The sequence below is a fragment of the Grammomys surdaster genome, unplaced genomic scaffold, assembly GCF_004785775.1.
Source record: "Grammomys surdaster isolate TR1022 unplaced genomic scaffold, NIH_TR_1.0 140, whole genome shotgun sequence".
NCBI classification, from domain to species: Eukaryota; Metazoa; Chordata; class Mammalia; order Rodentia; family Muridae; genus Grammomys; species Grammomys surdaster.
In genome coordinates, this window is record NW_021604598.1 from 1467175 (window position 1) to 1528512 (window position 61338).

At 42.4% G+C, this 61338-nt stretch overlaps 2 protein-coding genes across 4 annotated transcripts in view; both read right to left on the minus strand.

The window, feature by feature from the left end:
- Positions 1–7905, minus strand: part of LOC114618065 (zinc finger protein 426) — a 21108-nt gene extending 13203 nt beyond the window's left edge. Inside the window, exon 1 of the mRNA XM_028763689.1 lies at positions 7533–7905. The gene's annotated coding sequence lies outside the window, so the exon portion shown is untranslated. The remainder of the gene's footprint in view (positions 1–7532) is intronic.
- Positions 7906–9600: 1695 nt separating this feature from the next.
- Positions 9601–40146, minus strand: LOC114618064 (zinc finger protein OZF-like). 3 transcript variants are annotated; one of them, XM_028763686.1, is made up of 9 exons: positions 40037–40146; positions 39722–39801; positions 22933–23097; positions 21659–21813; positions 20897–20985; positions 19975–20101; positions 16556–16636; positions 15370–15449; positions 9601–14973 (listed from the first exon to the last, which is right to left on the minus strand). In XM_028763686.1, exons 4-9 carry the CDS (start codon positions 21681–21683, stop codon positions 13555–13557), a joined length of 1821 nt encoding a protein of 606 aa, XP_028619519.1. In that variant the 5' UTR covers positions 21684–21813; positions 22933–23097; positions 39722–39801; positions 40037–40146; the 3' UTR covers positions 9601–13554. The 3 variants fall into 3 exon arrangements, with proteins under 3 accessions (XP_028619519.1, XP_028619520.1, XP_028619521.1); XM_028763687.1 differs by having other exon boundaries at positions 12451–14973; positions 22933–23031; XM_028763688.1 differs by lacking the exon at positions 21659–21813 and having other exon boundaries at positions 12451–14973.
- Positions 40147–61338: the final 21192 nt, after the last annotated feature.

Here is a 61338-nt window from a genome sequence, read left to right on the forward strand (position 1 = left end):
GCTTACATCACACTGACAGTCAATAGCAGAGAGATGAAGGGGTCCTTACTTGCTTGCTCCCTCATATTCAGCTTACTTTCTCCTGTCTTATATGTTTCAGAGTCCAAAACCAGGAAATGGTGACACCCTCAACAGGGTGGGCCTTCCTATAGGAATGAACAATCAAGACAATGCCCCCCTGACGTGCTCACAGGCAAATCTGATTTACATAGTTCCTCTCTCAAACTCTTTTCAGGTGATTCTGTGTTGAAAAGTTGACAATTAAAAGCTAATTATCACACCACAAAGGAGAAAAACAATCCCACAGGATTGGTTAAATGAAGTAGGGACAGGAGGGCAGAATAGAAGAAGGAGTGAGGGAAAGATAACACTAAAGGCTCTTGATAATATTTTATGGAAACCTACCTTCCTAAAATGCATACTTACATAAAAAGGAGTTAAATGGAGTTACCCTATAACCAGACAACAATGCCTCTACTGGATACCTCAGACTAACACATAAAAAGTTCAGTGCCAGCAATGAATTACCTCTTCTGGATTTGTTGGCCAGTGGTGCTGCACAGACCTCCAAACATTACAGACTGGACACTGCACTTGCTTACCCTCCAAAACTTGAGAAAAATACCCCTATTGCTGAAGACACCACATACTTTAGCCACAGAACATGAAGAAATCAAGCCGGTATTAACCTGGAAGCTGTATCCCTATTGGCTAGCTTTCATGGTGCTGAATGATATACATGCTACTGAGGGGGAAAAGGAATCACCAATCTTATCCAGCTGTGAACTCTGCAAGCTACAATGACAACCAGCGTGGAAACAGATGTAATGGGAATACTTTCTGATTGGAGTTAAGGCTCTCTGCACAAGACGGAAACCATTCCAAGAAACCATGAGCCCATACCTAGTATTATCAGAGTCAAGAAACCTTGGCTAGATAGGATTTAGACCCTAGGGGGAAACCTACCACCGCTATTCTGCTAAATAGACAGTATTTTTTAAAAAACCTCCTAATAACTTATCACTATACCAACAGATTAGTACATCTCTAAATCTTCATCAGAGACGCTTCCTGCAGTAGATGGCAATCAACACAAAGATCCACAACTGGTCAGAGTGCTCAACCCAGTGAAACATCTCAATCACACTTTTCTTCTCAAGGCTCAGGAATCATCAAGGAAGAGGGAGTAGAGAGAGCAGAAGCCACAAATGACCTCAATGAATGTGTTTCCCAGACACACTAGGGTACATGCACAAATGAACTTATAGCAGTGGTGCTAACACGGACAAGACCTCTGCAAGCCCAAGCAAGACAAAAATCTCAGCACAGAGGTGAAAGGAGACAAAGTCTAACACCGAGCAGAGGAACATCAGTTGTCTACAATTCAGTGGATGGAGTGTTTGGGCAGCACAAACTGTACTAGAAAAGAAGAAAAGGAGGAGGAGGAAGAGGAAAAAGCAGCAGAAGCATAAAAGCTGGGTAGGAAGGGAGAATGGAACTGGTCTGGGAGAAGGTGAAGAGAGAAGTGAATATGGTAACTGTGTGAAATTCTAAAGAGAAGAGAAAACAGCCATCAGGGGCATTTTATAATACTATACATCACGGGGCCACTGAGTGAGTTCAAAGGGTGATTATAAGGTGTTGGCTGGTACCTAGGATATGATTTTGACAAAACATGCAGAGTGAGTGTCAATACTACAGGCTTTGTGTTTATGGCACATCCTAGTAACACAGAACTCAATACATTAATTGTTCCCATATTTATATTCCAGTATGCTATTCATGATCAATCAGTCTGAACAGAAGAAATAAGGTAACTATGGGACAATAAAACATTGAGAGAAACCATATCCATTAACTTATATTGATGAAAGTATTCAATAATCTCAGTTATTTCTGTTCATCTCTTACTGTACTGAATTTATAAATCACAGATACTTCTGTTTGGTGGGGGGATGGTATACAGACAGTTCTATACTCTCTACAGTTTGAGGCATCTACTGTATCTCCCATAGGACCCAAGGAGATGGCTCAGTGGGTAAAACACTTGCTGTGTAAGCATGAAGACACTGGGTGTGGATTCCTAGTGCCCACATAAAATCCAATAACTTAGCACATGCCTGTAACCCCAGCGCTGAAAGGGATGTGGGGTCAGAGACATATTGGCCAGCTAGTCTAGCCAAAATGGTGAGCTACAGTTTTAATGAGAAACCCTAACTCAAGAATTAATATAGGCAGAAGACACAGATGTTGACCTCTGAGTTCCACATGTGTATCTAAGCACACAAAACTATGCATGCATATATACACAAATAATTTAATGATTTTTAAAACTCATTTATTTAAAAAGTCTCTCCTGGTGAAAGGGGACCATTATACTGTTCATTTCACTCGGCAGCCTGACAATGGAGGGAGGTACCAAATGAGAAAGGGGTTCAGGTGAACACTGTACACTGAGAATAGTTTCAATATGGAAAACATGGGAAGGTAAGCAAGAAGAAATAGATATGCTGCTGACTAGGGCCCCAGCTGAAGCCAAAGATGCTATTATAAAGGGGATGGGTATCACAGAATGTGGTGACTTGAGTAAGGTACATACAGGTGATACAGACCTGGAATCCCAGCACTTAGGAGGTAGGGACAGGAAGTCCATGAGCACAAGGTTATTCTCAGCTACACAGGGAATTCAAGGCCAGCCTGAGTCCTGTCTCCAAACAAAACTGAACATGACATTAGAGTTAACAAAGGAGAACATTCTTACCAAATGTTCAGTAGTTTCAAACACATGTGATCATGAGACAGCTGGTTGACCACAGCATTTAATGCTATGAACAATGTAAAGTTTGAACAAGTGTGCTCGTCCCTACACTTGTCCTTTATTAAGGAAGTGAAGACTAAGGTATGAAAAGCAGCAGCGGCGTACTGAGCTGCAACACGTTTCCATAGTGCAGCAGTATCCGCCCACAGCACACAAACTCACACTGCTATTCACACACCAAACCTGAGGAGCTCCTTGGAAAGCCTGAGAAGAGTCTGAGAGACCTCCACCTGGGACCAGGGACTAAACTGTTCCTATAACTATAAGTCATCAGAGGCCCAGGTCTGATTCAACAATGGTTCGGGCCTTAATATCCATGCCAGGTTTATGGCATGTTCAAGTAAGCTTTCTTCACATTGTGCAAAGGTGTGTCTCTGTATTTTCAATTGTGAATTCTGTACCATCAGAGAGCTATGTGCTGGCAGGATTTTGGTATTGTTTCTATGGTCCATTGCCTTGTTTTCTATTTTGTAAATACTTGTCATTCCACGCCTGCCTAAAGGCAATCTGGAAATGTATCAGAGGCTTTCTTGCAGCTGATTGGTTATAACGAAGATATGAGGGGCAGGAGCTGGGCAGAAAATAGGGGGTGGAACTTTCAGGCAGACAGAATGTCCCAGAGAGAAGAAAGCAGTCATTGAGAATGGACATGGAGGGCCGGGCAGTGGTGGCGCACGCCTTTAATCCCAGCACTTGGGAGGCAGAGGCAGGAGGATTTCTGAGTTTGAGAGTTCGAGGCTAGCCTGGTCTACAGAGTGAGTTCCAGGACAGCCAGGGCTACACAGAGAAACCCTGTCTCGAAAAACCAAAAAAAAAAAAAAAAAAAAGAAAAGAAAAAAGAGAATGGACATGGAGAAGAACAGAGAGTGGATATGGAGAGGAACAATGACCGGACCAGAGCACAGAGGTACAGAGCTAGCCATCTGGTGGGCTGTATTTGGGTTAAGTTAGATAAGCTAGCTAGGAGACTGCCTAAGCTTTAGACTTCATTAGCAGCCACGTTGTCTTATTTACACTGCTGGAGGCAATCCTTTTTCCTTCCATAATGGGATATTCATGACCTGGAATATTATGGGCAGCTGGGTATGGAGTCTGCATTTGTGACAATCTGTTCTCCGATGCTTGATGTATGGCCCAAAACTGAGAAGGGCAATTTCTTCCATCAGAAGAGTAAGGCAACAAAAGCATCTCAGACAGATACTCCACAAGGCATGAGAAATGCTGATAAACTCTCCACAGTGAAGGATTATCACAAGGTGATAACAAGATTAGCTGTCGGTAGCAATTTGTCAGTAAAAATTTAAAATAAAGGATGTATTCCCACCAGAAATAAGAAAGTAGGATCAGCAAGATGGCTCAGTAGATAAAGGTATTCACTACCAAGCCTAGGGAGTGCTGTTTAATTGCAGAGTCCTTAGGGGTGGAAGGAGAGAACCAACATTCCCAAGTTGCCCCCTGATCTGAACCCACCCCCCTAAGCATAATTAAAAATAGAAGGATAAGTGAGTGACATTGCATTTTTTTTTGTCTTAATAAGCATCAGGGCCTCAAAGGGGATAGGAACTACACAGGAAGACCAAGAGTCAACTAACCTGGACCCTTGGGTATCTCAGAGACTGAACCACCATCTGAAGAGCATACACGCCCTAGAACTAGGCCTCCCTGCACATATGTAACAGATGTGCAGCCTGGTCTTCATATGGGTCCCGAACAATTAGAACTGAGGCTATTCCAAAAGCTGTTGCTTATATGTAGGATATGTTCTCCTAGCTAGGCTGCCTTGTCTGGGAGGCAAGTAGGAGAGGATGCACCTAGCCTCGCAGAGACTTGAAGTACCAGGGAGGCCGCCACCTGCTCAGAGGAGAAGGGAAGGGGGGGATGGAAAGGATTGTGGGAGGGGGTGACAAGGAGGGAGAGCAGTGAATGGGTTGAAAAGTGAATAAATAAAATAAATTAATTAAAATTTTAAAAAAGTCTGTCAGGCCCAGCACTTGGGAGGCAGAGGCAGGTGGATTTCTGAGTTCGAGGCCAGCCTGGTCTACAGAGTGAGTTCCCGGACAGCCCGGGTTATACAGAGAGACCTTGTCTCAAAAAACCAAACCAAACCAAACCAAACCAAACCAAACCAAACCAAACCAAACAAAACAAACAAACAAACAAACAAAAGTCTGTCAGGGCCAGTGAGATGTTTTACCAAGCGGGAAAGGTACTTGCTACAAAGCCTGAAAAACTGAGTTCTATCTCTGGAAAGCCAGAGGTTTCTAACAGATAATTTCCATAATTTCCATAAATGCTGTGGTACGCCTACACACACACACACACACACACACACACACACACACAGAGTGTAAGAATAAAGTATGTGGAATGAAAATCCTAGAAGATGCTATCAATGCCATACTTGTGGTCCTAGAGAAAATTATATACGGTTAAGATGCTGCCTGTGATGACAAAGTTGCTGAGGTACTTCAAAGGCAGCCTGGAAGAGTATACTGTGTTCATGCTGAATGACTGAGGCACACTACAGATAACAAGCTGTTAAAACAGGCACAGAGGGGCTGCTGAGACACTCAATGAGTACAGTGCTTGCCACACAAGCCTTATTACATGAGTTCAATTCCCGGAATCCACATCAAGATGGAAGGAGAAAACCAACTCTACCAAGTTGTACTCTGACCTCTGTATACACACACGCGCACACACACACACATCATACAATAATAATAAATAAAAAGAAACAGGCAACTAAGTAAAAGGAATACATTAGCCAATATATAAGTAAAAACTACATACCAGTTGTTGAATGAGTAGCAATATTCAATTTTGTACATGGGGGCTTTGATTATGGAACCATAACACTGAAGTATACAGTACAGTAATATACTGCAAGGTACTATCTATGAATCTGATACATGAAAATCAATTATATAAATTTTGGATTTTGAATTAGATTAAAAATATAGAACTTCATTTTATTATTTCCTTACACATGACAAAAATTTATCACATGCTCACTTTATATTACTTACATTAAAATACAGACATATAGAAATATATAAATCTCAGGAGTCATGAGGCAGGAGCAAGAGAAAGCATGAGTTACATAGTGGATTCCAGGACATCTAGGACTACACAGTAAAAATCTATTTCAAAAAAACATAAATGAAAATGTAAAGACTGATATAAACTCATAATCTATTACAGTACATTGTATTTCAAGCTCTTAATGGGGTCATTTTGAAATCATTAACTAGGTTGGCCCGTAGCTTAGCTGTAGGGCATTTGCCTTGAGTTAATGATTTCATCTTTGCTGTGTGATTTTTTTTTTCCAGTCTGTAGACTGAACCCAGAGCCTTGTACATTCTGTGCACAATAGAAAAACACTCTACCAACTGAGTTGCATACCCAAATAACTCTATTCTTTGATTTTCTTGATTGAATCTAACAATATTTTGCTTTCAGTAAGACAATGTCCTAATCTAGGTGATGCATTACCAAGTATTTAACAGTCAAGTGTTTTATCTATTATTATTCAGAGATAGGGTTACAACTATGCAGACTGGACTGGCCTGAAACTATGTAACTATCCTGGCATAGAAATCATGTTCTTGGGCTGGAGAAATGGCTCAGTGGTTAAGAACACTGGTTGCTCTTCCAGAGGTCCTGAGTTCAATTCCCAGCAACCACATGGTGGCTCATAACCGTCTATAATGAGATCTTATGCCCTCTTCTGGTGTGTCTGAAGACAGCTGCAGTGTACTCAAATATATAAAACATATAAATCTTAAAAAAAAAAGAAAGAAAGAAAGAAAGAAAGAAAGAAAGAAAGAAAGAAAGAAAGAAAGAAAATCATGTTCCTATTCTCCTGCTGCTGAGATTACTGCTATATGCCACCACGTCGCCCACTATTTCAGTTTACATCTTAGCAAACAATTCACCATACAATATATTTATCTGCTGGGCAAAGAGTAGACACAGACTGCTCCATGAAGTAACTGTACCACAACAGATACTAGACCATCAAATACAGCATACGTACATCTAAGATTTTTTAAAAAGAGAAATGAAGGGGATTGTTGGGGAGAGAACACTAACTTATCAATCTTAATAGTTAATTCTATGATTTTTAATAATCTAGCTTTTCACATTTCTTCTGTGAACTCCAAGCAGTTTAGTGATGAACAGGCCTAAAAACTAAGAGAAAAATATGTGTAGCATGCACAAGGCCCTGGATTTGATCACTAGCACAGGGAGAGAAAAGGGATGAGGAAACAAACACAAGCCTAGGAACTTTAGATGTGGAAAACAGCTCACTATAACTGTTTCTTGGGTTTTTACTTGTTTGTTTTTTAATACAGTATTTCACCATGTAGCAACTGGTTGGCCTGGAACTGCTTTTGTACACCAGGCTAGCCAAGAACTCATAGCATTACTTTTGCTACCTGTGTGATGTGAGTAAAGGCCTGCCCTCTAGGTTTCTATGAATGGACTTGAGATCTACCAACGTTTATATTATACACTCTCAAGAAAGATGTACATTCTAAATAATTAAGAAATATGTATCTGGAACTAACGATCAAAATAAAACACGCACACACTAAATAAAATACAATCTAACAATATGAATTAAGTTTTCATCCCAGACATTGGTTTCTAAGTTTTTTAAAAAAGGAATTCTGCCTTTTCCAAACGCCACCTTTCACTAAGTGCTCACCAGAGGCGCTGAAATCGCAAGGTTTATGACGCTGGTCAATCCAACCACTACTCCGGCAAAAATTCATTTCTTTCTGAGGAGAAAAATAAAACAGCTTTTTCCATAGAAGTTGCTTTGGCAGCTTTTGTGGAGCAGGAGCATCGTAGATGCAGCCATCGCCAGGACCCGCCCTCTGGGCACTTTCCCACCCTGGTGACTGACAGCCAGAGAGGACTCAGACTTGGTCGCGCCCGGAAGCGCCGTGGCAAGTGGAGCAGAGCTCAGCACTCTCGTTCTTTATCTCCCACCGCAACCTCCAAGTAGTCCTTATACCGCAGAATCCACAAAGGCCAGATAACTCCGCAACTCTTCAGTGCGGAGAAGAGCCGGAAGAGACGGTCGCGGGCAGTGACGTCACTTCCGCTCGCGCTCCGTTTGCTACAGAGCCAGGACTGAGAGTCCACGTTGGTCGAACTCAGGTGTCTGATTTCAGCTTGCGGGCACAGGCGCTGTAATGGCTTCACCGCAGGAGCTGAAGGCCAACGGTGTTCTCGAGGACAAGACAGAATTAGAATCCAGGCTGTGAGCCAGGCAACGGGTGGGACAGGAAGTAATCGGTGGTGTCCAGGACCAGTAAGTCCTTTAACCACAAGGTTTCTTGTGGATACTCAGCCCACAGGAAGCTCAGCAGAAACTTTTTTGCCTGCCTCCACTGCATTCTTAGAACCTTTGCTTTCTAGAGCACCCTAATTCGGTAGGAAACAAAAGAGTCTCGCTTCTGTAATTATCTGGACCTCTCAAAGTGTGGGAATTGTTTTTGGTAGGTTGCTTCAACAGATTGATCCTACCTCAGCCCATTCCACCAGGCTCAGGAGCCAAAGGGAATAAATAATTCAAGGTTTCTGACTGGGAATCCTGAAGTAGTTACTGAGTGGGTCTTGGACTCGTCCTAATCTGCATCTTTCCCAGCAACTGCTTTCCTAAATCCCCGGTTCTATTGAATGTCCTAAGCAAAAAGTAAGATTAAATTCTGGTTTTTATCATCTCAAATCACAGGAAAAATGCCCTGTCACTCAGATTCTACCCTCCTGGATACTGATGACATGCATGAAGAGCCAGTTTAACAACGCAACAGTTGAGTGGCTGAGAACTGTAATGTTATTAGAAGCCTCTTCAACTTTCAGGACTGAATTCTGCTGATATCTGTTGGTCAATGCGAGTCAAAGAAAAGCTATAATCACCTTCTGGTGAACTTAAAAGATTTTACGGCCCTAATCTATCATCACAGGTTGCAATGGTAGTCTGTCAAGAGACCCACATACCCTCTCTGCAATGAATTTGCACAATCAGGGCCTTGTGTTGCTATAGAAACAATATGCTAATATGATTTCTCAGCGAAAAATCACTGCACATGTAGAGCTCAAGGAAAAGCTCTTTACTAAAGCACGTAGTCAATTGGGGCTAATACCCAAATAAGAGTTGAACTAGAATATAAGATTTTACTAAATTATATACACCTTAGAGTTATGCATTTAGGTCCCAGCCCGATTAAACTTTGAACAATTTAAACAGGCACTGGAAACTACAAGTCTAGGTACTTGGACAGATGGAAGATTTACACAGCAAAAGTATTACCAGGATTAAAGTACACCAATGTTGTCCTTGCCAAATAGATGTGACCCAGGGTCATGTTGCCCAGCTGTCAGAATTCAGTTTTGTTTTGGAGTTTTTTGTTTGTTTGTTTGTTTTTAAAAGAAAAAAAACTGGGAACTTTATGGCAGGCCAGAACTTAACATCCATTGTGACTGTGCTCTGCCCCCTTGAGCTGCATGTTAGAGGCATGTTTCTTTGGGGACTGGACTAATGGTTGGTCAGTCCTAGTGAACAGACATTTTGCATCCTAGCACCATGAATTAGGATCACCTCTAATAGGCCTGAGTAGCACACTACTATCTTTGGGGTGTTGGGGAACAGCACTCCTTTCAGCTAAACCCTACTTTGTATGATTTAATGTCTCTTAAGCAAATATATTAGCAAATCCTCTGTAATATCAATTCTAGTCTATTCAGAAAGAAACAATAGTAACACATTTTATTTTAAAACTGGATTTAATGTTTTAGAATAGCAACTAAAAAGTAAATGGAGTACATAAATTTCAAGCATTGGGTAAAATTTCAGTGAAAATATCATTACAGAAAAGGTACATGCAACAAATACAGAAGAAAAAAGTTGCTAAAAATCCAACTGTGTTACTAATTGCATTATACATAATGGTCTAAAAGAATTGTTAATCAGGATTTTTCAAGTAATCAGAGTTTTAAAACTCGTAACTAAAGTATATATAAAAGACACATCTACACCTGGGTTATAGGTCAGTGGTTAGCATGTGTAAAGCCCTCAGTTTGAATCCTAGCACCCACCCCCAAATGTTTTTTTAACCAAGGATACAAAAAGAAAATTAAAATATATAGCCATATAAATACCTGTCAGTCAATGGAATAAAAACTATATAGGAAAATTTAAATATTTCAAGACAAACTTTTTCCCTCCCAAATTATTTACCGGACCCCAGGTCCTCCTCTGGGTACATCTGTCTTGTCTTATTTTTTAGTTTTGTCTTTTTAAGTATCTCACAAAGTATCCCAGGCTGAGGCTACCCTTAAATCTGTGACCCTCCTGCCTTGGCTTCCCAATCCCTAAGGTTACAGTGTGAGGCAACATGCTGTAGTTTGAGACAAATACTCTCCAAAAGAATACTGATCGAAGATTAACTCAATTTAAATACAAGAAATCACTGCAGAATACAAGGCAGACCCAAAGTAAATTGATTAATTATACAACCAGGAAACATCAGGAATACAAGAAAAAAAATAAATTTGTTTCATATGTGAAAATGAAACCATGCCTAGAAAAATATACTCAAAAGTTTTAAATGATATTGTAAATCTTAGGTGTCCTATTAACATAAAAGATACTAAACAGTTTAAGGTAATAGAAAACGGGTACCTAAAACAGTATCAATTATTCTAGATGAAGATAACTGAACAGGTGTAGAATTTAGGAAAGGAGAGAAGCACGTTCACTGCAGTCTCTGACACTGATCTAATCTACAGCTAAAAACCAGTCAATTCATTTAAAATCTGGCTGTTTTGGTGGTGCTGAGGATTGAAACCACAGTCTAGTGCTCTGCAAAACAGGCACTCTTCTTATCCCTACTCCATTTCTTCTTACATAGAAGGAAAAATTATACGCCAATGTTAGGAATATCTACGACAATATCATTATGTGAGTAAGTATAATCAATATTAAGTAGTAAAAGGATCCATTGGGCTCACGAGTGTAGCTCAGTGGCAGAGTGCTTGCCTCAGCTGGGTTTGTTTGATCCTCAGCAATCACACAAAACAAAAATGAACCTTAATGTCTAAGTTGAATATATCTAAGAATTTAGAGTTAACATCAGACAACTAATATATAATTATTAATAAATGACTGCCTTTAGAGTCCTTTTAATCATTCCAGTATTTATTATTATGGAACAATGAAATCCTAGGTACTTGAGTGCTACCAGCAAATGACTATGGTCATCTCAGAGGATACAGGGAAAGCAATGAATGAATCCAAGAGGAATTTTGCCTCACAAATAAAGAAATACTATAAAACCATTATGCAAAATCCAGATATTAAAAAAACCCTCTATCCTAATAAGCAAATCAGTATAATAGAAAGCATACCTCATTATAATTCTAAAGAAAATATGCTTTTACTACTTTCACTAGTGTGCTGGACATCATACTAATTTATGTAAGGAAACAACTAAAATAGAAAAAAAAATACCATCATTATCTACAAATATGATTACCTGTCTGGGAAACCAAAAGAATCTATGACCCTCTCAAATTCATGTTAAATCTAAACTTCAGCATGATTGTTCAGATAGGGTCTTTAGAATTTCATTTAGATAGTCTAGGACAATGAGTAGAAACCTCATCCCACAACGCTGCAATTTTTATCAGAAGAGGGAAAAAAAACAACCTCATTTTCAGGCTTTGTCATATGAAAGTGACTGCATGCCAGGAAGAGTCTACTCCAGAAGCCAAAAATGCTGTTATTTTGTTTTCATGTATGTGCATGTGCATGTTGGTGTTTCCACATTTGCATGCGGCATGTGGACTCCAGACGGTAATGTTGGGTTTCCCCAATCACTTTGCATTTTATTTACTGAAGCAGGGTCTCTTGCTGAACCCAAAGTTCATGGATTCAAGTAACCTAACTCCCCAAATGGCCTGAGGATCCCCGTCTTACTTCCCAGACAGTGGGACTACAGGCAGCCTCCATGGCCGCCAGGCTCTCGGACGGGTCCTGAGAAGCCAATTCTGGTCCTCGTGTTTGCAGGGCAAGAGCTCTGCCCTCTGAGCCATCTCACTAGCTCCCATGCTGTTATTCTTGTGTGAGAAAATAAATTGCTGTATATGATCTGTCCACTGCTGGAGATAAAAACTAGCTATTCATATGCTAGGCAAGGACTCCTACCACTGAGCAAAACCCGCAGCCCTAAAGTTTACCTAAAAGTGGTAAGCTAATGAGAAGTACAATGATCTATAGATATGAAAATGCCGTAATAAAACCCAATACTATGCTCACCTAAAATTTTGTTTCTTTCAAAGGGAGCTTTTAAAGCAACTTGGTTTATGCTGTTTTGTGTTATTATTTGTGGTGTATAATGTGTGTGCAAGTGTGGTATGCATGCAGAAGTAGCAGTCCATGCTCTCCTTTGACCATGTGGGTCCCTGGGATCAAACTCAGTTCCTGCTCACAAGCACCTTTACCTTCTGAGCCATTTTGCCAGCGCAGACTGTAGTGTTTTGTGGTACTGTGGCAGTGCAGTAAAAAAAAAAAAAAAAAAAAAAACAAAAAAACACTTAAACACATGCAAGTAGCGTTGAAACTGAGTGACAGATAGAGGCTATTCTGGTGAGGACTCCCTTAGTTAGGAAGGAGGAACATGCTATTAGAACATCAAGAAAAACCAATCAGCGATACATAGTGATCTTGAACCAAGCAGATCTGTATTCTAGCATTTTGTGTGGAAGTTAGAACTTGAGAGTAATAGAATCAGAAATTTATCTGTATTTAAAGTGTTCAAAAGGAGCAACTTGGTTCCTCCTGAGTGCTTTTAGTAAAATATGAAAGGGGAGAACACTGAAGCTAAGAAGAAATTGTTAAAAGATAACTGTACCTTAAAAAACTCTCAGCCTATCCATATTACAGTAACTGAGACATCTGTGCTAAAGAGACAAGCCAGCTAGGAATGTAGCTTGGTGGCAGAGTCCTTGCCTAGCATCCACAAGACCTCAGTTCTATCCTCAGATCATCAATCTCAACCAAACTGAGGAATACGGACAAAGTTACTGTCACTTCAATCCAAAATGGATCCAAAAGATGGGACAGAACTGACTTTAATATTATAAAGGATCACAGGGTTAACATCTGTAAATAGACTAGCTATTAAGAACAGATAGGAACTATTTCTTGGTATGCTCATCAGAATCAATGGAGTCAGAGAGTAGTTGCCTAGGAGTGTCTTTCCACAATCCACCTGTGTCCTGTATTATCTTGGCTTGCAGTGAATTTTCACATTAACAAGCCAAACTGGCAGCCAACAAAAGGACTAAATCTGTTTTATTTCATAGCATTTAGAAATGTTAGGATCACGAAGAGTCAAGCATCAGAATGAAGCCACCTTATATACTGGCCTCAACTATCCCACAGATGCTCAGACTCAGATATCCATGAAAAGGTTCCAGGGTAACTGGAAAAGCTAGCTCAGTGATTGAGTGCTTGCCTAGTGTGTGTGATGTTCTAGGTCAATCCTCAGCACTACCCAAAAGAAGAAAAATTTGAGGGGGCACCTAAATATCCTATTTCATAAAATTAGGATGGTGTCTAAGGCCAGTGTGAGCCACTGTAAGCCACACGAAGCAGTTAAGACTAGTCTGATGATCTTTGGTGTCACTGTCAATATTTAAAGGTGGCAACAGACGGGCTAAATAGCAACACCCATACCCTCACACTGATAGGGCTTCTCCTCAGTGTGAACTCTGCTGTGTTTCCTTAGTCTCGAGTAAACAGCGAAGGCTTTCCCACACTGCTTACAGATATAGGGCTTCTCTCCAGTATGGGTTCGCATGTGAATGTTAAGGGATGTGGAATATATAAATGCTTTCCCGCATATGTTACACACAAAGGGCTTTTCGCCACTGTGAATTTTCAGATGTTTAGTGCGATGGGAGGAAGTAATGAAGGTTTTCCCACAATGAACACATTCAAAAGGCTTCTCTCCTGTGTGAGTTCTCACATGATGAATCAGGCCAGAGGTCCTGGTAAAGGCCTTCCCACATTCCTTACATGCAAAGGGCTTCTCTCCACTATGAATTCGTACATGTGTGGCAAGGCCCGAGTACTGAGTGAAGGCCTTCCCACATTCCTTACATTCATAAGGTTTGATTCCAGTGTGTGTTCTTATGTGTTCAGTAAGCTGAGTAGATCTAGAAAAGGTTTTTCCACATTCCTTACACTCGTAAGGTTTTTCCCCAGTGTGAACTCTTATGTGTTCAGTAAGGCCTGACCATCGAAGGAAGGCTTTCCCACATTCCATACATTTGTAGGATTTTATTCCAGTGTGAATTCTAACGTGATCATTAAGGTATGACATATTTTTAAAGGCCTTTCCACACTCCTTACATACAAAGGGCTTTTCTTCATTATGAGTTTTTACATGTGCAGAAAGTCGAGAATAATTAGCAAAGGACTTCCCACATATCTTACATACTTTGGATTTTTCTTCAGTATGAATTGATACATATTGAGTTAAGTGTGAGGAAACCGTGAAGGCTTTCCAACATTCTTTGCAGTCACAGAATTTTTCTCCAGTGCACATTCCCATGGGATTATTAAGGCATGCAAAATACTGAAAGTCCTTTCCACATTCCTCAAATTTGTAGGGGTTTCTTGCATTGAGAATTGGAAGATGCATAGCAAGGCTTGTAGGATGAATAAAACCATTCCCGTATTTACTCCAGTCATAGGGTTCTCCTCCATTGTGAGGCCTCATATCTGGCTGAAAGTAAGACTGATTAAAAAAGGCTGTCTCACAGTCTGTGCATTCAAAGGGCTTCTCATTTGTGCTAGTGTTCGGGTACATGATGTTTGGAGTCAGACTGAAGAGTTTTCCACACTGATTAAGCTCAGAAACGTTTTGTCCAGTAGAGGTTTCCTTGAGCAAAGAAAGAATGTCTTTCCCATACCAGTTACACTCAGAACTGTATCCTTGACCTTGACTTTGCATGCTCACCTCTGTGTTAAGGCATAATTGTTCACCCAACACACTTCCACATGGCTTAGAGTCACATAGGTCCCCTTCATTGTGGTTTCCTGATTGTTCATGAAGGGATGAATCACCCACCTGAAGACAAAAACAGTTTGATGTTCATAATGAACTTTACAGTTTCTTTTCCATGCAATTTCCTGACCTCTAGTTTTTCTAAACTGAATGACAGATCCTTTTGCCAAAATCTTGATGACTAATTATATGCACTAAAAAAAAGTGGTTCCATAAAACTGCTTAAAACTTGCAAATCTAATTGCATATATGGAAATACATATTTGTGGGAACTATGAGACAAAAAATCTGTATGACATATGTGGGGACTCTCCCAATTCATGACATTCCAGGTAGTTCTTCAGAAACATCAGTTCTTCTCAGGTGCATCCTACTCATCTCAGATCCCTCTCCTTTTTCTGATTTACTACAAAGCACCCCCTCCTTGAGTAGGAAACAGAAAGTCCTTGCTGATCTTACCATTTCTGTTGCACTGGAACTCTGCATCCTAAAATAATTCTCAAGCTCTGAATCGTCAATTGTAGGTTGTAGTTCCAATTCTTAAGTTAAATGGAAAGAGAAACATAAGAAGTTCAGAAAATGAATGGTATGTACAGGAGTTGGAGAGTAAGGTTCATTTGTCCTTCTTTTCAAATTAAGCACATTAAAAAAGTAAATGAATGCTGGAAAGTTGCCTCAGCCATTAATAGCTAAGGTTAAAAACCAAAAAGGTAAGAAAATACAGACAGGCAGACATAATGGTACACAACTATGATCTTAACACTAAGAGGCTAAGTCAGAGAATCTTTTTTAAGTTCAAGAGTAGCCTGGGCTATATAATTCTAAGACTCTTTCAATTATACTAACAAAAACAAACAACAAAAAAACAGAAAAAGCAAGCGGCACGGGGAGATGGCTAGTTGGTAAATTATAAGGACCTGAGCTTGAACCCTGTAACCCACTTTAAAATGCCCAGCATGGTGGCACATACTCATAATCTGAGTGCTGGAGAGGTGGGGACAGACAGATTCCCTGAGGCCTAGCCCGGTCAGTAAACCCCAGATCTCCAAGAGAGATCTGGTCTAAAAATATAAGATAGAGGCCACCTTGTCAGCAAACTTGCAAACCTAAGCTCAAGCATTGGCAGTGACATGGTGGAAAAAGAATATGACCCTGAGATTGTTCTCTGACCTCCACACGTGCGGTGATATGTACTGCACAGCAGTACAACTGCACAGAGATTTAAGAATTTTGTTTTGTTAAAAATTTAGCAATAAGACTGCTCGGTAGGTAGAATGGTTGCCTCACAGGCCCAAGCCCCAGTACCTCCAAAAAAAAAGAACAACAAAAACTAATAAAAAAAGCAGAGTCACCATTTTATGTAATGAATTATACAAACTGACCCTGTGACAGTTACAGCAACAGGAAAAGTCAGAAAGCTCTGGAAAATCAATACTGAAATGCTAAATTTAGGAAAGGGAACTCACAGGCTGTAAGACCATAGGGATGCCTAAGTACACAGAAACAGCAGACTATGTGATATGGTAGATTATCTCACGGAGAAAAAAATGGATTCAACTTCTGAGGCCAGTACACACTGTAAGAAAATTTACAGTTGCAAAACAATACCAAGCTTGTCAAAACAGATTTCTCCATGAATACTCACGTTGAGGAACAGTGCTTTCCACCACCTCGATCTCTTCTTGTTTCAACCAGGGCGTCAGACTAGGAATGAAGAACTGACATCCTGCATATACAGAAATATGTATGAGTGGAAGGGGCTCGACCAAGAGATGACAAACAGTCTTATGGCCAAGGAAATCATAGTTCAAGCAAAAGCAAGGTAATTCTTTCAAAATGAGTTAAAATTCAAATATGGGGAGGAAGGGGGGATGTAGCTTAACATGTAAGACTCTCAGAACAAGCTCTAGCACCATAGAAGAAACACCATTCCCAGGTCCTAAAAGGACTGGTTTGTTCTAGTTCTTGAAAGCCAAATGGAAGTTGATGTACACTTTCCAGAAGGGCTGTACGTCAAGGGTAGAACATTTTCCTACGATAAGCACCGCCTTAGGGTTTCATATCCAACAATGAATGCACAGCACAGTACAACAGGCATGCACTCCTGACAAAAATACAAGTCTACTAGGTTGAGCACAGCGGTGTAAGAAACTTGAAATCCCTTAACTTGGGAAGATGAGAACAAGAGAATTCCAAATTTGAGGCCAGCCTGGACTACACACACAAGATTCTGTTTCCAAATAGAAGGCCACAGTGAGGGTAAAGTAAAGAGGAGGGGAAGGGGGAAGTGTAGAAGAGGAAGGAAAGATGAAACAGAAATGGAGAAGAGAAAAGGAAGACAGATGTGGTGGCACATCTAATTCCAACACTTTGGAGGCAGAGGCAGGTAGATCTTTATGAGTTTTAGTTCAAGACTTGCCTGAGCTATGTAAACAGAGCATATTTTAAAATAATAAAGAAGAAAAAATGAAAAGAAACAAAAAAATCAGAGTTCTTCAAAGAAAACAATGGCTGAGGAATATGTTTTTAATGTCCATCACTGGGGAGGATTTGGAAGGAACTAGGACTGGGGAAAATGCAATCAAAATGCACAGAAAAAAAAAATTTTTTTTTAACTGCTTAGCACCCTTTGCACTGAGGAAAAGCAAATCAAACCTTGAGATTTCATCTTATCCCACGCAAAATGATACAGATCAACTAAATAACCAATAACAAATGCTGAAGGGGATGAGGGGGAAGGGAACCCTCAATCACTGTTGACAGAATTGCAAATTGCTGCAGCCACTATGGAAATCAGTGTAGAGAACTCTCAAAAAGCTAAAGTAAATCTCCCATATGACCCAGCTATACCACTCCTTGGCACATGCCTAAAGGACTTGAAATCCTGCTCCACAGATACCTGCTCAACCATGTTCACCACTGCTCTATAGCACAATTGCTGGGAACTGGAAACAACCCTAAGTGTCCTTCAACCAACAAATGCATAGTGAAAATGTGGTACACATAACTTATGTAATACGAGTCAGCTGTGAAGAAAAAACAAAATCATGAAGTTTGCAGGTAAACGGATGGATCACAGTGAGTGAGGTACAAGACCCAGAAAGACACATGTTCTCTCTTATCTGAGGCTCCTAGCTCCAAATCTTCATTCAGATGTGAGTATACAACCTGGAGAAACTGCAGAAGGCAGGAATGTAGAAAGGACCACTGCCAGAGTCAGGAGTGTGGGGCAATACTAGAGGAGAGTAACTGAGTGTAAGTGATCTGAGATGGGAGGGGGAGGAGCTTTAACTAGGAGGAGGGAGGGAGGAAATACACAAGGAGGGAGGAGGGCAAAATAACAGTAAGGATGTCTGAAAATGTTATATTCCAAAAATAGTACACACTTTTGCTGCCACCCTTGGTTGTCTCACAGAGGTAGAAGGTTACATTCCTATTGGTGAAGACACCATTCACATCCGACACAGGCCTGTAGGCCTCTGAGTTAGAGCCGATCTGAATGTTTCCTTCCCGAGGACTAGCTTGCATGGTACCAGAAGGTGCCATACAAGCTTCCAAAACAGGGAAGCAAACAAGAGTCCAGCCAAGCATCTCTGAACCACAACAACCAGCATGGCATAATAACCATAGGATACAAAATTGACACATATAACCAACAGCTCTCTAATTGGCCTTAAGAGCCACTTGACAAGAGAGAAGTTATACCTAATGCTGGAGATCTTGGAGAACCTACAGTGCCCACCTTACTAAACCAGCATAACCCATCTACCTTCTAAACATGTGTCTTCACACCCACAGATGAGTGTAGTCTTCATCCCTCTTCAAAGAAACACCTCCTTGTAACAGACAGAAACCATTACAGAAAACCACAATGAATCAAATACAAAGTTGTAGAGCCTGGTCCCAATGGATACATGTACAGTACAACTCCTGCACCTAAGGTTCAGAGAACATTTTAGAAGAGGAGGTATAAAGATTATAAAAGCCAGAGGATCGAGGAGTTTGCTGTGAGACTGTCTCTTTGTAATATCAGAAGCTACGTAGAAGTCTCAGCAACATGACTGCTTAAGCAGAAGCTAGACTAGGAGGACACTAACAGACATGCTAATGTGGGAAGGGGAAGCTCACAAGCCTCGACCTCACACAAAGAACTACAAACAACTACGGGATGCTGGGAGGGGGGAAACACACACACACCTAATACTATGTGGACTGTGCAGATTGCATTTATGTAGTTAGGAATACACACACACAATGAAATGAGACCATGAATTTGAAAGAGAGCAAGGAATATACGGGAGGAAGGAGACCTAGGAAGAGTATAGAGGGAGGAAAGGGAATGGCAAAATGGTCTAATTGTATTTTAATCTCAAAAAATAAAAAGAAATTTTTTAAAGAAAGGAAGAGAGGAAAGAAGAAAAAAAGGAAAAATAAAAAGATTTACAACTGTAGATTCTTATGTATTATGCCAGGAATGTTATTTGTTGGAGCTGGGAAGATGGCTTGCTGGCTAAGAGTGTCTGCTGCACAATCACGAGGCCCTAAGTCAGGATCTCAGCGACCCACATAACACGCTGAGCATGGTCTAGAATGTGCCTGCAACTACAGTGCTATGGGAAATTCGGGAGGGATTGTCGGGGCTTGGTGTCTGGAAGACACAAGAGCTCCAAGTTCAGGGAGAAAGCCTGTCTCAGGGGATAGGTAGTGATAGAAGAAAACACCTGGTGCCCTTCTATAGTTTCTGCATGTGCGTGCATGCATAGAAACACACGAATTCAAAAAGCTATTTTTTAGTTTGATTTCATTATATAGTCCTAGATATATAGACAGGCTGGCCATGAACTCAAGAGGTCCACCTGCCTCTGCTTCTGCCTCTCAAGTGCTGGGATTAAAGGTGTGAGCTCTTTGACCTCCACTCCCACACAAAAGTTTTATTTAAAAATTGATTTGATCTGTCATTCCACTAAATTCCTAATTAACATGATCAGTCTCTAACACATTAAGAAGCATGCATGTAACATGTATCTGTACCATAAAGGTAACGAGGGACACCGGAAGCCTTACCCACTGAAGTCAAGTTCTCGTAGTTCTCCAGCATGACCTCTCGGTACAGATTCTTCTGAGTCAGGTCCAGTAAAGTCCACTCATCCGGGGTGAACTCCACAGCCACATCATCGAAGGTCACTGAATCCTAAACCATTACATACATGTTGGTTTGAGCCAAGTAACAGTCTTCCTAGTACTCAATGGAAAATTAGGAAGGTGGACCTAATCCCTACACATGGTTCTCAGCTCAGCCTCACGCAGCTGCAGGGTCAGTGGCCCCAGGAACTCTTCTCTCTCTACACTGACTCTCTGCTGCCCTTCTACTGTTGCATGACTTGACTTTGTAAGCATGCTTTCCCGCAGCACAGCCAGGCTAGAAGTTCTTCTGTTCTTACTGCCTCACTGAAGCATATTCCTAAGCAAACTGTAGATAGCAGATAAATAGATCTTCTGAGAAAAGGGTGTTCTCACCTGCTTACCATCTGTAAGAGCACTCAACGAAACAAAAGACATACAGTTATTAATGAAGCTCAAGATTAATGGGGGCCCATGTCTGTGATCCCCAACACTGGAGAGGGAGGCTGAGACCAGCCAGGGCTATACAGCGAGTTCAAGGTTAGGCTATATAGCCACTCTATCTATAAAATTAGTGAAGTCGAGGACAGAGCTCAGTAGTAAAGCATGTGCTGAGCATGGATTAAAAAGGCCTTGGCTCAATCCCCAGCCAAGCAAACACGTTAATAAACAATAACAGAAATGCTAGAAGGATTTGCAAGGCTGTTCCTCAGAGAAATTCAACTCTTCACTCACTAGTGAGATTGTACTTCCTTTAAGAAGCCCTAGAGACTGAGTCTGTCTAAACTCTAGACTCTAGAAGGAAATGGTTCTAGATCACAGATGAAAAAGTTGTATTTGGTAGAATGATATCCTCTCTCTTTACCTGGTAACAATTTGCCTGGTTGTCAGTCACCGTCCCTTCCACTTCTATGTTTGCTTCGTAGACGTAGATAGGCTCTCTTGAAAGAAGGCCTGATAGGAAAGAAAGAGCATAAAATCCCAGAGCTGCCTTAATCCCACATCCACATGCCATAAAGTCACTCCACGACAATATGACATTCCCCTGCCATCTGTACACTCTTCAAACCACATAAATACATATTCCTACCAAGAAATGCCACAGCACTTACGCCTCCCCTGGAGCCAGAGGGCAAGCTAGGAACTGTGCTGCCAACTGAGAAAGAGTGTTCTCACTTTATAGATAAAGGAACTTAAGATATAAAAAACGTTGACTCTGGGGCTGGTGAGATGGCACATCTGGTTAATGCAAGTGCTCACACTAGATGCCCAAAGTTTGATCCCAGGATCTCACATGGCAGGAGAGAACTGACCCCCCCCCCAAAGACCTCTGACTTCTACATTTACCCACACTCATACAAATGCATACGTACACTAATAAATAAAGTAAAATAAAGTATAAAAAGAAACATATGACTTTGTATTGTCCCTGGTGACAGAACTCATGACAATTATACAACATCTGTTCTGCAAGCATACTGGGGCCCTAAATCACAAGCCACTATTATACAGCCCACTTCAGCTCTTTGTAAATGAACACACGAAAGTACTAAAGTCCTACCCACTGGACTTTGCTGTGCAGGAGAGACCTAAAACAGTCTGAAACAGAGCTTCAACAAGGACTTACCATGGGACAAATCAATGGCTGCCATCCCGTGATGCTGATGGTGAAATGTGCCTGAACACTCCCTTCCCTGATGCCAAGATCACTTCGGGACAGCTTATGAATCTAAGTGGACAGAGGCAATCTCCATTCCTCTTAATACAGGGTTATATGGAGTCCTGTTCACATCAATCATTAATCAACAACATCGAACGTCAGTCATCAAACATCACACAGTAGTGCTCACTCTTGTGCAGATAATATATGTGAAACCCACCAGCAAACATCTACTCACTAACAGTAGCCGTACGAATACCAATTGACCTTTACTGCTTTTGTCAGAAGTTGTGCTAGGACCTTTACCTATATAAGCTCACCTGCTACTGTAACCATCCTACACAGTAGAGATCGCTGCCCACACTGAAACACCCACATTCAGGCAGCACTAGTCACCAGTCTAGTATCACCCAATCTGGAAATGAACTGAGAACTGATGAAGCTGAGTCTGTCGTGTGACTGCTGCTGCTCCCTAACATGACGACAAGATATGGGCCCACCACAGCACTACTCAGGAGTCACTACTTCAATAATATTATGACTTAATTTTAAGAACTCAAATTGAAATAGTTTTAAAAATCAACATGACTACTTTCTGACAACCCTGAAGTATGTCTGGCACAGGGCCTGACAGTACACACTGATGATACTAGCACTTAAGAGGCCAACACAGGAAGACTGTAAGAGCCTCAACTACATAAAGACAACCTTTCTTTAAAAACAAAAAAAGAAAGAAAAGAAAACAAGTTTGAAATAGCTTATCTATTGAATCTACTTATTTTCTTTTCCCTCTTCTTTTAAGGACAGAATGTCATACTGTGATACAAGGGTTGGCCTTGAACTCACCATGTGAGTGAGGATGACTTTGAACCTCTGATCCTTCTGCTTCTATCTCACATCTACTAGGATTACAGATGTGTTCCCCCATGCCTGGTTTATGTGGTGCTGAGGATAGAATTCAAGGCTTTGGGCATATGAGCCAAGAACTATACCATGAGGTTAAATTCCCTGCCCTGTGTGTGTATGACTGGCCTATACCCAGGGCCTCAAGCTAAACATACACTCTACCACTAATTTACACCCCCAGCTTCTGAATCTTTTAGAACTACTCATCTCATTTATTATAAACATAAGTCAAACATGTCTGGAAAGAAAGTATGCATCTGAATTTTTTATTATGTATTAAAATGGTATTTTCAATACATGGGTTAAAATAAAAACATTATTACAAATAATCTTACCTCTTCTATTTCATTTACTGGAGGTACTGGAGATACTGGTTTATTTCAGGTCTGGCTTATTCTTTAATTCTTTCAGCAAATTATTAGGAAGTCCTATTCCTGTGGTAGGCATGAGCAGATCAGGGAAGGACAGAAAATATCCTGTTCTGTAAAGATCTAGAAGTCCTATGGGGAAATATAATCATAACAAAAAAAGAACTGATATATTACTTCATAAGTACTACAAGAAAAATCAAGCAGACAAGGAGAGAGACCTGCATATGCACACACAGGAAGTGCAAACTGAAAACTGGTTTGGGACAAGATGGCAACACAAAAAGAGAACTAGCACTGGCTATAATCATCTCTGACCCAGAAGTTAGAACAAGAATTGACAGGTATTTTATTTTTTTGAAAAGGAGGAACTGAGGGCAGGAGAGATGGCTAGGTGTCTTAAGGGCACTGGCTGTTCTACCAGAAGACTTGGGTTCAATTCCCAGCATCCACATGGCAGTTCATATTATCTGTAACTCCAGTTCCAGGGGATGCAATACCCTCTGAGGACACCAGACATAAAAGTGGTACACATACATGCAGGCAAAAACCCACTCATAGGCCGGGTGGTGGTGGCGCACGCCTTTAATCCCAGCACTTGGGAGGCAGAGGCAGGCGGATTTCTGAGTTCAAGGCCAGCCTGGTCTACAGAGTGAGTTCCAGGACAGCCAGGGCTACACAGAGAAACCCTGTCTTAAAAAAAAAAAAAAAAAAAAAAAAAACAAACAAAAAACCCCACTCATATAAGACATATAATAATGATAATGATGATAATAATAATAAACTATTTTAAATTTTCTTTAAAACCTAAGAGAGAGAGAGAGAGGGGGGGGGGGGAAGAAAGAACCCACCCACTGGGGACAGTTCAGACAGTAAAGTGCTTGTCATGCAAGCACAAGAACCCACATGTAAATCTGGGCAGTGCTGGGGAGGCTCACTGGCCATTCTCATCAAACTAGAGAGTTCTGGATTCAGCAAGAGAGCCTATCTCAGAAATAAGGATGGATGAGAAATAGAGAGATAGCTGACCAATTAAAAGTACTGGCTGCTCTTGCAGAGGACCTGAGTTCAATTCCCAGCATCCACATCCACCAACTCGTACCACCTGTTAACTGCAGCTCTAGGGAACCTAATGGCCTCTTCTGGCCTCCCAGTGTACCCACACATGGCAGACAAAAACAAAGTGACAATAAAACTAAAGCTTAAAAAATAATACTGTAAAGCATGATTACAGATGACATCCAACATTAACTTCTGTCCTCTACACACACACACACATACACGCGCACACACACACACACGCACACACTCACATACACACTCATACACAAACTCAGAGCACATTTCAAGTACTAGGGTCTTGGATCTTGATTGGCAACACTAGGATTATATATAAATAAATGCCCTTTCTTCTTCATACTGGCACAGGATCATGGGCAGGCTCTGCTGGGCTCTTTAGTATGGATTACCTTTTTAAATAAAGAGTATTAGGTATTCAAAAAAAAGTGTCAATTTTGTCTTTTTCTTCTCTTTATCCACCCCATCCCTCCAAACAGGAAGCCTTGGTTGGCTCTACCTTCTAAGAATTAGCATGTGCCATCAAAGTCCTTCTTTTTATGATGCTGGAGATAGAACCTAGGACTCCTGAGCACAATAAGAAAGTGCCCAACAGCCACTAAAGCTGCATGCCCAGCCAGAGTTTGTTTTCATTTCTGCAATAAATTTCCTTTTTTTTTTATTTTATTGTTATCTTGCAGTAAATAAAGACTTGTTCAAAAGAAAGAAAGAAAGAAAGAAAGAAAGAAGGAAGGAAGGAAGGAAGGAAGGAAGGAAGGAAGGAAAGAAAGAAAGAAAGACGGACGACCATGAAATGAGGGAGGCTTTGTAATCTCCACACTTTTCAAAACAGAAGCAAAAAGACTTCAAAGCAGCTAAATAACAATGTTATCTTTTAAAAACACCAGACCTGTAATCCCAGCTACTGGGGAGGCTAAAGCCAAAAGAAGCCAGTTTAGGCTACAGAATGACTTCAAGGCCAACCTGGGCAAATTAGTAGGCTCCTGTCTCAAAACTTCAAAAAGGGCTCAGGATGTAGCTCAGTGTTAGAGCATTTGCCTAGCAAGCATGCCAAACCCTAGGTTCAAGTCCCAGGGCTTAGCTTACCCACTTCCCACTCCTCCCCAACATCACACATAAATAAGCCAGTGAGATGACTGGGCAGGCAAAGGTTCTTATTGCTAGGCCTGATAACTTAGTCCTACCTATCCCCAGTCCCATGTGGTAGACTGAGAGAAGTGACTCCTGAATACCGGCCTCTGACTTCCACATGACATTGTGGCATATGCTCTCTCCCCACAAATAATGCTAAGATTTCATAAATCCAGTAGAACACCAGCCTAACAAGTGCTCTACAAGTAGTGGCATTGCATTTCCATCAGCTCTGGAAGGCCCGTGGTTCATCATCTACCAGCCAAGCTCACCCACACAAACTCCCTATGCAGCTCTCTACAGCTCGTGAATCCCAAATGCTGGGCTAACTAATGTCCTACAAATCACATTTAGACTCTAAAGACAGACAGTGCCCACTACAATTATCCCTAGAATCTAGTCCTTCTGATCTCTTGCTAATCCGTGCTGGGGCCTCTTAAATACAGGAAATAGCAAAGTTCCTTACAGTGGGAAAGATATTCAGTAAAATCACATGACTCACATTGTTATGTGTGGGTGACTGCAGTACAGTGCCAACTATGGCACCTGCCTTGACAGGCCAAACAAATGTTGCTTTTGGGCCTACCAAAAGCAGTTAATTGTTTCCTTTTCAGCCTATGTGGAGATAGAACTTGAGACATTGTCATACTTCATAGCCCAAGCTGGTCTCAAAATTACAATTCTCCAGTCTCAGCTTTCCAATGAAGTGTTTTGTGGTTGTCATCAAGTCTAACCTAAGTTTCACTCCCAGATCTTTAAACTGTTCTCTGGCCTCAATGTATATGGCATGAGCATACCTAATTACACATATGCAAAATAAATAAATGGACTTTTCTTTACTTGTGTATGTGGTTGTACTCACCTGTGTAGGCATGTTTGGTCTATTTTTGGTATCTTCCTCTATGGCTCTTATTTTTTGAGACAGTATCTGTGACTGAACTTGGGGATTTCTGTTTAGACTAGACTGGTTGTGATGCTTTGTATATGCTTGGCTCAGGGAGTGGCACTATTAGGAGGTGTGGCCTTGTTGAAGTAGGTGTGTCACTGTGGGAGTGGGCTTTAATACACTAGTCCTAGCTGCTGGAAAGCCAGTCTTCCACTAGCAGTCTTCAGATGAAGATGTAGGCTGGGCAGTGGTGGTGAGTGGCGCACGCCTTTAATCCCAGCACTTGGGAAGCAGAGGCAGGTGGATTTCTGAGTTTGAGGCCAGCCTGGTCTACAGAGTGAGTTCCAGGACAGCCAGGGCTAAACAGAGAAACCCTGTCTTTAAAAAAAAAAAAAAAAAAAAAGATGAAGATGTTAAACTCTCAGTTCCTCCTGCACCAAGCCTGTCTGGACACTGTCATGTTCCCACCTTGATAATGGACTGAACCTCTGAACCTGTAAACCAGCCTCAATTAAATGTTTTCCTTATAAGACTTGCCTTGGTCATGGTTGGTGTCTGTTCACAGCAGTAAAACCCTAACTAAGACAGAAGCTGGTACTAGGGACTAGGGTATTGCTGTGATAGGTCTAACTGTGCTTTTGTTTTGAAGAATCTGGATTTGGGGACTTTGGATTTGGAAAGCAGTGGAATGCTTTTAAGTGGGGCTTAGTGGGCTATCGTAGTATGAATACAGAAGACTATGTTGCTAAGAATGATTTGAACTGTGCAGACCTAGCCCAAGAGGTTTCAGTGGAGAAGAATTTCAGTACGTGACCTAAAGACTGTTTTTGTTGTATTTTAGTGAAGACTGGTGGCTCTTTGCCCTAGTCTGAAGAGTCTGCCTGAGGCTAAGGTAAAGAGATTTACATTAATTGTATTACAAAGGAAGTCAACTCTCTTTTGAGAGTCCAGCAGAGACTTTATTCTCTGGTTTAGTCTCATAAAGAGTATTTTAATGAAAAAGAGCAAGCTCAGAAAGTGACCTCATCGATGGTTCCATCTGATGCATTCATAACCTGACAGATATCTTAATGTTCCTGTTGCTGTGATAGAATAACCTGACCAAAGTAACTTAAGAGTTTATTTTGGTTCACAGTTCTAAGGTACAGTCTACCTTGGTGACGTCATGAAGCAGCTGGTCACACTGCATGTGCAGTCAGGAAAAGGCAATGAATAACGCTGCTTAGTTCCTTCATCTCAGTCCAAACCCAGTCCTTACCAATATGCTATGCAGACTTAGGGGCCACCCACCTAAATGAGCCCGTCTAGATCATCTCTCCCAGCTACGAGAGGCTCCTTTCCTAGACACGTCTAGGTACTATCAAGTGGAAAATCAGTATAAACCATCCCTGTGGAGAAAGTAGGTCACTGGGGACTGCCTTTGAAGGTTTGTCTTGCCCCTTGCCCCTTCAGGTGTTTTTTCTGTTCTGACTGCCAAGAGGCACACCACCTCCATCACCACATGCTTTTGCATCCTGATGCTCGGCATCACCTAAGACCTAAAGCCACGGGGCACAGACAGATCACAGACTGAAACTTGTGAAAAATAGGCCTAAATTCATCTTTCATGGAAAATAGCCTTGCATCTTTCTCTCAGGTTTCTGACACTGACAAACACAGGATTCTGTCCTGGGAGTCTGGGTGGAATACACATGCAAGAGTCCTGGAGGGATTTAACTGATATGAATGGGTCACAATCAATGGTGACAAGGAAGAAAAGTTGAGACACAGACCATCCTTATCACATTAGTGTACACAGCTGACTTGGCTGAGTGATGCTGACTTGACCAAGTGATACTGCGGCATTTAAGAAATATGATGTTTATATTTACAATATTACAATACAAGGGTGGGAGAGATGGCTCAGTAGTTAAGAGCATTTGCAGCTCTTCCACATAGTGGCTAACTACTGACTCTGTAACACCAGGATTAGGGGATCAAATGGCCGTCTTCTGGCTTCCATTGGCATGGTGATTATGGTGCAGAGATATAGAGTCAAAATACTTGTACACATAAAATAAATAAAAGTTTTTTTTTTAATTTAAAATCCAAGTGTTTAGGTTTTTACCACAGTTAGTACTGCTTGCAAAGGATGCACAAAACCCTGGCTTATATGTCCAGCACCACATAAATCAAGTATGGTAGCATAAATCTCTAATCCCAGCTCTCAGAGTACGTAGAGGAAGGAGGATTAGACATTCAAGGCCATCCTCTGCTATGTATTGAGTTGAAAACCAGTCTGAGCTACAAGAGACATCATACTTTTTAAAAAAAAGATTACAAATACAAGTTGTGCAATACAAGTTGAGACTGAGGAGCAAAGACTGACTTTGAGGCCAGCGGGAGCGAAATGGTGTGAGACCCTGTCAAATAAGAACAGACCGGGCAGGGCTGGAGAGATGGCTCAGAGGTTGGGAGCACTGATTGCTCTTCCAGAGGTCCTGAGTTCAATTCCCAGCAACCACATGTTGGCTCACAACCATCTGTAATAGGATCTGATGCCCTCTTCTGGTGTGTCTGAAGACAGCTATAGTGTACTCATATACATAAAATAAATAAAACTTAAAAAAAAATACAGACCAGGCTTAGAGATGGAGCTTACTGGCAGAACACTTGCCTGATATTCCTGAGGCAGAGGACTCCACATTCAGCACCATTAAAAAATACAATAAACTACACAACGCAGGGGCCAGAGACAGCTTAGAGGTTAACAGTGTCTGCTACTCTTCAGAAGGCTCTAGGTTTGATTCCTAGTACCCCACGGCATCTCACAACCATCTGAAGTCCAGAAATGTGGGACTCTGAGATCACTGCATGCACATGGTGCACAGACATACAAGTAAGCAAAACACACAAAAAAAGAATAAATAAATAATAAAAATTAAATAAAAAGACACCCGCAATGCATTTAGTGAGGAGTGTGACAGGCGAGGTGGAGGGCTCTAAATGACTAAATGAAAGGTGGAGGTGGACTAAATGAAAGCACACTCGTGAGCTTGCACCACGTCCTGAGCTTCCCTGACCAGGGAAACATTATGCCCACTGGCTGTTCAGGAGACAACCTTCAACCTACATGAAACTCCTCATTCCAGGGAGATGGCTGGAAGCAGGGAGCTCGAGTCTCTAATGAACTTTCAAAAGCACTTGCTGTTGTAACTCGACTCACAAGTAGTACAAAACCCACGGACAAGCTACAGTACAACACGAGAACCAATACCTCACACAACAGAACTGCATGCTGGAAATACAGGCCTCGACACACCACCACGTTATACAGTACGCCCACTGAACCCACTTACCACAACCAACCAATAAGGCACCAGTGGAGGGTGGTACAGGATGAGACTGTGTATGTGGCTGTATGTAAACGCATGTGTGCACGCTGAGGCCAGAGGGGAATGAAAGGAGAGCCTCTGACCTATGTATGCACAACACACACACACACACACACCACACATACACACACACACACACACAGAGTAAAAATAAATCTTAAAAAAATAACAGTCTGAAGATGTAGCTCAGTCGACAGCATGCTTGCCTACCGCTCATGAAGCCTTGGTTACATCCCCAGCACATTAGCCAGACCTGTAAATCCAGCATGTGGAAGGTAATGAATGAAGCCATCCTTGGCTAATGAGTTCCAGGCGAGCCTGGGATACAAAAGACCTTGCCTCATAAAAAATTAATTTTTGTATTCTGAGTAAACCCTTCTATCCCTTTTCCCAGGTACAAGCTACCTAGCAGCAAATTACAAGAAGGAGTTACTCGGCTAGCAATATGGCTCAGTGGGTTAAGACTGACAGCCTGTGTTAATTCCTGAACCTACAGTGGAAAGAGAAAACTCAAAGTGGCATGTATGTACTCACTCACACACACATCAAAGAGTGACATGTACACACATACACACACATACACACACAGAGTCTCTCTCTCTCTCACACACTCTCTCACACACACATATACACACACACTCTCTCTCTCAGTCCTCTTTCTCTGTCAGTCCCCCCCCCCAGTCTCTGTCTCCCTTTCTTCCTCTCTCTCTCTCTCTCTCTCTCTCTCTCTCTCTCTCTCACACACACACACACACACACACACACACACACACCCCTCCCTTTGGGAGGGTGGGGTCCGAGATAGGGTCTCATTATACAGCCTTGGCTGACCTGGTACTCACTATGTGGACCAGGTTGGCTTCAAACTCATAGATCTCCCTGCCTCTGTCTCCCAGCCCCAAGTACTTGGATTAAAGACCACCATGCCTGGCATAAATTAGTAATAACCTTTGAAGAAAGATTTTTACTTGCTCAGTTTCCAAGGGATCAGAGGTGCTTGGTGCATGTGCTTGGGCAGAACACTACTATAGCAGGAGCCTCTGGCAGACAAGGTTCTCCAAAAATGACAGGCAGGAAGCAGAGCAGCACAGTAACAAGAAGCTAAGACAAGACACAACCCCTAAGAACATGCACAGTGGCCTTCCTCCCATCATAGTTTATATAAATAAACTATGCAATAGTTTACAAAAACTTTGAATCCATCAATGGATCAAATCATTAATTAAGTTAAAGTCCTCATAATCTAATCCTTTGTGGAACCACCATCGTGGAAATACCCAGAGCACCCACCGTGTTCACCCACACAGCCACAAATGACAGAATTTTCTTCTTTTTAAGCCAGTCTCCAGTCACTTTTAAGAACTGAGACCAAGACTGTGTTCCGCACAATCTTGGGCTGTAGTATAAGCTTCTCTGGCATTTACCTTAAACGACCTTGCAGACCAGGAAAAGCAGCACACTGCTAACAGTTTCAGACATGGACCCTGAGGAGACTCAGTGTCAGTTTTGAAGTAACAAGGACCAAACCTGTGACACTTTCTAGATGAAGCTCTTCTTAAAAGGAAGAACACCTTGGCCCTGGCATACAATAAAGACTGAACAACTACAAGATATCAATGTGTCAAGTGGCTGGAATTTCCTAAAAATTAATGAGTCACCTGGCCCATCCAGCAATATGTTTGGGCATGCAACATCAACCTACCATCAAATAAGAATAGTAGAGAAAACACTGCACTCAAGCTGGGTGTGGTAGTGGTCTACACCTGTAATCCCAGCACTCAGGAGGCAGAGGCACAGATATCAGTCTGACGATTCTACCAAGACCCTGTGGCAAAAAGAAGACACTGGATGTGCTGATGATTTGACTCAATGAGTAACATGCTTGGCTAGCATACATAACACCCTGTGTCCTGTCCCCAGCACTGAATAAAACCAGGAGCAGGAACATATGCCTGTTACAACACTATGAAGGTAGAGGCAGGAGGGTTGGTCATCCTCAAGAGTTCAAGGCTGGCCTGGACTACATAAGACCCAATCTCCCCAGAAAAAGGAAGGAAAAAAAATTAAGATCCTAAGTTCTGTGAGCACAAGTAGACTTCTTGTGGCAAGAGCTTGTGACCGATTTTTTTCTACGCTTGTTTCAGTTGCATAAAGAACTTAGGACAAGACCTACCTCACAAATGAGTCTGCATGACATATGAGCACCAAAAGGAGAGCAAAGAGATGAACTTCTGTAGAAACTTTGAATATTTGTATTTATGGAAACTCATCTTAGAAATCTGAGGAGTAGGCAAAGCATTTGCCTTGCAAGCATGAAGATCTCAGTTCAAATCCCCAGAAATGCAAAAACCAGAAGCAGCAATGCCATGTCAGTATCCAAGGTGCCTACAGGGAGGTGGGGAGTAGAGAGAGAAGCAGCCGGAAATGTCAGAAAGCTTGGCAAGACATAGAAGAAAAAACTCTGCCTCAAACAAGGCAGAAGGCAAGGACCTACACCTAAGGTTGCCCTGATTCCATTCATATACACACACTCACATACCTCATACACACACATATATCATACACACAGATAAAATGTATAGTTAAAAAAAATCTCAGTACAGAGCCACAAATAGCATGCTTGCTGTTTGCCTTGCCAGGACACCTGTACTCATGTGGAGCTACCAACCGTTTGTCTGGACAACCAAGGGTATAAAAAGTCAAGACTAGTGACAAGGACACCTGTATAAAGTTACTGTGGATATGGGGTACACATTTGTAACCCCAACACTTGGAAGGCTAAGGAATTCCAGGTCAGCCTCTGTCTGCCCCCCCATCTCTCTTGTCCCCCCTTCCCCCCCACACACACACACACTGGACTGCCTTGTCTGAGAGGATACAAGGTATCGGGGTATGTGTGACCTGCCAGAACCCCGGCCACTGGCAGGATGCACTCAGTGGTGCAGAGTGCTCACCTGGCAAACAAGGCCTGGCTTCACCCCTTACACAGGGTAGAAGAGGACATGCTTGAGTTGTTTGCAGTGCATATTGGAATTCCTCCTTCCACTCAAACTAGCCCTTCCCCTCCCTGAAGTAGTATCCACAGTAACCCAGCTCCTGAAACTTTTGATAAATGCTGACACACACTGGGGACTGGAATTACTCCATGGGTAACAGCCAGAAATTTCCTTTGCCAAGATCAACTGCCAGAGGGACCTGAAGGGGCCAGACAGCTTTAAAATGTCCTTATCACCTTCTGTATATTCCACTCGGGGATCCCAGGGAGCCAGCTGGGCCTTTGTATTTCAAGTGATTTAATTAAGAAAAAAAAAAAAAGATTCCTCAAGTATAGCCAAATTATTGGGTATTAGTCAATTCCAGGTGTAGTCAGGCTAACAAGCAGTGACTGCCATCACAGGCACACGTTAGGTACCAGTGTGTCTGTCATTCATGAGGAAGTCTGAATTTGATTTATCAAGAGTCTCCCCTAATTGATCTCCATCTTATTGAGAGCCTGAAGATTCAGCTAGTCTAGCTAGCCAGCTTACTCAACAGATCCTTTATCTCTGCCTCCCAAGTGCTAAAATTACAGAGTAGCTGCCACGCCCACCCAATATTTATGTGGGTTCTAGGGATCCCAATTCCATTCTGCAGAACCAAAAGAGGTCTTTAATCACCGAACCATCTCTCCAGCCCAAGATTCTGTATTCTAGTACACAGATGTTCCCTGGGGTCCCAGGTGTCCTGGAGACCCTAAAATATGCAGCTGTTTAAATCCCATATGTAAAAACCATATTCTATCTGTGTATTACTTATATACATCGTGATATGATATCACCAACTACTCAAAATATCTAACAGTTTTGAGACTGTAGTTCAGTTGGCAGAGTACTTGCCTAGCATGTATGAAGCCCTGTGTTCAATCCCTGGCACAGCACAGCCAGGTCCTAGAACATGAAATCTCAGCACCTATGAAGTATAGTTAAAGATCAGGAGTTCCAAGATTATCCCTGAGCTAGATGGAGGTATTGCACGCCTTTAACCCTAGAACTTAGAAGGCAGAGACAAGTGAATCTGAGTTAGGGGGCAGCCTGGTCTACAGAGTGAGTTCCAGGGCAGCCAGGGCTACACAGAGAAACCCTGTCTCTGGGGATGGGGGTACGGTGGGGTTTAATCCCTAACTATTAATTTAAAGGCAAGGCTGGGCAACATGAGACCCTAACTAAAAAAAACAAAAAAAATCATAATACAACAACATACATGTTATGTGGCTGCCATACTATATTGTTACGGAAATAATGGTAAAAAGTCTATACACGCACCACACTGATGCAACCAGAATACCAGCATTTAGGAGGCTAAGGCTGGAGGAGTGCAAGTTCAAGGCTAGCCTGGACTACACAGTGAGTTCCAGGACAGCCTCAGCTTTATAATGAGACTGTTCCCCCCTTCCAAAAAAATAAAAACCTGTACCCCACCACCCAGCAAAAAAATCCAAATGGATGGGGTGGTGTAGGCATGTAGGCCAGCAGGCAGGAAGAGGACAGTGAATTTGAGGCTATTCTGAGCTACACAGCAAAACTCCCTCTCAAAAAAAGATTCAACAACTACCCACATAATACATGTCAGAACAATGTTAACCGATCTTTTAACACAGAGCCTATGGAAGGCTGAATCACAACTTTACATGACATGATCTCCCCACAGAAATGGAGTGGGAATGTAGAGGAGTGCATGTGAAACTGACTCCACACAAGGAATTTTGTCTTCAGTTCCAGGAACCTAGATTTTTGACTCCAGGGACAGCATTCCTCAGGAGACACTAGAAATGAGAATGTCACCTGGCCATTTGAGCTTTGTCTAGAACCAAATTCCTAATCAAAAGGCAAAATGACACTAACCTAGTGACTACAGCAATTGTTCCCAAGTACCAAAGAGAAAGTGGGGTACAGGGAAACTTCTGAGCAAAAGGAAGTTTGGAGTCTCATAAGTCCATGATGCATAAAGTTAAAAGAAAGTGGCAACTAAAAATAAAACAAAGGAAAGGGGCTGCAGAGATGGCTCCAGGGTTAAGGACATGTACTGCACAGAACCAGAATTAGTTCCCAGCACCAATGTTGACAGCTCGCAACTGCCTAGAACTCCGACCACAGGGAGATCCAACTCCTCTAGCCTTTGGAGACAGACAGACAGATACAAACACACACTTATAAATATATTAAAAGGAGAGAGAACGGAAGTCACTCTGAGGATGAAGGGTGTTCTGTCAGATATATAACCCAGAACAGTGTTCTTGCTGAGGGGAAATATGGAAACATTACCTGAGGAGGAGGAAAAAAGGTAAAAAGCCAGGGGCGGTAGCATACATACATCTGTAGTCCTAACAACTGGGAAACCATGGCAAGAGGACAGGGAATTCAAGGCCAGCCTGGGCTGCAGTCTGAGGCTAGCCTATGCTACAAGAGAACAGCTGCAGTCATTTCCCATTGGATTGTAATAACTGTGTCCAAGTAGTCAATCTCCTTTCCAGTTTTTTTTTTCAAATACTGGAGATTAAACTTGTTTTTAATTCTCCATTTGAAAGTATCCTTATGTAACCCGTGTTGACCTTGCACTCAAAATCCTACCTCTATGAGATTCAGCTTCGAATTCAGCTCCCAGCATCCTTTCTGGTATTGTAAGTGAAACCTAAGGCCTCACATATGCTATCACTGGGACAGCCAACCCTCTTTTTTTACTTATTTTAAGACAAGCACTCACTACATCGATCACGCTGACCTTGAATTCACTTTACAACCCTTAATGGCTTTGAATTTTCAATTTTCTTACGCTGACTTCCCAGTAGCTAGGATTGCAGGTGAGAGCTAGCATCCTAGCTCTAATTTAACCTTTGGTAACAATGCTATTTACCCGGAATGCCTGTCAATGTGAGAATTAAAGGATATGGCTTGTAATAGTGATACCATATCTACTGGGAACTGTATCTCCTCGCTTTGAGGAAGAGTTACAATTCGCTTTGTATGTTTTAGGTAGAAGAGAGGCTTGTTAGTTACTATTACAAATGTCAAATACATGGAAAAGAGCTGAGCAACCACACTGTAACAGACTGTTGCAGTGCGCCTCAAGTTCTTCTTCCACACATGCTCTTTCCCCTCCATCTTTGCTACGCGCTACATACATAGCTCAGGTGGGTCTTGAACTTAAGTTCTTCCACCTTCACCTTTCAGAGGTGCTAGAATTACAGTTGTTCATCAATATACTCAGTCATGTGACATTTTAAATGTGTTAAAACTTACTACACACTAATTAATAAGGATGCTCTCTCTTTTTTATTCATTTCCAACTCCCTGAAACAGGGTTTCTGTGTAACTCTACCTGATCTAGAACCCATTCTGAAGGCCAGGTTGGCCTTGAACTCACAGAGCTCTGCATGCCAAGTGCTGGACTCAAAGGTGTGTATCACCACTGCCTGGCCTCTTTTATTTTTTCCCCTACCCTTCTCCCTCTAGTTCCAGCCCTGCTCGCTCCAGCCCAAAGGTTTTTTTAGTTTGTTTTGTTTTTTTTTTGGTTTTTGTTGTTGTTGTTTTAATTATATGTAAGTACACTGTAGCTGTCTTCAGACATACCAGAAGAGGGCATCAGATCTCATTACGGATGGTTGTGAGCCACCATGTGGATGCTGGGATTTGAACTCATGACCTCCGGAAGAGCAGTCAGTGCTCTTAATCACTGAGCTATCTCACCAGCCCTCTTTATTTTTTAAAACAAGTGTTTTCTAATGAATTCAGAATCTAGATCTGGCTGGGGCAGGCATTCTTGTATAGAAGACAGAAATACAGTTCAGCGGGGGCACTGGTTCTGCATTCACAGAGCCCAAGGGGTAGGAAAAGAAATTCATCTGTATGTGGTATGTACTATCAATCTATCCTACCAATTTGGTAAGATGATTCTCCTGTCTCCACCTACTGAAACCCAGGATTGCAGGAATGCATATCATATTCAAGTTTATGAAGAACTAGAGAAAGACCCAGGGCTTCGACATTCTAGGCAAGCGCTCTGCCAGCTGAATCGTATCTCCAGTTCCCACAGTTGTTTCTAATTGAATACAATTTTAGATAAGAGTTGTGAGTACTTTTAATATTCATATTTTCTTTTAATTTTAAACTAACACTGTATCAAGATATACACATTTGAAAATTTAGCAGATACTACCAATAGTTCAAATTATATCTTCACTAAACTCTGTCACCAACAGTACATGTATAACCTTACCAACTGTATGGTAACAACTCTTTTTTTTTTTTTTTTTTTGGTTGGGGGGGGTTGGTTAGATTTTCTGAGACAAGGTCTCATGTAGCCTAGGCTTACCTAGAAGTCAATATGTAGCTCAGGTTGGCCTAGAACAGAACTCAAGCTCCTCCTGCCCCCACCTTCTAAATACTGGGATTATAGGTATGCACCACTATGCCTGGCTTTCTGTCCTCTTTTCTTTCTTTTTTTTGACTCGTCTGATACCATCAATTTTTATGTCCCTTAAAAGGCAAATACAGACCATAACATGGACATTGTCAAGCCAAAGTATCCCCTGACATTTTCAGATACACCACCCTGGCAGGTGAGTCTTCTGGTCATTTACCCCTGGAGTGGCTCCAACTGGTTCAGTAACTGTAAGTAGTCACACAGGACTGGTTCCTCCTGTAAGCAGAACTAGAACATTCCCCCAGGGAAACTGAGTCCTCATTAGGATTGGGGAACCCAAAGCAGTCTAAACACACTCCAAGAGGTTTTGACTATTTAGAAACACAAACATTTCCTAAGATTAATAACTAAACAGATGAATTTTCTATTCTGTTTTGTTTTGTTGTGGTAGCTATTTTATTTTATGAGTATTTCACCTGCACTTATGTCTGTCTGTACACCACTTATGTGCCTGGTGCCCATGGAAACCAGAAGAGGGCACTGGATTCCCTGGAATTGGAGTTACATATGGTTGTGAGCTGCCCTGTGGATGTTAGAAATTGAACTCAAGTCCTCTGCAAGAGCAGCCAGTGTTGTCAACCACTGAGCCCCTTGTTTGTCTTGCTTGATAGTCCTGAGTTGCCTCAAATTTGCAATGATACTCCTGCCTCTGTCTCCACTACCCATCTGCTAGAATAAGATTTTGTGTACCAACAAAACAAAAAAAAGAGTGAATTTACTGTCAACCCTGGCATTAACTCTTGAAGCTCTCCTCTTGCACTGTACAAACACAATTACTCACTGCTTACCATATTCCCTTACCTCCTACGCCCTTCTCTTCCAACGTGGTTATTCTTTTACCCTGTCATTTAGTCTCAACTCAGATAGAATTCACTTCTCATGGGAGTGAATATGATCAAAATACATATGATCAAAATGAATTATTAAAATGTCATAATAAACCCATTATTTTATACAATCAACATTGTCAAACAAAAAGATACACGGAACATCTGTGCTGATGGGGAGGAGGACAAAGATGAGGAGGAGGGGAGAGAGGAGGAAGAAGAGGAAGCAGCAGTAGTCACCCCAGCCCCAGAGAAATGGCTGAGTGTGTAAGGCATTTGCCACCAAGCCTAAAAACCTAAAGTTCCCCGAGTTCAATTCCCGGGACCCACATGATGAAAGGAAAGCATGGACTCCTGACACATACTCCAGGATACACATGCACTCACATCATACAAAATAAAATGTAGTGTAAGCAGTTAAAAGACTGGGGATATAACTCAGTACAGAGCACTTAATATATCATGTCCAAGGCCCTAGCTTCACCACCCCCAGTCTCAGTCTCTGCCTGTCTGTCTGTGTCTTTCTCACACACTCACCCACCCCCCCATCCCCCCACACACACCTTACCTTCATGTACTCTCATAACAAGAGTGTATTAACTCAGAAACTCAGTAGAGTCTATTAACTTCCAAAGCTCTCATCAATTGGTAATACATTTATTCAGTACTGTAAGAATAGGCTTAAGCTGCATTTTTTTTTTCACTACCTCCCCTTTGCTGTCGTGCTGAAGATGAAACCCGGGGTCTCACACTCTCTAGGCAAGAGCTATACCACTTCACCCAGAAATAAGCATCAGTTAGTCTACAGGGGAAAAAAAAAAAATCAAAAATGAAGAAAAAATTTTAAATGGAGAAAAATGCCAACAGAAACAAACCATCAAAATATACACAGAAATGGAGAAAATACACACCTCCTTAAAAAGTTACTATAACAAACAACATGATCCACCCTAGGTTCAAAGATCCTAAAAAGACATCTGAAAATTTCAATGATAACCTTAAAAGGAGGATTGAAGACTTATCAATTAAAAGTACAGACTGCTCTTCCAGAACCATAGATCTGGCTCCCAGCACACCAGGTGGCTCACAACCTCCTATAATCCAGCTCTGGGGATCCAATACCCTTTTGTGACATCTCAGGGTACTGCACTCGAGGGCATAAACCCACACCCCATACTTAAACGTCTAATTTTTAAAAATTAACAATTTAGAATATATTAAACAACAACAAAATGCCTTAAAAATGTCTGGGTTTATATATAGCTCAGTGGTGGAGAGCTTACCAAACATACAAAGCCCTAAATTCAATCTCCACTAAGAAAAAACAAAGAAACTTTGAAAAGATCTTAGATGCAGAAACATCCAAAAACCTATATAACACTGAAGGATTCTGATTTCACACAAAGAAAATACTAGGTAATACTGTTGTTTTTAATGATCTTGGCTGAAAGATCAGTATTAAGGTCTTACTGGGTCAATACGTTCATTTTTTTAGAAAATGTATTACCCCATTATGTAAAAGTATCATGCCTGAAATTCTGAACTTATTCTCAAATAGTTCAACATAAACTCTATTTTATTTTTCTTTGGAAAAACCAAACAGTTCAGTGCTAACCTAACAAAGCCTCCATTTTTTAAAGTCTGCAAGAAGGCACAGGCCTAAAACATTCAGACAATAGCTAACTATTTGGGCTAGGGTGTAGCTCAGCAGGAGAGTCCTTAGCATCATGAGGCTCTGAGTTGCACCCCCAGCATCAAATGAAGAGTAACTTGGTATCCTTACTTTTCTTCAACACAAAGACCCCAATCTTTGTACGTTTATATTTACATACAGATTTAATGCACCCTGCAAAAGTCTACAACCAAGTTGCCTTTTTAAAAAATCAGAATGCAGTGTGTCTCAGTTAAACGTATGTCCCACGAAAGCGAAATAATCGGATAAAGCATTCCTTTCCACACACACAAAAAAAGAAAAACAGGAGGAAAAGGTTGTCCTCACCCACCTTTGCTCGGCTGCAGCAAACAGAATCGCCCGGTCCAAGAATGGAAAAATGTGATGCCAATGGCGAAAAGTCTATTCTTTCTGGGGAGGAAAACAATTCCACGAAGGTTACTTTACACGGGCTTTAGAAGAAAGGTGGATGCAAACAGCTCAGGGCTGAGTCGTGATGCGCACTCGGGCCGCGGCACCTGGAAAGGCTGCAGAGCCGGGGAAGCCGCCTGACGCCGCGAGCCGAGCTCGGCCCGCCTCCCCGCAGAGGCCTACCGAGTCCTCTCCCTCCCCGTGCCGCCCCCGCATCGCCTCACCGAATCCTCACCGAGCTGCGTGGAGAGCCCTCAGACAAACGCCGAGAAGGTCTCAGAGCTCGGAGAAAGGGGGGGGGGTCACTGATCGTGACGTCACTTCCATTTCCGGCTCCGAGTTCTCGGCCACGTTGGAGCTCTCCAGGCTGGAGAGAAAAACTTGTTTGTTCCCGCGTCTCCACAGTTGCAGCCTTTTTCGGGTGGTTTCATAAGGGGAGTTGAGACTGGAAAAGAGCCGAGAGGTCGAGGTCAGAAGCGAGACCTTGAAGGGGGAACAGTGCGGGGGCGGGGCGAGAGGCGGGACCAGGCTGGGGTGCGCCTTGGTTGATGGCGGACCGGTGGGGCGAGGATGGGGGTGGGGACGCCCCGGTGGAGATGCTGCTGACAAAAGCTTTTCTCTCCCGCCTCTCCCTCACGCTCGCGGTGCCCTTAGCCATGTTGCACAATCTGCCAACCCTGGAAAAATGATCCGTCTGCTCCATTGAGTTATTGCTGTCTCCAGACACCTTTATGTCGACCTGTTTTTGTGTGTCTCTGGACACTGTGCTAACACCTCAGTCGTTGATTCTGTCGTGTTTTCAGGATAAAGATTCTTACAATCACCACCCAGGACTCAATTAGCAGAGCCCCAGCCTAACGTCACGAAGCCCTGGGATCCATCTCCAGTACTTGGGAGATGGAGACGTGGTTCAAGGCCAGCCTTGGCTACATAGTAAATTCAAGGCCAGCCTGCCTGGGATACATAAAACCCTGTATCCAAAATGCTTAGTTCCTGACTTTTTTTTCTAACTTTTAGTAATAGTGGGGTATGTGTATGTGCGTGCATGTGTTTAACAGAATAAGCAGGCGTGTACATGACAATGTATGGAGGTCAAGGGGCAACTTCCAGCAGTCAGTTCTCTTACCATGGGTTTTAGGAAATGGAAGTCAGCTTCTTTCACCCACTGAGCCAGCTCTTTGGCCCAAACGACTTCATTTTTAAAGGCAGTTTAACAACTTGGATGTTTTCTATTTTTGGAGCAATTCAGAGTAAAACTAGGTCAGGCATGGTGCTATGCACCTTTCATCCAGCCCCCAGGAGGCAAACACAGGTGGATCTCTGTGAGTTCAAGGCCAGACAGGGTTATAAACGATTTCATAGTTTCATATGGATCCTAGCTTTGTGTGTGTATGTGTGTGTGTGTGTGTGTGTGTGTGTATGGCTGTGACTGTGACTGACTGTGAGTATAAGTCATGAACCTAGAAAGGGGACCATGAATGGGGGAACAAAAGATGTTTTAAAGAAATAGAAAAGTTGGGCTGGAGAGATGGCTCAGTGGTTAAGGGCACTTGTTGCTCTTCCAAAGGACCCTGGTTCAATTTCCAGTACCCATGTTGCAACCCACAACTGTCTGTAACTCCTGTTCCAGGTGTACCTGATACTTCTTTTGTACTCCATGGGCATGAGATAACCATGTAATACCCAGACATACACTCAGGAAAAGCACCCATACATCCACCATAATAATAATACGTAGAAATAAAGGTATTAAATTGGGAGGAAGAGGAAGGTACGTTTTGGGGAGGTGGGAACTGTAGAAGTAACTGATAGTCAACCAAATCAAGGTATGAATGAACATGCCTAATGAAACCTTATTACTCTGCTGTCTAAAACACACATGCAAAGGGCCAGAGAGATGGCTCAGCAGGTAAGAGTATTTGCAGCCCTTTATTAGGACATGAGTTTGCATCCCAGCATCCATGTGAGGAAACTCCTTCACACAACTGCAGCGCCACACAAATGCATACATACACATAAATAAAAAAATCTTTTGCATGAGTTTGAAGCCAGCCTAGCCTACAGAGTAAGTTCCAGGACATCCAGGGCTACACAGAGACGCTATCTCGAAAAACCAAACTAAACCAAACAGCAACAAAAAGCTTTAACAAAAGAGTAATAGCACTATGGTAATTCATATTTATTTTTTGTTATGTGTGGGTTTTCATTTCACTTGAGTTTATACCTAGTAGTGGACTTGCTGGGTCATATGGTAACTATACATTAAGAATATACAAACTGTTAGTATTCTGTCTAAACTCCACCTCCACAGTCACTTGGCAACAGCCAGGTATGCTCCTCCCACAGTTACCTGGCAACAGGCAGGTAGCCCTGCCCACTATAAAAGGGGCTGCTTGCCCCCTCCTCCCTTTCTTGCTTCTCTTGATTCCTTGGCCTCACGGCTGCAGGCTTTCCTCTGCCCCCTCCCCACTTCCCTTTCCCCTCTCTCCACGTGGTCATGGCCGGGCTCTACTCCTCTACTTCTCTCTCTCCTCTCACTCTCTCTCTTAATAAACCTCCCTTCGTGGAACCGTCCAGTCTGCCGTTATCTGTTCCAAGCTGCGCGCGATAAACCTTTCAGAAACGGGCTGGAGAGATGGCTCAGCAGTTAAGAGCACTGACTACTCTTTCAAAGGTCCTGAGTTCAATTCCCAGCAACCCCAGAGTGACTACAACCATCTGTAAGGGTATCCAATGCCCTCTTCTGGTGTGTCTGAAGACAGCAACAGTGTATTCATATACATAAAAAAAATAAATCTAAAAAAAGAAAACTTTAGAAGAGAATATGTAAACAGGCTAGAGAAATGGCATAGACGGTAGGAGCACTTGCTGCTCTTCCAGAGGACCCAGCTCACAACTGTCTGTCACTCCAATTCCAAGGAAACCAACACTCTTATCTAGCCATGCATGCAGTATAATCCACATAAAAGAATGAGCAAATAAAGCATAAAAATAATGTATAAACAGTTTGGGGGTCTCCAAAAGAGGAGTTGCCGCTTGCCTCTGGCTCTTACAGACTTTCTGCCCCGTCTCCTGAGATGATCCTTGGGCTTTGGAAGGAGGGGTGTCATGTAGGTATCCCGTTGAAGGTTAAGCACTCTGCAGTTTTCTCTCTGCATCTCGGCCAGTTGTGAGCCCGTGGCAGCTGGCTGTTTATTGTAACTCTCAGCAGTCACAGCTCCATAAGGGTGACTGTTACTTATAAGTAATGTGCAAGATTGGTGAGAGTGGCCCAGTCCATGTCTGGCACTGCACTTGTTATCTGTTAGCCTATGTCTAGTAGGGACGTTGTCACCCCATTATAGGGTAATTCCATTAAAATGTTGTATACATGTACATATTTGAGAGTCTTCTGCAGAAAGAAGACTCTTATGGCTCTTTTAAAAGGTCTTTAGTGTCCCCTCATTTTCCTCTCTACCTTGCCCTCCCCCATGTCCACCCTGCTTAACCCTTTCTGTTCCGTTACTCTCTGTTTCCCTTTTCTATCACTGCATCGTGTCCTCCTTCCTTTGCTCTCCCACCTCTATATCGCTTTACTTGCTTGATCTCTCTGAGTATTACAGATGAAATACACATCGAAAGATTCTAACCTAACATCTACAAATGAAAGAAAATATGGTGTTTGTCTTCCTTAGTTTGTGTTACCTCCCTCAGAATGGTTATTGCCAGCTCTATCCATTTACCTGAGAAGTTCATTTTCCTAACAGCTGAAGAATAATCCAGTGTGTAAATGTACCCTATTTTCATGATCTGTTTATCGGCTGATGGACATCTAGGCTGTTTTCATTTCCTGGCTGTTGCAACCAGAGCTTCAATGCACAAGCAAGCATCTCTGTAGTAGGATGGAGAGCCCTATATCTGCCCAAGAACAGTAGAGCTGGATCATGTTGTGGTGGATGTAGTTCTAGCTCTCGGAGGAACCTCCACACTAATTTCCATAGTAGCTATGCCAGTTTAGATTCCCACCAGCAGTAAGTGTCCCCTTGACCCATATCCACATCAGCATTGGTTGTGATTCTTTGGACCTTAACCCTTCTGACTAGGTTAACATAAAATCTATCACTTTACTCGATACCTTCCGGAACATCCCAGTAAGAACCCATTGTTGAAGACACCAGATACTTGAGTCATAGGACATGGAAAAATCAAGCTGGTACTGACCTTGAACTTTGATGCCTACTGGCCAGCTATCATAATTCTGGAAGGTATTATGCATGCTATCAAAGGAGGAATCGCCAACCTTACCCAGCTGTGAACAGAGCGCTATAATGACTATCCCAGTAAGATACACCCACTGGTGCAGTACTGGAATGAATGCTAAGAGAGTAAGCAGCCACTTTCTGGTTGGATTTATGGCCACCTCCATATTTTGGAAAGGGATCTATCAAGTCATACCTGCTACCATTGTCGGGGCCAAGGGTTAACAGGCCACAGGCCTGTGGAGAACTACTATTACTCTTCTCCATAGACACAGTATTAAACCAACTCCTAATGACGTGTCATTATACCTAGATTAGTGCTTGGCTCAACCCTCAGAGAAGCTTCTTTTTGCAATATATTGTGGCTAATTGCTGAATTATAAAAGTTCTTTACTTGCTGTGCTTCAAGAACCCAGGAAGGTTTGATCACTGAGCTGGATCCCAGACATCATTTTCACTTTGTTTTGTAAAACTGAAACTCATGTAACCCAGGCTGACCTCCAACTTACTGTGTAACCAAGGATGGCCTTGAACTCCTGATCCTCTGGCTTCACTTCCCAAATACTGGAATTGCAGGTGTGTGACACCATGACAGTCTTTTCATGTCTTAGTGGGAAAAGGGAACAGGTGGGGCAGGGACACTCGAGAAAAGAAAGAGGGAAGGAAGGAAGCCCATCAAGGTGGCTCAGTTTAAACTCGAAGGTTTAGGTTTTCCTTATTTTTATTCGTTTTTTTTTCAGTGTTTGAGGCTAAATTCAAGGCAAGTGTTTCACTACTGAGCTCCAGCTCCTCTGACCACCAGATTTTTCTGCAGAGACGGAAGTCTCACAAGTAAGCCAACAGTAAGTTTGGAAAGAAAAGGAAAAAAAGATGTTCAGTTTTCATTTTGTTCCTTCATAAAAGTAATCCATGGAACATGCAAGGTGTGGATTTTATTGTAAAGGGGATCACATTCCTAGTGGGGAGTTCTTGGGTTGGTCATATGCAAAAATGAAGTTGCAGGCCAGAGCTGTACCAGTTTGAAACCCTCTTGAGTTGATCTGCACCTTTGGTTTTAATTTTTTTTAAATCATATTTTTATTTGTGTATAGCATGCCTTGTTGCATGTGAGGAAGTCAGAGAACAACCTGCAGGGGAGTTGGTGCTCTTCTTCCATCCATGTCCCAAGGATTGAACTCAGATCATTAGGTTTGGTGGCAAGTACCTTTACCTGCTGAGCCATCTCAAAGTCCAATACCTTTGTATTATAAACCAGAGACAGAATCAAACCAGACAAGCTGGTAGTATTGAGACAAACAGGCAACTGAGTGTTTTGCAGCTTTTCCTTATCAGCTGACTGGTGTCCTTGGGCTCTACAAATACAGAAATATCAAGCAAGGGCTATCAAGATGGTCCAGTGGGTAAAGGTGCCTGCCACCAAGCCTCATGAACCTGAGGTCGATCCCCAGGACCCAAATAGTTCTGAAAGGAGAGAACCAACTCCCCAGGTTGTCCTCAGACCTTCTTCACATATGTGTCACAGCCCACATAGAAAATAAAGAAATAGAATGTAGATACAATGATGAAGCAAGGCATGGACATGATAGCTCATACCTTGAATCCCAGAACCTGGGAAGTGGAAGCAAGACAGTCAAGAGTTCAGTGCAAGCCTCGGCTAAACACGTCAGAGGTGGGAAGGTCTGACAGCTGTCATTTAGCTCGTTTGTCATCTCGCTCTCAAATTGCCTGAGCCTCCTACATTTGTAACCTATTTATGGAGAAATAAAAACTAAAGGTTACACTTACAATAAAGGTCTGTGGGGCAGGCAAGGTAGCTCAGTGGGTAATGGCATTTGCCTTGAAACCTGATAACCCAAGTTTAATTCCCAGAACCCAAATGGTAGAATGAGAAAATCAACTCCCACAAGTTTTCTTCTAACATGCATATATATATATACACATACCATGGCACATCCATGCTCACACACATACAACTCAAAATAAACAAATGTTATATATATATATATATATATATATATATATATATATATATATACATATATACATAGATATATCTGATAGCAGAGAGATGGCTCAGCAGTTTAAGAGCACCATCTGCTCTTCCAGAGGACCTGGGTTCAATTTCCAATACACCCACTTGATGACTCACAATTGTTATAACTACAGATTCCTAGTATCCAAAACCCTCTTCTAACCTCCATGGGCATCCAGCACACACGGTGCATAGACTGAAATGCAAATGAAACACCCATACACATAAATTTTTGTTAAATATTTAATATATACTTAAACAATACATTTAATATTACATAACATTACTACATAATATATTTGCTATTATAGAATATATACTGAATACTGTATTGTGTGGTATATTATATAGTTAATATTACATAACATGATATATTTGATATTAGTATATATGGCTCAAACATTTAAAGCATGGGCTGCTCCTCCAAAGGACCCAGATTTGATTTCCAACACCTACATGACAGATCACAGCTGTCTATAACTCCAGTTCCAGGGCACCCTCCACAAGCACCAGGAAAGATAAAATAATAAACATTTTTAAATATTTGTGTATATCAAGGCATATCAGTGTTGCTGACTGGTTACTTTTTTATTGCAGAGATAAAGACAAAAATAACTTGCAAAAGGAAGAGTTTATTTGGGCCTGTGTTTCCCATGGGATAAGAATCTATCATGGAACAAAATCAAGACATTAGGCAAGCATGGCAGCTGAAGCAGGAAACTGGGCGATCACAACTCAACCACAAGCTAGAAGCAAGAGAGTAAACTAGAAGTGAAATGAGGCTTTACACTTTCTTTTTTTTTTTTTTTGGTTTTTCGAGACAGGGTTTTTCTATGTAGCCCTGGCTATCCTGTAGACACTCTGTAGACCAGGCTGGCCTCAAACTCGGAAATCCACCTGCCTCTGCCTCCCAAGTACTGGAATTAAAGGCGTGCACCACCACCACCTGGCAGCTTTCCACTTTCAAAGCCAACCTCCAGTGACATCCTTCCTCTGACAAAGTTTCATGTCTCTGAGCTTCATGTCCCCATGACCTCTCCAAACAGGGCCACCAGCTGGGGACCACGTGTTCAAACCCCTGAGTTTATGGGAGACACTTTTTAACACTTTTTAAAAAGTTTTTTTCACTTTTTAAAGATGTATTTATTTTATGTGAGTACACTACAGCTGTCTTCAGACACACCAGAAGAGGGCATCAGACCCCTTTGCAGATGATTGTGAGCCACCATGTGGTTGCTGGGACTTGAACTTAGGACCTCTGGAAGAGCAGCCAGTGCTCTTAACCACTGAGCCATCTCTCTAGTGCAACATTTTTCTTTTAAACTATAATTGTTAACAATAGTTTTTTTCTACTTGAGACAAGGTCTTATGTAACCAAGATGGCCTCACACTCCCTAAGAAGGCAAAGACCCCTAGCTTCAAAAAATGGGGGGCAGGTTAGTGGCAACATATGCATGCCTTTAGTCCCAGCAGAGGCAAAGGCAAGCAGATCTCTGTGAGTTTAAGGCCAGCCTGGTCTACAGAGAGAGTTCAATTCCACCCAAGTAAAGGTGGAAGGTAAGATGTGACCCTACAAAGTTGCCTTCTGATGTCCACTAGAGCACCACCATAATTCAGTATCCACATATCCACATAGATAACTAAAAGAAAAGTTAAAGGTTTTTAAAGCCAGGCATGATGGTACATGTTCTAGCACTCAAGAGGCAGAGATAGTGGGATATTTGTGAGTTTGAGGTCAGCCTGGTCTACATAGAAAGTTCCAGGCTAGCCAGGAATACATAGTGAAACCATCCCCCCAAAAAGTTGGTTGTTTTTTGTTTGTTTGTATGGGTTTGTTTTGTTTATTAAGTCAGGGACAGGGCTGGAACAATGGCTTTGTTAAAATTAGCACTTGCTCTTCTTCCAGAGGATACAAGTTTGATTCCCAGAAACCACATCTGATGAAACCACAACCAGCTGTAACTCCAGCTCCAGAGATCCTACACTCTCTTGGTATTCATAAGCACCCACACTCTGTGTGTATGCCCACCATATACACAGAAATAAATCTTTAATGGCAGGGACACCATTGCAGCAGGTAGCAGGCATGGTGGAAGAAACAGAATGTTGAGAATTCACATACTGAACTACAAGCACAAAACTAACTGAAAATGGCTAAAAATCTTTCAACTTTTAAATCCTGCCTCCAGTGACATACTTCTTCCATCAAGGCCACACCTCCTAAATGTCCCCAAACAGCATCACCAACAGGGACCAAGTATTCAAATATGGGACTTTCTCATTCATAAGTGACTGTCTCATTCAACCCCTCTACAATATATTAAAAGGAGATTTTTATTAGGTTGGCTTACAGGATCCAGTTTGGGTAGTTCAACAAAGTGTCATGCTAGAAAAGCCAAGAATCCGGTGGTTAATCTGTCCACAAGGCTGGATATTTCATCTGTCCCAATTCAGCACTGGAGTCCCGAAGGATGCTTGGGGAGCTGCTAATCTTTTGTCTGTTGGAAAACCACAGAAATTGACTCTAATACTGGTTAAGAAATGCCTCGGTAACAGAACTAGCAAGAGTAGTGCAAGCAGGCAAAAAGCAAAATTTTCTTCTTCCACGTCCTTTTATCTGGGCTGCCACAGCCTTGACCACAATCAAAGCGCCTAAAACCGCTAAGGAATCTGAAACAGAATTCTCCTAGGAAGCTACTGGCCTCCTAATCCTGGGACCCCCTGGGTCCTCCAGGCCCTCCAGCTGTACCGCCATTTGGTCTCTTCCCCCACCCCCAACCCCCACCCCCGCGCCCGGAGGAGGAGGAGGAGGAGGAGGAGGAGGAGGAGGAGGAGGAGGAAGACGAGGAGGAGGAGGAGGAGGAAGATGAGGAGGAGGAGGAGGAGGAAGACGAGGAGGAGGAGGAGGAAGAGGAGAAGGAGGAAGGGGAGGGGGAGGGGGAGGGGGAGGGGGAAGGGGAGGAGGAGGAGGAGGAGGAGGAGGAGGAGGAGGAGGAGGAGGAGGAGGAGGAGGAGGAGGCACCAGCAGCAGCAGCAGCAGCAGCATCTCTAGCAACAGCAACACCAGCAGCTTGGTTAATTCTTACTAGCAGCTAAGCCTAAGACAGTGTTGTTCACTATATTAGTAGTGAAGCTTCTAACTGAAATTTCATTTTGCAACCCAGTAGTAAGCCCTGGATTGCTAACAACGATGCATCTACTGCAATAGTAGTCAAAGCAGGAACAAGGATGAGGTCATCATCAAGGATGGAGGAAGAGTGTGCCTGACACAAAGAGCAGAGTTCTTTATAATATTGACCCTTATTATAAAAAAGTATAGACACTATATCCCAATTGTACAGCCCATATATCTCACTAGCATATGATCAGAAGATACGTTAAAGCAGACACCACTCAAAAGCTAGATACGGCTTGTGCAGAAATGGTATTACATTATATTCTTAGAGTGGTACAGATAATACGAAAAGAGTACTGATTAACTATCAGTAATGGCAAAGTCTGTAGATGTCTAGTGGGTTAGTGTTAAGGGATGATATGATGCATGGCATAGTCCATCCCCACAGCACTTACAGACGTCTCCACTGATAACTCCCTTCTCTATCAGGTTATTTTGTAGCAATTTTAAAGAACATTTTAAATGATTTATTTCTAATTTTGTATATGTGCCCATATGAGAGTAAAGGTGCTCACAGAGTCAGATGAGGGAATCAGATTTCCCTTAGACCTGGAGTTACAGGTGGTTGCGGGCCTCACATGGGTGCTGGGAATTGAACTTGAGTCTTCTGCTGGAACACTACACCCTCTTAACGGTTGGATCATCGCTCCAGCCCCAGCTTGTTTTATTTTTAAATTCACTTACTTTTTTAAATTTAAATTACCTTTACTTTTTTTTAGGAGGGGGAGGGGGAGGGCAGATGTGTGTAGGCCTACTGGGGCCTGAGTGTGGAGGTCAGAGAACAACTTTCAGGAGTCAGTTCTCTCCTTTCTTTATGTAGGCCCAGGGACTAAACTCATATTACTAGATTTTGTGGCAAAGCACCCTTTTACCAGCTGAGCCATTTCACTGGCCCTTGTAGCAGTTTCCTAGGACTATGGCTATCATGAACACACACAGGTGAACTGATTAAATTTTGACCCAAATTCAACCCAAAATTTGGTTTTGTTGTTGTTATTGTTTTGTTTTTCAAGATAAGGATTCTTTGTGTAGCCCTGGCTGTCCTGGAACTCACTTGCTAGACCAAGTGGCCTTTAATTCACAAAGATCTTCCTGTCTCTGCCTCCTGAGTGTTGGGACTAAAGATGTGTGTCACCATGCCCAACTTATTAACTTGTTTTTATTTTATGTGTTTTTTGTGTGTGCCTGGGTTTGTATAAATACACCATATCTGTGCAGGAATCCATAGAAGTCAGAAGAAGGAGACATCAGACCCCCTCATATTACAGATGGTCATAAGTAGTTATGTGGGTGCTAAGAACCAAGTCCAGGTCCTTTGCAAGTGAAGTAAGTGCTCTTAATTGCTGAGCCACCTCTCTAGTCTCTTAAGTTGTTCTTAAAACTACATTCATTTATTACCATGAGGGAGAGGGCAGTTGCACCCATGACATAGCATCCTTATGGAGGTTGGGACAACTTGTCAGAGTGGATTTTCTCTTTTTACTACATGAGTTCATGGGTTCCTGGGTTCAAACCCAGTCCTCATGTTTGGTGGCAAGTGCCTTCACCCACTGAGCAATCTTGATGGTTGGTTTTTATATTTGATGAAGGTAAAGTCCCTTTCATCCTTCTGAGTTGCTCTAGGGAATCACATGGTGAAATGAAAGTTCTTTATCTGGGGTTGATCAGTAATGCTCTTGAATTAAGAGATGTCCTTGTTATCCTGGAAAAATACCTCAGTTGTCTTCCTCTTGTAATCCACCAGCCTGACAGGAGTGGTGCAATCAGGCCAGCAACAAAAATTAGCATAGCTCCCAGAAGAAGAATGTTGAATTGGTATCAATCAAACAGCCTTTGGCAACATACTGAGACATTAGGCACAACAGATATAAAATCCAGGATTCTGCCTGGTACGGTGGCACATGCCTTTTAATCCCAGCACTTGGGAGGCAGAGGTAAGCAGATTTCTGTGAGTTTCAAGCCAGCCTGATCTACAGACCAAGTTCTAGGAAAGCTAGAGCTACATAGAGAAAACCTGTCTCAAGAAAAACAGATGATTGATTGATAGATAGATAGATAGATAGATAGAGACAGACAGACAGACAGACAGACAGACAGACAGACAGACAGAATCATCCAGGATTCACCAAATGCATGTGATTAGGGAGTATGTAAGATAGCTGATCATCTTCTGGGTAGATGACCACTACTGTACCAACCTAAATTTGTGTCCCAATTTTCAGAGCATGGGGAGTGCTTTCAGGGGGTCATGTGAACCTCAACCTTCATAAAGTATTGGTTAATGCAAAGCCTCTTCTCCTTGTACTACCAGCAGTGTCAGAGGGTTCCTTGCTTTACTTTAACTTTGTTGGGTGGAAAGAACACCACTTGAGCTCTTTTGTCAGGCCTTTGCACAGGCAGAGCTTTGCTCTGACAGTGTGTAGTCACCTTAATCACTCTTTGATGGTCTGGCTCCATCACTCCACTTAGTGTTTGAGTTCTCAGACGGCCAGACTTGGCTTTGCCGAGACCAGCCCACATGATCTAGGAGGGATTCGTGCACACTACCAGTAGTAACAAGTCGCATGGGCTCCATGGGGAGGTGCACATCCAGCCCCAGTGATCAGGACTTGCAGGTAACGGCACCCGGGCACCATCCTTACACTCCCAGCACATCACCACTATCTCGTCATCTGTGTCTCCAGCTACAGTTGAGTTTGAGTCATCGTCCATACTAATGTGGGAGCATTGCCTGATCTCAAAATTGTCAGTCTGTCTGTGTGGCAGTAGATTCCATTATCTGGATAGTTGATTGTATGCCTATACAATCATTTTGTCCTATTGGTCTATTACGATCTGTACAGTTTCAAGTAAACCATCTTTCCATTTATGGAATGAGCCTTGCCCTAACTATTTTACTATATGAATAGATATAAATACATTTATAAATTTAATATAAATATATGTTTGAATTATAAATATAAATACATAAAATATAGAAATAACAACTAACTATTGCTGTTTGGGCATCTGTGATGGCTGTTCTTGATTCTCAACTTGAATTAACTAAAACCCAAATGGCTGAGGATGCCTGTGAGGGATTTTTTTTTTAATTAAATCATTTGAAGTGGGAAGACCCACTTTTAATCTTTGAGGTACAAAGATATCCTTTAATCCAGATATTTTTTAGGGGGTTGGGTTTTCAAGACAGGGTTTCTCTGTGTAGCCCTGGCTATTCTGGAACTCATTCTGAAAACCAGGCTGGCTTTGAACTCGCAGAGATTTGTCTACCTCTACCTCTGCCTCTGCCCTTCTGGGCCTCTGGGCCTCTGGGCCTCTGGGCCTCTGCCCCTCTGCCCCTCTGCCCCTCTGCCCCTCTGGGCCTCTGCCCCTCTGGGCCTCTGCCCCTCTGGGCCTCTGGGCCTCTGCCCCTCTGCCCCTCTGCCCCTCTGCCTTGGCCTGGGAATAAAGGTGTCCACAACCACCGCCCAGCTATCCAGATCTTTTGAGGTAGGAAAGTCCACCTTTAATCTTGGCCACACATTCTGGTGGCAGCTTCTATAAAGGACAGGGAAGAGGGAAACTCTTTTTTACCTCCTCGCCCTCACTCTCTAACAAGTCCATTCATCCACTGGAATTAGAGCCTACTTCTTCAGAACTTCTGAGTATATTGAAGACCAGCTGAGACATCCAACCTCATGGACTGAATAGCTACTGGATTCCTGGATCTTCCATTAGTAGACAGCCATAGATTGTTGGACTATCTGAACCACAACCTGTAAGCCATTAAATCTAATAAATAATAAAATTATATATAATAAACCACATATACAATAGATAGATGAGAGAGAGAGAGAGAGAGAGAGAGAGAGAGATTTATTCTACAAGTTCTATTCCTCTAGGTAATCCTGACTAATATAGCATCCCATTTTTTTATACCAAACCCACAGCTTACAGATGACAGAGAATGTGAAAAATTCATTTTATACTATGCATCTTAGTCCATTGCTATATTAAATGCAAATTTGAAATGGCTTCCATTATCATTCTAGGTTTGTATGGGAGTGTTATAACTTTGTTTAAAGAGTCCATATAATATTCATTTGGGTAGTATGGGTATGTAGGCATACAATTAACTACCCAAATATTGGAATCTATTGCCACACAGATAGACTGACAATTTTGAGATCAGGTCAATGCTCCCACATTATTGATCTGCCATATCTGTCCTGGTGATTTTCTCTGATGAATATGATCTTTCCAGCGATGCAGGATATCCCACTTCTGCATCTGCTGGCAGAGGACACCTTTGAGAATATTCTGCTTTACGATGTCCTGGGTAGTAGGTGTCTTACAGCCCTGTGCCCACCTGTGAGCAGCATACTTTCCAAAATGTCTACATTTGTGAGAAGCTCTTTAGTGCTTATCAGAGGGAGCTTACACACTCAGTGAAATCTGAGCTGAAGAGTCTGGATTCTTGTTCTGAAGGGCTTGTTCTATGAAGGCAAGTAAACACACTGTGAACATCACTGTGAAGTACCGTGTTACTGACTGACCGCTGACAAATGTCCTTCCATACAGGCTTTCCCCCCTGCACCCCCCCCACTTCTTTGTCATTCATGGTCCATTCATGTTTTTACTATCAGGCCATCCAAATGGCCATTTCATTTGCCACAGACCAGTTTTACGTACACATGACATCATTCTGAGTCAGTTTGAATAGCGTTATAGACAGCATAACTGTCTTTATAACTCTTATATAAATAGCTTTATAACTCTGCATATTGGCTACTCATGCCAGAAGTTGTAGAGACAACTGATCAAAAGACTTTCCCAAATTAATTGGAGACTCTGTTGTAACATCCAAAGTGAGGGAACAGTCAGATTCTGCCGGGAGCATGTTTCTGATTTCTTCATGTAGCCAAGACTCCACCAGGAGTCTTGCTCTGTCTTGCACATACCTCTTCCACTTAGTGACATTAGGCTCCTGTGCATACCCTGGCTTATGAGTGGTGGGCTTGAGATGTCTCCATGTCATAATTGAACTGTGGAATCTTATCAGTGTTTCATGATAGGCAGTGATTGGCTCAATTTCAATCAAAGCCCAGACAGAGCTAATAAGTGTTTCTCTAAAGGGGTTTATGCTTCACTGGCAGAGGACAGATTGCTATTCCAAAAGCCTGAAGCACCCTCTGTTCTCCTCATCATTGCCACAAACTCCAGTTGGCGTACATCCCATCGGCTGTTACTTATAATTCAGTGGGGCCTGTTGTGGCCAGCCAGAGCTCTGAGGCCACGTATTGTCTGTTCTGCATGTTCAAATGCTTGCTCTTGCTTGGGTCCCATGCAAACTGAAATTTGTTTCTAGCTACTTTTTATAGGAGGTTCAAGCTGTCTTAGATGAGGGATGGTGGTACCAAAAACCAATTAGACCAATGGGTTGGCTTTTTAGCCTGTAGAATGGGAACTACTAATATCTTCTGTCTAAATGTAGGTACTATCTCCTGTCTGCCTTGATTACAAAATACTTTCTCAAATTAAACAGTAGTTTCCATTCCTTGAATTTTCACAGGGTTAATTTCTCACCCGAATTATTTTAATCCTGCAGTCACTAACACTAAGGCTTCTGACTCTGCATCTTCCTCCATCCCCTGCAGCATGATATTATCGATGTAATGCATTATCTAAATGGAAACAGACACCTTTATGCTCTCTGAATGCTCTGCCAAGAGGTGATGACATAAGGTAGGACTATGAGTATATCTTTGGGGTAGACATGGAAATATATATTCTTTGTCCTTGCTGGGTCAAAGCAAACTGCTTGCATTGATCAGGACTGGTGTATAGTGAGGAAAGCGTTAACCAGATCTGTGACAGGGTCAAGTGCCTGGATGGCATTATACTTCCCTGAAGAGGTGACATCACTTGGACAGCAGCAGTGAGAGGGGAAGCTCCTTCCTTAACTCCAGCAGTCTTTAGTCCTCTTCCATGATCATTTACTTTACTAACAGACCATATGGGTTTTTCCACTAAGTAGTAGTAGGCACCAAAATGTATACTTCCAAATCCTCCGTAGTCTGGAACATTTCTTCCTGTCCACCTTCATTTGAATTGCCTTTGTAGCTCAACAGCCCAGGTGCCTGTTGAAGCTTACAAAAAACAGTCTTGATCCCAAGTTGATAGGTTCCATCATTTAAATTTCGTTTTGATCCTTTTAACATATCAGTGTTGAAAATCTACTCTGGGATGGGAACAGTCATTACTTCATGCCCCCGTTTAGGCAGCTGACCAACTGTTTTGAATGGAATTGTTGTTTATCATAAATCCCCTTCCCCATCCTCATATTTGTAACTGATTTCTCTTTGAGCCGTTTTCCAATCAACTATGACGTTATAATGAGGGGTCTAAAGACTTTACCGGTCACCCTAGTTTCTGAAGCTGGGCTTTCCAGTTTTGAGAGCAAGTCAACAAATAAAGCCAAAGGAACTGTTATAGCAATGGGGACTACCAGAGAAACACCAGCCGAGGGCTTTACAGAGGATAAGGTCGCTTTCTGTACATGCTTTATCTTTAAACATCTGTCACAGTTCTTGGCTAGTCACTCCATCTATTTTATCACATGGCACTTCTGACTGAAGAAGGACAGTGAACATTTGCCTCTGAGAGATGTAAGCTCTTCTCCCATGATGCACATGGGAAGGTCACTTTCCCACAGTTCAGTCACTTGGCCCCCCTCTTGGTGTTATCTTTAAAATCACTTAATTTTACAGTCTTAAAAATACAGTCAATAAATTATCTATACCACTTGTTAGCAGAGTCCTGATAATTTGCTTATAAGCAAAAGATGTGGTTTTAATTATTGTATTTCAGGGCCAGTGAAATAGATCAGGAGGCAAAGGCACTTGCTGCCAAACAGATCATCTAAGTTTGATCCCCAAGATCCACATGGTAGAAGAAGAGAACCAACTCCCCAGAGCTGCCCTCTCATTTTCACACATAGTCTGTTGCACCGACCACAATAAATAAATAAATAAATAAATAAATAAATAAATATTTAAATATTTAATTGTCCAACTCCTGATTTGTGTTCCTAAAGGTATGGTAGTGAGATCATCAGCCACTCCAACAAACACTGGATGCTTCCAGGATTCTCCTTTAAGGAGTAGCATGAGCGATTAACTGTGTGTCACAAACAATCACTCAAGTATTTGTCCCTGTGTGCCCCTCACGGCCAGTTCCATGTTGCTATAGTCAGCTAGCCTGCCCTGTGCATCTGTAGTATAAACTCTTAAGCTACACTCTTGGAGCACACTGTACACTGCAGGTTCTGTGGAGACAATAACAACTTTACGTCTCTTGCATCCAGTTTAATACCAGCGGCACCAGGCTCATACAATTGCAATTGCCAGGTAATCAGGGGTTCCCCAAGCCTCTATTAGCCCTAGAGAGTGTCATTATTTCTATGCAACCTAGGCTGGTCTCAAACACAGTCCTACTCCCTCTGCCTCCTGAGTACTGAGATTACAAGTGTGCATAACTGTGCCTGACTGACTTCTATTTATTTTTGTTTTTGTGGGGTTTACATTTGCTTTTGTCCGGTTATTTTTTTTTTTGTTTGTTTTTTGTTTTTTGCTTTTTTTTTTTTTTTTAAAGACAGAGTCTCACTATGTCACTCTGGAACTCATTATGTAAACCAGGTTGCCTTTGAACTCTGCATGGTCTGACTGCCTCTGCCTCCTGAGTGCTAGGATTAATGTTGTGCACTACCATACCCTCCAGTTTTTTATTTATTATTTTTATTATTTTATGTGTATGGGTGTTTTGCTTGCATATGTGTCTGTTGGAACCTGAGATCCAAACCGGGAAGACACACTCTTATAGAAACACTCACGAACAGGGGGTTCAGTGCAAAAGCAAGAGGTTTATTGATCCAGTGCACTGGTGTTCCCCCACATGCAGGCTAGAGGAACCCTGAGGTAAAGCTAAGAGCAGTTTTTATACAGTTTTCACAGGGTTTACAAGGGCAGTCTTATAATCACCTCTTAGACAATGCTATCCACAAAGGTTGACCTCAAACAACCACTCCCACACCTGGTTTCCTGGCAACTCATATTTGCACATTATCTTATGATAATAAGTGTTAGCTAAGTCTATTTATCATAGCTCCTGTTTGCCCAGGTTTATTTCGCTAAGGGCTCAGCTTTCTGATAACCTTTTAATTCTCTTATCTTGGGCCCTTCTCCTGGAATGTAAGTCTTTTGAATGTGCTTCTCCTGGAACGTGTCTCTGGAGAAGTTAATTTTTAAGTTTAGGCTGAGACCTGAGATTCCTTCATGTCTGTGTGACACTTGCTTGTCTGGTACCCAAAGCAGATAAAAAAGGCCATTGAATTCCCTGTAACTGGAATTATAAATAGTTGTATGCCACCAGCCAAAGCTGGAAATCAAACTTGGGTCTTCTTGAAGAGCAGCCAGTGCTGGACAATTCTTTCATTTCTATTTTTTTGTTTTTGGGGGATAGGGTTTCATTCTGTAGCTCAGGCTGGCCTGAAACTTCTTTCCATCTTCTTGCTTTGACAACCCGAATACTAAGATTATAAGTAAATTTTTTCTTCGTATTGTTTTCTCATTGTATTTATTTTTGTTCCTTTTTCACAAACCTTGCGAGCATGTGAAGTAACTCTGGCCAGCTTGAGTGTGGTAAATATGGCTCTGGGCTTTACCCCTCTCCCCAGTTCCTTCTGTCTTCCTAAAGCTAGCCCCCAAGGTCTGCTTCCTCATTTGGCCAATCTCTCCTCCTGAAGCTGACCACCAAAGTCCAGTTATCAAAGTATTGAACTCCAGCAACCAAAAACCTCCCTTTGGCTGCCCTGATTAACATACCCATCTCATCCTGGTATGGGTTTCCCCCTTTACCTTTATGAACTGCCATTTTTCTATGATCCTCTTGATCCAGAGGCAGTCCTTTCCCTGCCAGGACGAATACTCTTTCCCCTCTCCTTTGTTCTCTTCCTCTATGTCCTGTCTTTGTCCCTTATCCCTATCCTCAGTCCCTCTGGGACAAATATATCTTCATTGTGCTGAGAATTTGATCTTGGGGATCCCGAGCGAATACTTTTCCTTTCAGCATGCATATATGTGTAGTGTGTGTGTGTGTGTGTGTGTGTGTGTGTGTGTGCATGCATGCATGCGTGTTCCTGTGTATGAGTGCAGCTTTGCATGTACCATGGAGGTCAGAGGACAATCTCAGGTATTGGTTCTCACCTTCCACTTTGAGACAGGCTCTTGTTGTTTTCCAACTGAGACTGCCAGGCTGCCAGCCTCTGGTGTCTTATATGTCCACTTCCCATTTCATGGATGCCTGAGACAACAGACCCCTCTCTGTACCCTGTTTTGCATGGGTTCCGGAGACCCAGCTCAGGTCGTGCCCCCGTGCTGCAAGCTCTTCACCTGCTGAGTCATTGTTCCAGCAGCCTTCACTCTTTTAATTAATTTTTTTTTCGGGGTGTTGCTTTAAGCTCTTGTCTTTCCCTTTGACAGCCTTTCTACTGTTTGCTTTGTAGATTCTCCCAAATAGCTGACCTATGTGCATTCTGTGAAAGCTTCTCTTAAAACAGACAGGGAACATTACTGCCCAAACTGAAACCATTCTGTTTTTAAAAGCCACCTAACCCATACTCAGGGAGGACAATTTTATTTTTAGAAGTTTTAACAATTATGTGTATGTGTGAGAGAAGTATATGCACTAAGTTCAGTGTCCTTAGAGGCATCAGAGGCCCTGGAGCTGCAGTTACAGGCAGTTGTGAGCTGTCTGCTGTGGGTGCTGGGAAACGAACTCAGGACCTCTGGAAGAGCAGAAGTGCTTTTAACTGCTGAGCCATCTCTCCAGCCCCCTGGAACCATTTTTGCCCAATTTATTAAACAGACAAAAAAAATCTTTATCTGAAAAGCTATACAGTCCTGTGCAGCCCAAGTTCCAACCTCTTCAAGCTAGCCACCAAGGAAGCCCCTCCAGGCACTGACCATGTCAACTCTGGACCACAGTGGGCAGGTCAGAGTCATCTTCAGTGACACTGGTCCTTGAACCTGAGCTGTTAATGCTACCTACAGCTACAGCACATCAGATAGTTGGAGATCATCGTGGGCAATGAAGAGATGACATCCAGCCTGCTAGAGAAAGCCAAGCTGATGACCACCAAAGGCCCTGCTGAGTTGGTCTGTGAAGTCCCTGTGCCATTTTACAGCTAACTCAAAGACACTGGGAGAAGAGGAGCGGGCGTACTGCTGTGGGAGGGGAGGTTTTGATACCATGGCCTCCTCCCTCACACTAATTGTTTGCAATAACTTAAGCCAGATGTCCTGGCCTTCCCTCTCTGCCTCCTGGTATGGCTGCCTTCTGCAGGCAGGCCTGATCTTGCTAGGATTGGAGCCCCTGCAGGGCTTTTGTTCCTTGAGTGTTGTAGCTGAGCCTGTTTTTGTTGGAGTTATTACTGTAATGTGTAAATAGGCCCCAGAAATACATAAAAAACTTTATTATTTATTTGTATATGTGTATGCATGTGTGCAGATATGAATGTATGCCACAGCTTGTATGTGGAGGTCAGAGGACAACTTGAGGGAGTCACTTCTCTCCTTCTTCTGTATGGGGTCCTGGGGCTCAAACTCAGGCTATCAGACGTAGAGGCAAGCACTTTTCCTGCTGAGTCTTCTCAACAGCCCTTACCCTAGTTTTAAAACTCAACACAAGCTGGGCAGTGGTGGCACAGGCCTTTAATCCCAACACTTGGAAAGCAGAAGCAGGTGGACCTCTGAGTTCAAGGTCAGCCTAATCTACAGGAGAGTTCCATGACGGCCAGAACGACACAGAGAAACCCTGTCTCGAAAAACCAAAACCAAACCAAGCCAAAACAAAATAAAAACCCACAAAAAAGACAGTATAGTTGGGGCATGGTAGCAGTCACCTGTGGTCACCACTACTCAGGAAGTTCAGGCAGGCAGTTCATTTGAAGCCAGCCTGGACAACAGTGAGACCCCACCTCAAAATAATCATAGTAAACATACATTTTTTTACACCTGACTTCTTGTGTAGTATGGTTATGTAATTCATCCATGTTATTGCATGTACCTGTGTAGTAGGCATGACTCCTGCCACATGCTATGACTTTGCCTAAGCCCATCCCCCTGAGTATGGATGGGATATATAGCTTCCTTGTAATCATGTGAATATGGAGGAATTCGCTGACCCAAATCGTGAAAATCAGGCCAGAGAGCTTGTCCAGGGAACAGCTGCCAGCCCAGCAGGTTCTGAGTCCTAGCTCTTCTGAGCTGTCCTGGATCTAGCTCAGAGTCCAGGTAGGCTGACAGTGTCCTCCACTGAGACCTAAAAGATGATATCCAGGGGACTGGAGAGTTGGCTCAGCAGTCAAGAGCAGTTGTGGGTCTTAGAGAGGACCTGAGTTTGATTTCCAATGCCCACCCACATGGTAGATCATAACCATCTCTAACTCCAGTCCCAGAGGATCTCACGCCTCCTTCTGATCTCCAAAGACCAGGCACACACATGGTGCACATACACACATGCAGACAGAGCATTCATACACATAAAATAATAAAATTTAAATGTTTAAGTTGGAGTAGCAGACACCTTGAATATCAGCACCAGGGGAGACAGAGGCAAGCAGATCTTTTTAAGTTCTAGGTCAGCCAGGGTTACATAGTGAGACCTTTTCTCAAAAACAAAACCACAAATGCAACAAAACAGATCATGACTCCAGGAATGAGGCCCTCTGCGGCCCCACCCAAGACCTCTGGCTCCAGCCAAAAGTTCTCCTGACCTTTTTCCTTTACAGTGAAGCTGCCATTCACTCCCTCAAGAGTTCAGATGTTTCTAACAAAGAATTACCCCAGAGTTAGAGGGGCCCTGTCTAGGGGTCACCCTGGAAATTTAAGTATCTTGACTTTTCAATGTGCTAACAGCTCCCTCTCTGAGCCCCATCCAGTTAAGAAGGGGCTGGTACCTTGTGGAAGCAAGAGGGTAGAGACCACTTCTTCTTCTTCTTTTCTTCTTCTTCTTCTTCTTCTTCTTCTTCTTCTTCTTCTTCTTCTTCTTCTTCT

Excerpts from the sequence above, each read along its gene's own strand:
- LOC114618064 (XM_028763686.1), bottom strand. The coding sequence starts at position 21,683 with ATGGCAGCCATTGATTTGTCCCATG. Across the intron at positions 20,986-21,658 it reads AGCCATTGATTTGTCCCATG|GCCTTCTTTCAAGAGAGCCT; the intron begins GTAAGTCCTTGT and ends CTTTCCTATCAG. Across the intron at positions 20,102-20,896 it reads ACCAGGCAAATTGTTACCAG|GATTCAGTGACCTTCGATGA; the intron begins GTAAAGAGAGAG and ends GTAATGGTTTAG.